General features: G+C 35.3%; 6 protein-coding genes and 1 long non-coding RNA gene across 7 annotated transcripts; 5 read left to right on the forward strand and 2 right to left on the reverse strand.

The window, feature by feature from the left end:
- Window positions 1-18,073: 18,073 nt before the first annotated feature.
- On the forward strand, window positions 18,074-19,086 carry LOC126754869 (uncharacterized). The gene is made up of 2 exons (XM_050467068.1): window positions 18,074-18,133; window positions 18,199-19,086. Exons 1-2 carry the CDS (start codon window positions 18,074-18,076, stop codon window positions 19,084-19,086), a joined length of 948 nt encoding a protein of 315 aa, XP_050323025.1.
- Window positions 19,087-21,442: 2,356 nt separating this feature from the next.
- On the forward strand, window positions 21,443-21,932 carry LOC126754915 (uncharacterized). Its single transcript, XM_050467120.1, has 2 exons — window positions 21,443-21,505; window positions 21,579-21,932. The coding sequence occupies exons 1-2, from the start codon at window positions 21,443-21,445 to the stop codon at window positions 21,930-21,932; spliced, it is 417 nt and encodes a 138-aa protein (XP_050323077.1).
- Window positions 21,933-22,130: 198 nt separating this feature from the next.
- Window positions 22,131-22,666, reverse strand: LOC126754914 (general odorant-binding protein 56d-like). The gene is made up of 2 exons (XM_050467119.1): window positions 22,559-22,666; window positions 22,131-22,472 (listed from the first exon to the last, which is right to left on the reverse strand). The coding sequence occupies exons 1-2, from the start codon at window positions 22,616-22,618 to the stop codon at window positions 22,131-22,133; spliced, it is 402 nt and encodes a 133-aa protein (XP_050323076.1). The 5' UTR covers window positions 22,619-22,666.
- Window positions 22,667-28,370: 5,704 nt separating this feature from the next.
- On the reverse strand, window positions 28,371-32,427 carry LOC126754922 (uncharacterized). The gene is made up of 2 exons (XR_007666431.1): window positions 32,354-32,427; window positions 28,371-28,542 (listed from the first exon to the last, which is right to left on the reverse strand). It is a non-coding gene; the product is annotated as an uncharacterized LOC126754922 (long non-coding RNA).
- Window positions 32,428-32,767: 340 nt separating this feature from the next.
- LOC126754913 (general odorant-binding protein 56d-like) lies at window positions 32,768-33,475 on the forward strand. The gene is made up of 2 exons (XM_050467118.1): window positions 32,768-32,930; window positions 33,009-33,475. Exons 1-2 carry the CDS (start codon window positions 32,871-32,873, stop codon window positions 33,360-33,362), a joined length of 414 nt encoding a protein of 137 aa, XP_050323075.1. The 5' UTR covers window positions 32,768-32,870; the 3' UTR covers window positions 33,363-33,475.
- Window positions 33,476-35,145: 1,670 nt separating this feature from the next.
- Window positions 35,146-35,742, forward strand: LOC126754921 (general odorant-binding protein 56d-like). The gene is made up of 2 exons (XM_050467129.1): window positions 35,146-35,258; window positions 35,338-35,742. Exons 1-2 carry the CDS (start codon window positions 35,199-35,201, stop codon window positions 35,692-35,694), a joined length of 417 nt encoding a protein of 138 aa, XP_050323086.1. The 5' UTR covers window positions 35,146-35,198; the 3' UTR covers window positions 35,695-35,742.
- A 2,452-nt stretch (window positions 35,743-38,194) lies between these two features.
- On the forward strand, window positions 38,195-38,902 carry LOC126754912 (general odorant-binding protein 56d-like). The gene is made up of 2 exons (XM_050467117.1): window positions 38,195-38,353; window positions 38,433-38,902. Exons 1-2 carry the CDS (start codon window positions 38,294-38,296, stop codon window positions 38,787-38,789), a joined length of 417 nt encoding a protein of 138 aa, XP_050323074.1. The 5' UTR covers window positions 38,195-38,293; the 3' UTR covers window positions 38,790-38,902.
- The last annotated feature ends 33,187 nt before the right edge of the window (window positions 38,903-72,089 follow it).

Here is a 72,089-nt window from a genome sequence, read left to right on the forward strand (position 1 = left end):
CTGAGCTCAGATTATTAGTTAGGCCCACAGACGTCGACGAAAACCCTGGACAAGCGCCCATCAGAATTGAGGCTAGTAAGATTCTGATCTTGGTATACTGGATACTCAAAACGAATCAGTTTGACAAAAGGCTGGTGAGGGTCTGTCACCTCAGTAGGTAAGAGTGACATCTTACCGAATTGGCTGGCAGGCAAATGCTTTCGTCACTTCCGTCTCATTAAAACCCTGACAGGTCTTCAGCTACGTTCAATGCACGTCGTCATATTTATTTGGCCGTACAGGTTCAGTTGAGTCGAGCTTCTAATTCGTGTCGGAACCTAGCTCTGAACATAAGGTCTGGTGTCAACCCTCACGTGGCCTCCCTGCTTTCATAGATAACCACGGGGTTTATAAAGGGCAACTGCTATAACGTGCGGAGATAGGCGCTTGAAGCGGAGACCCACTAGAATGTATATTCACACAGCAACAACAATAAAAAAACTAAACAGAAAGAAAACAAAACACAGATGGCCAAGACGAGTAATACGGGACCGTCTTCCGTAGAAGTAGGAGGATACTTAGATCTCCTAAACTCTGTCACTCCTAAACAATCCGTCAAAACTGGAGTAAAAATTGGCCTCTAGGAAAACTCCGGCCACACAAGCACCATCAACAAGGGGAAAGGAAGAACACCCCAGTTGCCTCCACAGTAAGACCTCAAAACTCACCGAAACAAGAGTACTATATACATATTGTCCAAGTCAGATGGGCAGAAAAGGAATCCCTAGAATAGTGAAGGGACGAAGATGGTGATGTCAAAACAGAAGAGCTTTAGCATGGATGTTAAGAAGGGAACGGCACAGCTAGACCAACTATTCGACTTAATAACAAGTAAGGAAGGGCTAAGTTCGGGTGTCACCGAACATTTTATACTCATCGCATGTTAAAGTGATAATCGAGATTTCATTATACGTCATTTACATATTTTTCAAATACCGTATTTGTGTAAAGTTTTATTCCGATATCATCATTGGTTCCTAATGTACATATATATTATACAGAGAAGACATCAGATGGAATTCAAAATAGCGTTATATTGGAAGAAGGCGTGGTTGTGAACTGATTTCACCCATATTTTGTACATGTCATCAGGGTGTTAAGAAAATATTATATACCGAATTTCATTGAAATCGATCTAGTAGTTCCTGAGACAAGGTTTTTGGTCCATAAGTGGGCGAGGCCACGCCCACTTTCAATTTTTAAAAAAGGCCTGGATGCAACTTCCTTTTGCGATTTCTTCCGTAAAATTTAGTGTTTCCGACGTTTTTTGTTAGTCGGTTAACGCACTTTTAGTGATTTTCAACATAACCTATTGTAAAATCCGATTTCTTCCATTTTTGAACTGTATATGGAAACAAGAAAACAAGAGAGTAATAAAGTACTATGTACAAAAAACTTCACGTATATACATACATATATTATGATGTACATATAGAATTTTTGATTGAGATGTTTCGAAAAACGGAATATGAGTTGTTGAGATAGAAAAAAATGGACGAAATGAGTGAAGACATTAACCAAGCCGATATATACCAAAAATCGGACGATATCTCTTCAGCTAATTACGATGAAAATATTGACTTCTGTGACTCAAAGTAACGTAAATATATAAATAATAAAGTATTTTTCGAATTCTCAAGCTACAATAACTTTTTGACAAGCTTAAATACCCAATCAATCTTTTATATTCAAAACCGCAAACTTATTAAAAGTTGCCGGAAATTTAATGAGGTTTTTACCCAAATCCTTCGTATTTTCAAATCTGCTTATTTTTGTGACCAAAAAAATCGTTGAAAAACAGACAAAGAGGATTGAAGTGTTTGGCGAAGGGAAATTGTGCTTGAAAGACAGTGGTATTATTAAAACACACACACACACACATATATTTACATACAATCATAAAAATCTTCAGCTTGACTACAGGAAAAGTAATATTACAAGATGTTTTTCGTCCTAGTATTATTAATAAGTCGAAATTTCTGTGCGACTTCAGCGGCTTTGCATATCAGCAAATCCTGATCTCCAATCACTTTCAGTGCGTACGACAGTGTCTCTGCTTTCATAGCGGCTGCGTGTTGACACTTTTCAACTGTTATTTTCAAAAGCTGCATTTTTTCGCAAGAGCTAGGAAAGGCTATGAAAAAACGACAAACTGCGCTTTGAGACAGCAAGTTTTGTTAAGTGACAGCTTCAATAAAGAACCGCGAAATTCAAGTATAAGCGTGTGGATATGTGTGAACGTGCATGTTTGGTTGTGTATGTGTTGGCGCTTAAATCAACTTCATCTGTCAGCTTTACATTATATTAAACGGTAAGAAATTCAATGAAACTGTCAAAAATTGTGCGCTTTTGGGCGCGTTTCTAATTGAAATTCGCAGACTTAAGCTCGGAAAGGGCTGTCTAGCTGGCTGTAAAGATGCGCGAAAGTATGAAATGCTAAATGCTGCGTGTGTATAAGTTATGGAAATTTATTTAGTGCAAGTGAATTTGTAAAATACTCTATGTATATAAGTCTGCGTTGAGTAAACGCTAAGTGTAGTTGTGAAACTTTCGTAAAAATTGACAGACTTTTTGCAGTCAAATGTCAAAGTAATCTAAATTTATACTTTATTTTTCATATTTGCTATAATTTCGTCTGATTGTGCAAGTTTTTAAGTGAGTGCGGTTTTTGTTGGTGTTGCTAGCAAGGGCGTCAATTGCCCGCCGACATGTCAACACGTTCAGTCAACTCTCAACTTAGCATAAACCCAAAAAAAAGAGAAATATGAAAAGAAGAAAAACATGCCAAAATCTCGTCTAGCGTTGCTTAGCCATTCACCGTCTGATAAAAATGTGAAAATAAAAGAAAATACTGAGTTATGTTAATGGAAATGGTAATACAAATGACCTTGCTGACATTTCATATTGCCCATTCGCCATTGTGTGGCTTAAATATACAAATAACCTCACATATTTTTTGTGGTTTCTGCTAAGCGTGTTTGTAGTAAATTTCACTCTAAGCGTCTCTTATTCATTTTATAGCGTCACAAGTTGAACAATTTCGTTTTAATGCCACATTAGGCACCTCGTGTTGTTGGAGCTTAATTATGTCCATTAATAAGCTCTGTTGTGAAATAAACTATGAAGTAAACTAGAACCCTCCTTACAATAGTAGTGCTATTTAGATGCACAATGAAACTATATGTCTATGGGTTAGGTTACTTTAACGAAGTAGTACAGGAAATACGGAAGTCATTAAAGATGATATATGTAGTTATAATGAGATTTCCGAAAGGACTGACAGGCGGTTCAACATGACAAGGAATGTCTTCAGATAAGGAACGATCGCCAAGATCACGTGCAAAGACCCTGAAGGAAAAACTGTTTTTCTGTTTACTCACACAGTCTCAAAAGCACTGCAAGACTGGTTGTTGGTCTAATAACAAGTTACAATGTACTAGCAGCAACTGAATCACCGTTAGCCGTTAGAAACAAATTCTTTGTTCGATATTTTTATCCATTATATCGTTGAAACATTGTAGAATAAAGAAACATTTGGCAGCAGCATTGATTCAGATCAATTTGGAAGCTTGAAACAGCAAAGAGTTTTAGTAAAAAAAGTTCTTGGTATCACTTTTTCGCGTGTTCTGAGTGCTACATACGACTCTAAATGCTTTGAACTAAAGCACAGGGATCATAAATATACGCTGCAGCTGCTTTATAAAACAATTCCACACTCTGAACACACCCAACCGAATACTAACACCAAACTCGGCACACCAATCGCAATTCCTAACATTTTGCGCAACACTTGACAAGTGAAATAAACAACAACTACAAGAACAGCGCTTAATAAACAACAAAAGAATCGCTCTAACATTTTTCAACTTCAGCACTTTACAACTCAACGGCATATCAAAGTGAATTTTTCGTTATTCATTACTGCTCACATTTATGATAAACCGCCTAAAAGCATGCTACAACGCGCACTTATTAAATAAATGAAAGGAATTAAATTCAAGTTTTGTGTTGTGTGGTTTTTTGGCAAATGCGCAAAAGCGTGCATGAAAACATTCAAATAATAACGATTCCATTTATTTAGCTAATCATGAAGGTGGCATTTTCGTTGAACAACAGAGTAACGGCGGAAAAACATAAAACCAGACACAATGAGAGAAATATTAACGGTGTGCGCACTTTGACCAGGGGAGTGGGAGGCACGCGGGTGAGTGCATGAAAAGACTCGCTTCACTGACTATTTGGCATTTGGCTGGTTGACCTGCTTGTTGACATGCAAACGTCACAAATGCTCACGTCAACACGAATTACCAGCAGCTAACCAACTATGTAGGTGTGTACATATATTTATGTGTGTTGTGTAACGAGGCAAGCGTCCGAATTAGTGCGCACAGCCGTCCAAATGTAATATTTAATTTGAAAATAAAGCAAAGTGAATATTTTGACATATTTCAAAATGCAAAATAATGTGTTGAAAGGCGCAACTGGAATGTTCACGCTCACGAATGCGCGCCAGTGTGTGTCCGAAGCGTGTATGTGTGCGTGTATAAAAGGTCGAGTGTTAGCTCTTCTATGTTTGTGGGTCAGTTGGGGTATTATTTGACAGCGAATCTGTATGAAATGTTAAAATTTATTGTATATTTTAAAATAAATGGTCACAAACAGAAAAATTCAAATGAAATGAAATGCAACAATAAAATATATTCAAACAATAACGAAGGCTGCTATGCACCTTTCGACATATTTCAATTTACATGAAGAATTTTTGTTGTGTATATTTTTTACAATTTATGTTAACTAAATCTGAAAAAGTATAGATTTTTTGTATTACTATTTCGCTAGATTTTTATATTTTAGGGTTGCCAGCTTACTTTTTTTAAATTGAAAATATCAGGCATATAATTAATAACACTATTAAGAGAAGCGAGAAATTTTTTTTTATATTTCTACTTTGTAAAATTATCCAGGGTTGCCACCTAGCAAAAAATGTGTACATTAATTGGAATTAAACACATTAGTCATATAATTAATTATACTATCAAGAGAAACGATGAAATTATTAAAAAATTTTTGCTTTATGAAATTTTCGTGGGTTGCCATCTAAATGAAAATTAGTAAATAAATTACAAAAGAATAATTTAATAATAGTAATATGCAATAAACCTTGAAACATGAGAAACTTAAAGCAACTAAATTTTAAAAAATAAATATTTTTAGGGTTGCCAAGTATACAAAATTGTAAATATGTCATTAATTGATATTAAATACATACACTAAAAGTATCATCGAATTGTTTTCCGTTAATTAGTTAAGTTACTAGTATACTATAATATGATGTAACACTTTTTCGCAAGATTTTTATATTTTAGGGTTGCCAGCTTGCTTTTATTAACAATTGAACATTAGGCATATAATATTTTAATACTATTAAGAGAAACGATCAAATCTTTTTAAATTTTCTGTTTCATAAAATTTTCGTGAGTTGCCACCTAACTGAAAATTAGTACAAAAATTACAAAATTATGTCTCAGTTCTAGTAATATGCAATCAACCTTCAAACATTTAAGAAACTTAACACAACTAAATTTTAAAAAGTATAATACAAATGTGTAGGGTTGCCATATTTATACAAAATTGCAAAAACGTCATTACTTAATATTAAATAAATACACTAAAATATAATTTAAAACAAAAATATTTTTATTAGCAATGCATTTGAAAAAAAAATTTTAATCTTGAAAGTGTTGCCACCAACACGGGTTGCCATAACACAGAACCATCGAATTATTTTTCGGAAATTAGTAGAAAAAAATTAAAAACAAAAACAGTATTTAAATTTTCCATAAAAATATTATTACGCATAGAGTTGCCAACTTTTAAAAAATTTAACATAGATTAAAAATAGTGCTTACATCGACGAGACTAATAAAGCCGTAATATGGTGGTTTAGAAAATGCTAATTTTTTAAGAAAAAAACACGCAAACCTCAAGACTACTTCCTCTTCAGGGAACACTATTTGTCGCTACTTCAGCCAGAAGTAATTCAAACCGAGTTACCAACTACTTAAATTAAAAAAAAAATATTTAATAAATCTGCGACATTTATTATGCAACTGATTTCAAGAAAATTTTACACTCTCGCCTCTCTGCTTGCAGAAAGCTCTGCGTCAATTACAGTTAATGCAACAACACCACCAACAACAAACAACAAATATTGTAAAGTCGAGTTAAAGGCTTGTAATTAAACGTTGCTGCTGTTAAAACTGCAACTGCAATGCGTGTAAATATTACATGGGCATGTTGGTTGGGTCCACATGGCGTATACATAACTTATGGTTAAGCATTAATTAGCAGTGCGGTTGCTGCTGTACGCCCTCAAAGTTGTAAATTTCGTAGGCAAAGTTTGTCGGCGTAAACCGCCGCAGATGCGCATATTTACTTAAAATATGAGAAAACATGCGTATGAATACAGTTATATAAGCCGCTGCGCTGGCATTTTAAAGCGCTGCGTGTGGAAAGCGAGCATCAAGGGCGCATTTCATGCAGTAAGAACATCTTTATTTTGTCATTAAAAACCGCATGCAACATTTGCTGGTTGTGTGAGTACAACAAAAACAGCAAATGCCTCATGATTCATGCTCTTGAAAATTTTCGACCAAGAGTTTGTGCGCCCATTTCAGTGGCAACCACAAAATATTGCAATTTAACGGTGTAGATGGTACTTAATGGATTGTGCATTTAGCCGCATGCCCACTCCAAGCTGCATAGCTGCACATGTCTGTACACACATGTATCTATGTATGTGGCATAGAGTTATGCGCGCAAATGTAATCTACTCGCTATAGCTGGTGGCTTCTTTTGCGGTTTTGTTGCCACTTAACTCCGCTATGCCTCATGTGGCTGCGCAGTTATGTAGCTGCTGCTCGTTTCGCTGCCACAACTGACAGGTACTTGTAGCATGTATTAAATTATGTCGAGTGCAATGGTCAAACATGGCAAACCGTGAGTTGTGGTCAATTAAAGTTATTAAGATATTTGTGCACTTAGCGACTTCTGAAGTGCTGCTAAGTACTTCACTTTGCAATTAGCGATTGGTTTTGGGGAGGTGATTCTTATGCTTGTTAAAAATATTTCGTAAGCTTGTAAAAAAATTTTCGAATGCAATCCTTAACATATGGTTTGTTAATCTGACGACACTCTTTTGGAAAGCACTTGTATGTAAAAAGAGCCCTAAGATGCTGATTAGTTGGTTGATATGGAAGTTGCATGAGTGCCGGACCGTAGACGACCGCATTAAAGCCATCATTAGGCCCTTTGAGCCCCCGGGTGGTAACCAATTTAATCCTTTTCTAACAACTCCAATGATTTTTTGAAACACCTGGTATTCTTCCACCCAATCTGCCCAATATCAGTTAAGTTGCAGTATTGGAGTCCCTAAAATATGTCCCTTCTCATCCGGCTTAAGGCTGGGCATTCGCAAAGATAATATTCCAGCGTCTTGTCATCCTCAGCGCATGCTCTGCATGCTGTCAAATCCACTTTTTCACTTTCTAAAGGTAGGATCTTAAGAGTAGATGTCCTGTGATGACCTCTACAATGTTACTAAGCATGTTCCAGCAGTATTACAGCGTCTCATCATCTTTCGTGCATGTTCTGTACTTCCGCATTCTCTTAAGGTGAGATCTTAAGTGTAGATGTCTCATGATGACCCCTACAATGTTACTAAGCTTCCTTGTGCCTACAAGTGGAAGCTTTTTGGTTTGTCCAGCATGAACACTACCCTAAAATAACTTTGTGGTATACCCTGTATTACTTGTTTTCCAAAACCTGAGGTATTTATCTAGCGTTCCTTGATTCAAAAAACCCTTTAAGGAGCTGAATGGCCTGGGAAGCTTAGGGTAATTGGTCTGTCCACCATCAACATTACTCCAAAATATCTTTGAGGTATGTCTTGTATTCCAAGACCTGAGGTGTTTCTCTAGGGTGCATCGATTCAAAAACCTTTGAAGGAGCTGAATGGTCTGGAGAGCTTAGGGTAATTGAGTCTCCAGTTAAACCAATTGGGCCAATTCGTCTGTCTTTCATTTCCTTCTATTCCTATATGACCAGGTACCCAGATGATACTAACCGAGTTGCCTACTAAATTTAGCTATTGCCTGCTAGCATAACCCTACGCAATGAGACTTAGTATTGCTGCTACAGAGGGCCTTAATTGCTGCTTGGATATCCGATTTTTATGGACTTGTTGGATGAAATTAGAGCTTTCACCTTACCGCAGTTACTTAATATTTCCCACATTTTTAGTGCCAGTATTCATAGCCAATAATTACACTTTCCGCAGTCATTTAGTGTCTACATCGCCTTTTTTTCTTCATTCACTCTTTTGCTTCCGCTTTTGATCATTACTCGCCCACATCTGTCCAACTCTCTTTATGAGCAAATTCTAATTAATTTCGCAGGTATTGCAAGGGATAAGCCCAATTGAATTTCAAATGACTTTTTGGCCCAAAAATTCTTATCGGCGGCGGAAATTGCTAAAGGATATTTGCCAATAATACTTTTCTTTTCGTGAATTTTTCTTGGTTTTCTCCCATCTTTACTACGGAATATTAATGTTTTTTCTAATGGTGGTGTTGTAGATATTAGAAGTGATTAAGTACGGCCTACAAATAGAGTGTTAATTAATCATTAAATTGTCATGATTATTTCAAGATAATCGAGAGGATTAATATGTTGCTTTTGCAATCAATTTTGTTGTTCTCAATAGAGTAATGATAATCGTCAACTTTTTGCATCAAAGTTGAAGCAATAAAGGCAATTTTTATTAATAAATACTACTTAGTAAGGGTAACTTAATGACATCGCAGAAAGTAAATGTGTTGTAGTTTGCGTCTTAGCCAAGTTCGGCTATTTATAATTCGGTGTTGATCTTCGCTTGATGGAGAATTTTGAGGTGCTATGAAGTCTAAGGACATACATATATGTATATAGTGATTAAGCTCCAAAGTTTGAGATAGTGTAAGATAGACCTTAGATCGCTGTGTAATCCTCATTTACTTATCTAAAGATAGCTGATTGAATTGATTTCCTGATTTCCATTAAGTTTTTAGTAAAGAAATCGAAAAAATCTAACAGTTTTATGCCAATATCAGATGTGGTGAAAACCCTTAATATCAATAATTGGTGGAAACAGTCTGATGGTTGCTTTAATACCGCTCAATAAATATACTTCAAATTAAATACAAACTAAAATTTTTAGTTACGAAATCAATTGAAGCATTGTAGTCGCAGAAAACGTTCAACAACGCCTTCCTCGATAATCAAATGGGGTCACGTGTTAAGTGCTGCACTTTAATAAATGATATGTGTCTAGACCAATATACTATTATCGTGCTCAAAAATCTCATTTTACATAAATTTCAACACATGCATATAAATGTTTGTGTGGTTGTTGTATTATATAGCACAGCATAGCATTATAACTCAGCCATAAATATATTTTTCCACAGCATTAGGTTTATTGAAAATGTAGCGCATATACTATTTTATTTTTTTTACAGCTATCACACTTAAACATACACATTCTAGAAGCACACATACATATACGTGCGCAATGCGTGCAGTGAAAATCAATCGCTTATGAGACAAATGCTTGCCAAACAATATATGAAACAATAAAATAACAAATAATAATAATCATAACATAAAATAAAACTTTCTGCACGCGAAACGCAAAGAAATCACATAGGCAATGCGAAAAGCGAAATAAAACTCCAGTAGCAAAGTCCGTAAGATAGTAAAACGAAGATAGTGGAGGCATTTTAGGCGTAGTATGGGTGGAAGACAGTGTATTTATGGCATAAAATGTAAACTGCTGAGTCAGCAAATCTGAAGTTGATACTCTGGACTGAGTTGAGAAAAAGCGGAGAAAATGCCATTGTGGAGGCAAAAAACAATAATTTGTTTTTCTGTGTTTTTAAAGAGGCAGAGGCTATTATGAAATGTCCAAAAAAGTATGGTAATATGTATTTTAGAGGTCTATTGACAAATACGAAAAGATTTTTTCGATTACCCAATATTTTAGACAATATATTTATATATTCATCTATGTAAGTAGGTAAAACACATTTTTTTTTACTTTGTACCCTGAAAAATTGGTTCTTAGAAATCTCTGCGAAAATCTGTCCAATAATGAGCTTTTAGTTGTAACGGGAGGGTCCTCCGTCTAACAGTTTTCTATTTTTTTTCTAATTATCAGATAGAAAATTTTTTTATCCTTCCAACTAATCTCTCGTTTCATAGATTTTGTAGGAAGTTGAAATATATAAATGCATATTAGAGATATTACAAAAAGCCAGAAAACGAAAAAATTGGGGATTAGAGAAGTATCCTACGGATTATTCTGAACAATTTTGACTAGACTGACCAAGAGACTATGGGTCGAAAACCAGAAAGGTCTTAAGACAACTGGAGGATAGTTTATAGAAAGTAATCTAGAACGAGAGGATGGATCCGGTGTAGAAGTTCACACAAGTGAGGAAAACTCACTGAGTATCATTCACTTGAGAGTGTCCATAAACGATTATTTTACAAATGACTTAGGCAGCTCACGATTTCCGGTCGTAGACCAAGTATCCTCTGGACAGCCAAAGAACATCCTTTTGAAGGCGAATTAAAGTGAGAAAGCAAACCAGAGTTGTGCGTTGGGTTTGGGACCCGCCACGTAAAAAACGCATTAATGAAAAGTAAACAACAGCCTCAGATTAGAGAAGAAGAAGAATCTGGAACAATTGCTTTGGAAATCCTTACAAAATTATCTATATTTAAAATAGACTTTTGGTTTTTTTATTAGCTTTTGTTGTACACTTGGTTTATTAACATTCTTTTGTTGTTGCTATAACTTTTCCAAAGTATTTTCGTGCGCTCACATGTCTGACATCATTATTATTATTATTTGTTTGCAATAATTTCTACTCGTTATAATTTTTTCCTCCATCTGCGCGTGTGCATAATTTTGTCTTTCAACACTTTTTTATTTTTTTTTACTGAATTATTTGATAATTTATTTTTTTGTTACGAAATATATTTAGACTCCATTTTCTCTTGTTGATATCGTGTTATGATTAGAGTAATCACACGTCAACGAATTGTCGTCGAAAATACTTTCTCGCGTGACATAATCATATGCATTTCCATATTACGTTTTACCGAAATACTGTTATATAAAGCGAGTAGATGGCGGCACGAATAAAGTCCTGGCTGCAGTTCAGTCTTGGTGCCATGCTTTCACTTTCTCAGCGCTGTCTGTGTTGTGACATTAAGTAGCTTTCAACACTTGGCTAGCGACAAAAATATTCAAGCCTGACATAAAGGTATTATTTATTACTCGATAAGCAGCAATATTATTATGTATCTTGCTAAATTAATATTATTGCTTTCTGTGTTCTTTTGTAGTTGGCTTAAAGCAAGGTGAAAAGGTGGTAGATTGAGCGATTTTTCATGTTTTTATTTGAGAGTGCTTAGTGCTCGAATATATTTATTTTTTTTTTTGCCAAAAATATTGATGAAGGAACCTGAAGCTCGCCTTTTCAAACTTGCATACGCCTGGAACTTAGCGAAATGATGCAAAATCTAAAATATTGGGTAGTTGAAAAAGTCTTTACGTATTTCTAATCAAATTTTAACTTATTTTTTTATAGTTATTAAATAAATAAAGAAATGTGTACCAGTTTAATCGACCACTTTTTGCCGTTTTTCCGCTTAAGACACTATTTCATCAGTGTAAATCGATATTTCATCTGTTAACAAAATACGAAAATACTTTTTCGAGTGCCCAATATTAAATAATTTTTGCAAAAAATATAACTATTTAGCTATTTTTTTATGTCAGAAGGACCCTTTCGCTCCACACTCACACATACGCACATGCAGTCCCTGCTGGCAATGATATTAAACAGTCGTAAAAAGCGCAGAAATCAACAGTAATAAACGAGTGAAATATGTGCAGGCTCATACCCATACACATTAGCAAATATACATACACACTCCAATCCATGTATGCTCGATAAACGTCCATACGTATATACAAGCGCTTACAAAAACATGTGACATTATGAAAAACAATGAAATAATTTTATGACTTGTAATAAACTCATCGAAACTTGAGTTAATTTCCAACTTTTTTATTTGGTTTTTCTGCTTTTCAGCTTCTTTTATGCCATTTATCCTCAAGCTCATACTCCCTTTCTTGGCTTTTTATTAGTCGTTTTTACTGCTTATTAACCTTGTAAATGTCGTGCCTATTCAGTGCGCCACTTTGTGTTGTTGTTGTTATTATTATTGTTGCTACTATTTATTTACTATGTTCGCATGCATTACTCCATTTGCCTGGCTCCTGTGCGATTTCGCCGTAGTTTAACTGTTGAGTCATAAATTTTGCACAAACTGTCATGTATATGTGTGTGTGTGTGTGGTGTTTCCTGTTGACAGTTGACATTATGAATTTATTGCCTTTAATTTTATATTTATATGATGTCTTAATAGCAATAAAACAATACGTATTATCTATGCACGGTGGTGTACCATGCAATAGGTGGGTCCTTTATGGGTTGAGGGAGTGGGCTTAGATTTTTTTTAGTGGAATTTAGTATAATTATAAGTTTTCTTTATACAAATATTTTTGAAACAAAAGAGTTCCTGGGAGTCTTGTATAACATTTCCTTGACTACGTATACTAATTCTCGAAAGTTGGTTCAAAATAGTTACTAATTGTGGTATTTAGACTGATATTATGCAATGCTAGATCGTAGGGTTGATTTTCGAACCAAAGATGATGGTGAGGAACCCACTTAGATAGCTTTGAACGCTGCTCCTGTGTGATTGGCAAAACTGCTAGATATGGCTCACAAGGCACTTATAGATCAATGAGCACTTCGAGTCTACCAAAAATTTGCTAAGGTGGCAAATTCGCCGAAAGGTGTCTACCGAGCTGTTTAAACCTCAGTCTTGTAAGCGTTGGACAGTTGAGATGAATGTGTGTGGATGTTTCTTTTTCGTCTTTTTCCTTACTACTTTGACAATTTGCGTCCGACAAATGTGTAACCTCACAGCACGTGGGCCTATGATCCGTTCCCATGATAGCCGGGTTTAAGTAACCGGAACGGACCCGCATTATTAACCGGTTTGAAAACTCGGCACCATTCCTCAAAATTACTTCAGAGACTTTTTCTGCCGCGACAACAACAACAACACCAAGAAGATGGCCTATCATAGCGGCGTAATGAACCTTGGTTAAAGCAAATAGTTTTGTGAACCTCCTGTGTTCCGCTTTGAATCTCTTAGCCACATATGTAAGTATTGGTTGTTGATAAGCGCTTGCTACGTTTGCGGGAGGTTCATAGATCCAAAGCTATAGCGGATTCATAGATCCAAAAAGGCAGCGGAGTACGAACTCGTTAGCAATCTGATGACATTGGAGTAATGTAGGCTCATCGGCTTTGCAGTTTTTAGCGATTCCGTTGTGACCAGGCAACTAAACAAGTCGGATAACAAATTAACTGGATGCTAATGATAAACTTGTCAAACATTGCTTAACAAATTAGTTGCCTACTTTTTGCGAGCCTTGAGCCAGTAAATCAAGATTCCTTTTAGTCGGCCCAGAAATAAATAGATTTCTGATGGTCGAAAGCTTCGTGCTATAATATATGTAAAATAATACTTATCAGCGATTGCTGTTCTTACTTCTTCTTCCTTCTTTCTTGTTCCCTCTGGAACAATAGTTTTGCTTTGAACTCATGCAAGCAGTGGGAAGATCTTTGTTTTTTTCTATATCTGAGTGAAAGCGAGATACTTTTGCAAAACTTCTTCAGAATGCATATATTTCAAACAAAAAATCACATATTTTCAATAGAATCATTTCCTCTCAGGTGAGGACCATAACAACCCTTTAGTAAGAACTGAGAAGCAGATCAAGAAAACGCCAAATTATTGTATAAATTACCTTCACATATGGATCCATTTTCCATTTATATACACACATAATTGCGGTGTCTCTTTCAGCTTTGATGGTCACTGCGGGTTCGTACACATTTATTACTGAAAAGGTGTAGACTTGTTAACCAATGTGTCCTTTTGAAATCAATTAAATTAATTATATTTGATTAAAATCTTTTCAATTTTTCAACCACAACCAAGTTCAATTTCATTAATAGCGGAAAAATGCTGAAAACTCGGCTCGCTTGCTGACCAAACGTGCCACACTTCAAAGGGTATTTCTTTTAGCTATTCCCTTTCTATTTTCCAATATAACGCTGTGACAGAAAGTGTGAGTATATGTGCTCGGCAAATATTTGTTTGCAAGCTGTTATCTGTAGCATGAATTTTAGAGTAACGCGTAAACCAATCAAACAAACATTTTAATTATAAAAGTGAAGGCAAACACACGGAAAGTGAAGCGAAATGATTTCCAGAGAAAACTAACTGACTCCTTTCCGATGTGTAGACGTTTTAATAAGACTAAAGAGTGTAACTCGCTTAAGTGTGCGTGTATGTTGTTCCCTTGTCTCTGATTTGACGGGATGAACACGTCGCATCTAAATAAATATTGTCGCAATTAACTCTTTCTACGTCTTCTGGCTACTTCGGGTATGTGTAGCAGAGAGTTGCAGTTTTTGGGGGCATTCCGCAAAGAGTGGAAACATGAGTAGGGAAAATATAATTTTAGTTCCAAGCAGAAAAATATCAAAAATTATATATTATTATTATCTTTACATTGTCCATTTTCATACATTTCATTTGGAGAACCTACCGAAAATGAGCCCTTGAGTGGCGCCTTCTCATCGATCGACGAAAAAACCATTTGTTCTGTGTTTTTAAGTCCTGTTAGAACACACCTCTGCTATTTTTATCGATTGTCAAAAAAGATATAAAAATAAAAAAAGGATAGTTATGATACCCACGTTTTCAATACTCCTACCTTCGGAAAGGTTTAAAAAACATTTTTTAAAATTTTTTACTTCTTTAATTGACTGTTTTGAATTTTTTTAAAATACAAAAATTGAGTTGTTTTGATTTTTCGAATTTTTAAAAAATGTAAAAATATTGTAAATAGAGTTTTTTAAATTTTTCCAATTGTTTTAATAACCAAAAATATTGAAAATTGAGTTTTTGGACTTTTTCGAATTGTTTAAAAATACAAAAATATTGAAAATTTAGGTTTTTTGATTTTTCGAATTTTTTAAAAATACAAAGATATTGAAATTTAATCAGTTTTTTAAATGTAGATATTTTTCCACAATTTAATCAGTTAAATGTAATTAACAATGCGCCAAAATGTAGGCAACGAATTTTTCGAAAAATTCAGTTTAGTAAATATAACTGCAGCGTATTTTAGCTAAAGTTACCCTGTTTATTGGCTGTCTATTGGGAGAAGTTTTCACGACCGTTTTCTTTTCAAGCACACGCATTGCCTTCCAATTTGTTTTTACCGGCTACGTTCTTCAAGTTGGTAGACATACGAATATGAATATGTAGACTGACAAATTAAAAACAAATAAAACGCGTCGTTGACGGGAAACATAAAGAATTGTAGTCGTAAGATTCATTAAGAGAGGAGTTTTTATGGACGATGGATACTCAAAAGTCTGGATATAGCGTTTGAAAGCTTCAAACTTTGATAACAAAGTAAAAAGAAAAAAAAAATTTGCTTGTTATTAAAATATATATTTTTGGCTATACTATTAGATTATAATACATATTCTCAAAGGTTAAAATATATATCAGTTACTGTCCTTAAAAGCTTCCCCTAAGTCTTCCAATACATTAATCTCTCAGATACTTTGAAGTACAAACTACGCAACAGAAACAAATCGCTTGGGAACTCGAGTTTGTTCTTCAATACAATAAAAAAGCTAACAAAGAAGTTCGACACGAAAACGAGGGAGCATATGATGGTCATCAAGCAATGGGAAGGTGGTGCTTAAATTGACATAAATTTTTCATAAACTTTTGCATGCTCATTAAAAATTCGATTAATCGCTTGTTTCCACTCAATAAACTCGAAAATAAACTCCAACAAACAACAAGCGTTACATGGCAAACCGCCCGCAAAGCTTTTGTAAGCACTTGCACGACGTCAATGCAAAGGTATCGGCAGGAGGGGTAAGAAAACAAAGAAATTGTAAACTTCTACTTTTGAAAAAGCGTGCAGAGAAGCAAAGCCATTGGCGGTGAAAGCGATGGCAAAAACTTGTTTGTTGTAAAGTGGTAAATACACACAGAGTCGCATTGCAGCAGAATGCGCGTTGCCATTGAGAAGGTGGTGGTGGTGGCGACGGTATGCTGATGGCATGCCACGTAATGTCGTCGAAAATGAAAAGCAAACAATTAATGAAACGAAATGTCAACAAAACTCAATCAAAACGCACTTAAAAATGCACAAGGCTTTGCTTTATGCGCTTGCATGAGTGTTGGTGTGTCTGTGCGTATATGCGAAAGTGTATGTATGAAGGTGCATGAGAGTGTATGTGCATGGCTAGAGCCAAAGTATTAGCTTTGCACAGCGATCGAGCTAACCGTTGGCGTATTGGAAGGGGGTGTTGCAGTTGCTGTTGTTGTTGGCAATTTAACTGCAAAAGTAAACAAATCCGCTTAAGTCAGAGCTAACAACAGCAAATCAAGAGTGGCTGTAAAAATGAAAACAAGTATTGACAAACAAATGAAATCAAAACTAAACAAAATGTGCGTTGGTGGGGCCGTGAATTTCAATATTGTATGACTGAAGCTTTCACAATTTCTTATATGCTTATCGGGGATCTCCTAAGAAATGGTTGCGAAGAGTTTAAAGAATATCTCACTTTCTTTTATGATATTCATTTCGAACTTTAAAAGTTAAAGCTTAAGTATATACCTATAACGCTTTTGCATGAAAACCCTCCTCTTTGTTGTGAAATCTTATATATCTATAAAGCTTTTACATGAAAGCTTACATAGTTTTTGTGAAAGCTTATATACCTATATAGATGTTACATGAAAGCTTACCTCTTTTTTGTGAAATCTTATATACCTGTAAAGCTTTTGCATGAATCTTAGCTATGCTCTGTGAAAGCTTATTTATTAAATTATTTACAGAAAAGATCTAAATACTTCTGCGAACAAAAATATTCACATTTTAGGTTAAACATGAAAGCTTTAAACAGTTTTCTCTAAAAATATTTAGGGTCCTGAATTCAGAAAGCTTACAAAGTTTTTGTGAAAACTTATATATCTGTAAAGCTTTTACATGAAAGTTTACCTAGTTTTTTGTGAAAGCTTATATACTCACTAGGCTTTTATATGAAAGCTTATATACCTATAAAGCTTTTGCATGAAATCTTACCCATATTTTGGGAAAGCTTATTTCTTTTAATTATTAACAAAAAAGGCCTAACTGGTGCGGTGACCAAAAATATTCATATATTAGATAAAACATGAAAGCTTTAAAAGGTTTTCTCTATAAATATATAGGGTGCTTAATTCGGAGGAAGCCATATTTGTACATTTAACTTGAAGTGTAGAGCATTTTCTTTTTGGTCCAATCTTCTTGCCACTATCATTAAGCTCAATGGAGATAAGCTTTTGATAAAAAAACTTGGTTAGTATCAAAATGTGCGGTGAATACGAGCGGGGACTTCAAATACCTACTCGTTTGAATCTAAAACTCACAATCAACACCCGGGTTAAAGTGTGATACTACCATAAACTAAAGGTAATAGTCGAGCTATAATGACAAAATAATAGACCTAAACCTTTCCATTGAAGCGTAAAATTATCCAATACATAACCGTAAACCAAAGTAATTAACTATAATTATAATTACGGTAATTGCAAAGAAATCGATACGATTTTGATAGCAACCTTTTATAGCCAATTTGCAGCGCCTATAAAAGCTAACGGCACCACGCCACGATGTACATTTTTATATAAATTTTTTATCAAATCTTCTAAAGGCATAAATGCATTTGGGGAAACTCTCAGAAAGAAATAAAGCACCGAATTTTCTATGTATTATACACTAAGCCTACTCGCTGTCTTGCTCGGCGCCACAGTGCAAAATGCAAAGGTAAGGATTGTGAGATAACTAACACTTCCTTCAGTGCTGAGTAACAATATTGAGTTCATCAACAGTCACGCACCATCACGATCTCCATGAACATGTCCCTAACAATGAACGTGGAACGTCGTAAGGAGCTTTTGGAGACACACCAACAACAAGTGCAGCAAGAACAAGCACGACCCGCACTCACCGCTGCTGTACTGCGCTCGTGTATGAAAGAGACCGAACTCTCCATGGCGGAATTGCATCGTTTTCGACTGAGTTTGCTCACTCGCGATTCTGAACTAAACACCACGGATGATACGAGTACAGAGCTACCAAATTTATATGACATGGAGGAGGATGATTTAGTCTCCGAAGAAACCGAATTAGATGGTATTATTTATGAACCTCAAGCGGATATAAATGAGGCCAATAATAATGCGTTAGATTACGAATATCCGTTGACAATCAGAAGTGATGGAAAAACTGACAAATCCTTGCAATGTTTCGCCTACTGTCTCTACGAACAATTAGGTTTAATCTCGAGAGGTGTTTATATGGATGAAGAGCTTTTCGCGAAGCTGTATGCTATTGTCGGGCGGGAACGCCATTTGGTGAAGGAGTGCATGAATCTAAATACAAATAATAAATGTGAATCTTTATACAAAATGCATTTATGCTACATACGTTTGAAGACACTTGAAGAGGAGAATCGTATACGCAAAGTGCTGGAGAGCGCATATCCTGGTGAAAGAGATGAAGAGGGAGGGGAAGAAATACCGGAAGCTGAAACTACGCAGGAAGCGTACGCCATGGAGGAAACAGAAACAACGCTGTCAACATATGCTAATGCGGAGAATGCCAAAACTGAAGATGTTGGAGTCAAAAAGTTGATGAAACAGCTGAAAAAGAAGTTGAAGCTGATGGATGCAGATGTGGAGCTCAGAGAAATGTTACAAAATTGGAATGAGGCTTAGTTGAGCATAGCTTGGAAGCCGTAATAGGGTAGTAAGAAGCAGCAAAATGATTAGGCAAAAGGCTGTTATATATACATATTGGAAATAAAGTTCAACTTTGTGTATTATAATAGAAGCTTCATAGTTACTTGTCTGATTTTTTCAATGTTCGGACACTGAAACACATTTTTTTTCGTTTTTCTCTTGGTATTTCGGTGTGGTTTGAAGTCTTGTAGCCTTTCAGTTACTAAGTCGTTGATTTCAAAATATGAACTCTTTCAAAATTGAAACCTTTTTCTAATTTAGAAGCAACAATCTCAAGTAATATCCTCGCTGATTTAAGAATGTGGCACAATTTGAAACTTTTTATAACACCACTATGTCTTTATTAGTTTTTTTTTTGGAAGAATCAGACATGTTTTATTCAATCCGCTTTCAGAAAAAAAGAAAACAATTTTCCCTAAAAGAAAAGCTTATGGAAGAACAGGTTTTTAAACTCAAGTGGTTACTTTCTCATTCAACCTAACCTACAGTTTCACTATCGCTTTTAAACAGACACTCGTATCTGGTTGACACCAAGTACTTGAAAGTTTCCCTAATACGCTAACCACAACTTTTTCTATAATAGTACAACGGGGTTTTCATAAGAGCGCCACAAAAAATTTCTTAAATAAAATATTTGCGATATCAATGAAATACCATTTCATTCCATCGATGCCATAATGTATAGAACTCGATTTCTCTTTCATGGCCACCACGGGCATGCTTGCAGATCTTGCCGATACTGCTGCAATTTTAAGTTCGATATTCGTACGAAGTTCAACAATCGTCGCCGGCTTGTTGGCATAGACCATAGACTTGACATACCCCCACAGAAAATAGTCTAACGGCGTCAAATCGCACGACCGAGGCGGCCAATTTTCTAGGACATTTCATGAGATAACACGTTCACGACACTTGGTTTTCAACAAATCGATAGTGACAAGCACATGTTATCCAAGTTCATATCATTTAATTCGGCCTAAAAATATTCGGTTATCATTGAGCGGTAGCGATTGCCATTCACAGTAATGTGCCGGTCTTGATCATCACGGAAGAAGTACGCCGCCGGCCCATAAACCGCACCAAGCCGTAATTTTTTCGGAATGCAACGGTGACTCATGGAGTACGTGTGGTTTCCTGCCTGACCAATAACACATATTCTGCTGAAGATGATTTTTCGATGAAAATCCGGATTATTTTCAAGTTGTTGTTCAGCCCAATTCACGAACATACGATAATTCTGTTGGTCAAACGGCTTCAGTTCTAGCGTCAGTTAATTCTTATAAGGATGTAGGCCATGATTTTTTCGCAAAACTTGCCACAACGACGTCACAGAGATGCCAAACGCTTGAGAACGACGTGTAAGAGACTGATTTGGGTCTTCTGTGCCTGTGGATTCAAAGTTTTCCACTAGAGACTCAACTGTTGATCAGAAAGGACGATTATGACAACCATAAATTGGACGTAGCGCTCTTAAAGTTGAGGCCACTAACTCCGAATTTCCGTAATAAGTTTCAGTAATTTCGACTCGTGGTTGGATCGTTTATTCTTCCTTGATGAAATGGTAAACCTTGCTAAAGAGAAGAGTCAAAAAAGAGGGAAAAAATGTGGCGTCGTTTGCTGTCCCTATCGGTATACTTTTGTAGTGTTCTTATTGAAAAACCCGTTAAAAATGGCATCTAGACAATAAGTTGCTTTCCAACTTTTCTTGATCGTTATTTTCAAAATCAATAGAAAAAGATAAGCGAATTGAAGCGATTTTTACTTTTTTGTATGGAAAGGTTTACCAGATTTTTGCTTTCATTTAAAAATCTGAGCGACGGATGCAAAAAGTATTTGTTGAGGTGCGATCCAAGGCACACGAACAGCTCGATACTATAGTAAGTTTCAGATTGAAACATCCATGTAGAACTTTAGTTAATTGAATTTTCTAATATTTCAGACAACTTTTAGCATTTTAGTATACTTCCGAAGTCAGTCGTAGATTATGCCCGCTTTAAGTCCCGAAATGGTTGGCACCACTGTCACAAATTGCTGCATGGTTGAACTCAACACAGTTTTTGGATGCTACAGCTCATAATTACTCAATCAAATTCAGTTAACTGTTTAACATAAAAAATGTACATGGAAATTTTAGGCAATTACTTTTTTCTGCGTTAAATGTTTTAATTAAATTACCATAATAATAATTGAATAAATTAATATCACAATTTTGTGCTATAAAAAAGAAAGAAGGTTAAATGATTGTTGAGAAGTTTTTAGGCAATAAATTTTCCACTATTTAAACCACATATTTCAGCGCGAAATTTATCACTTGTATTTGGAAAGCATCACAATGAAATCCTACGGTTTATACCAACTGCTCTTTGCTGCATTCATTTGCAGTGCTATAACTCAGGTAAGTCTGAAAAATGTGCAGGAAACTTTTTATTAAAATTATTTTAAATTTCATATTGCTTCTCAAATCATAGCTCCACGCAGCCGACGATAAAGCTGCTCGTGAAGCATGCATCGCGGAGGCCAAGCTAACAGCCACCGATGCCAATCAGGTTAGAGCCGCTGCTATCATTAGTAAGCTCATTCAAAACGATTCTGAGGCGCTGAAATGTTTCCAGCTTTGCTACTACAAACAACTTGGTCTCATCGACTCTACTGGCAAAACGAATGCGGCTAAAACACTCGAGTACATGTCGCAGGTTAGCGGCATTTCGGATACAAATAAGTTAGCTGCTGCACTGGGTACATGCGAGTCGGTCAAAGGTAGTAGCGGATGTGATAGGCTATATCAATTTGAAAAGTGCGCTTTGGCCAAATTGGGTGTTTGAAGTTATTATTGATAGCTGGAAGCATTCTTTCAAAAATTTATTATGAAGCGAAATGATTTCGTGAAAATAGTTTCAGTAGCTAACCAAGTCTTAGAATTATGACCAACATTTGAGAGTTTGAGCTTTTTGTTGAATTAAATGCATTTTATTTAGAATATTCATAAGTTTTGTTCACACTATTGTATTGAGAATAAAAATTCAAATCAAGACAGCCTGCTCTTGCAAATAGCACTTATATATCTGAAAGGCGGTATCACACTCGTTGGCACCCTTCAAACCATTACATTTGGCTAGCGTATTTTTTGGCGCACTATTACCAACCGTCGGCGTCATTACCTTATGGATGGCTGCTTCATTTGGCATGCCGTTTTCTAGAATTCCTTTTTTGTTCTGGACGCATTTTAGAAAACATTTCGCTTTATCATCGATCGCGTTGAAATCACCCTTCTTCAGAGCGTCCAACTGTGCTGCGCTTGCACCAGATTCTTTCAGGCAAATCTCATAGTACTGATGGGCTTGAGTTGACTTATTAGACTTCAACTGCGAAATTAGTAATGCATAAAAGGAATTTCGTGTATATAATAATATTTTGTTCTGTTGATGTGTATATCTGTGCTTCCTCTTACCTCATGAGTCGCGACAGCGCTGAGTGAAATCAAAGTGGCTAGCAAAATATACGATTTCATTTCCTCGAAGTTGTTGGAGACTATGGTGATTATTTTACGGTTTCTAGCAGTCAAAAGAGTTTGCTCTAGTTTGCAACTTACAACTGTTGCACTTTATATAGACAGTTTTGAAATGTTTTGATTTTCTATAGTGCACCGGTATTAAGTATAGAATTTATGTGAAAAAAATGTATTTTCTTAAAAATTTTTCGTCTAACTTTTATTGCTTGCTAGTGTCATTTGTGCGCTTAAATTAAGCTAATTGTAAATACAAATTAAAACAAATTAGCATTCAAGTACTTTACTCATGTGGACTACTGCAAATACAATTGATTAATCTGATTTGATGATAAAGTTAATTTTTATTTTATTTTGTTCAAAACACATTAAATTCAATCCTCGATTAAGGTTAGCATATACATATATTAGCGATTACTGATAGCAAAATAATTATTTTTCGTAGCTATAAAAGGGTGAATAGCACATTGTTTACTAACTAATTATACTGTCGAGACTTAAAATGACCTTAAAAGTTGAAAACCCTTTCAAAATTTGAAAAAAATTGATAAAAATACATTCATATATATTTTATAAAAACAGAACAATTGAAAAGTCCTCGGCCTGACACATAGATGGCGCTATCAGAATTAAATTAGTACTCGTATGATTTTTAGTTAGTAATAAACTTCAAAAGGCGCGTTTATAAATTTGACAGCTATCGGATCATTAGTTTGTGATTGATATCATTTTGATTGAAGTAGCTTTTGTTATTATGAAAAAATGGATGGAAGAGAACTTCGATTGTTAATAATATATTGTTTTTTAAAGGGAAAAATATGGTTGAAATAAAAACTTGGCTTGATGACGAGTTTCCAGACACTACTCCAGGAAAATCAATCATAAATGATTGGTGTGTTAAGTTTAGACATCGTGAAGTAAGCACCGAAGACGGTAAACGCAGTTGAGACCCAAAAGCGATTGTTGTGGACGAAAACATCAAAACCGTCTGCCAAATCATTTTGGTTATACTGAACATTTCTCAATACAGGTATTTGCAAATTCCACTGGATGCCGTGCGAGCCTTGTCTTTGACCGTAAGTAGTGTTTGGAAATGCTCCAGCGTAATAAGTAGTTTTTGAGTTTATACGTGGCAATGGATGAATAATATCTCCATAATTTCACTCCGAAGTCCAATCGACTATCAGCCGAGTGGACTACACACGATTAACCAGCTTCAAAGCGTGGATAAACTCAACAGGCTAAGTAAAGGCGTCTGTATTTTGCAATGCGGATGAAATAATTTTTATTGACTACTTTGAAAAATGAAAGACCATCGACAGCGACTCTTACATAGCGTTATTGAATCGGTTAAAAGATGAAATCGCCGATAAAGAAGAAAAAGAAAGTCCAGTTTCATCAAGCCGTGTCAAAAGCCAGTGAAAATGAGGGCAAAAATCCATCAATTGGACTTCGAATTGCTTCCACTTCTACCGAATTCTCCAGATCTCGTCCCCAGCGACCATTCCCTGTTCTCAGATCTCAAAAAAACGAACGCTGGGAAGAAATTTTCATCGATCGCCGGTGATCGAAGAAACTGAGACCTACATACTTTGAAGTAAAAGACAAATCATACTACAAAAATGGTATCGAAAAGTTGAAGAATAAAATTTAATTTTTCCAAAAATGTGTTGTACTATGGTAGGCCGGGCACTTTTCAATTGACCTGTACAGGTAATACTTGAATATGTTTTTTTTTTCAAATATAGGTTCTGTATGTCTGAAAGTAATCGAAAATGAATTAATCATGCCAATTAGGTATAAAATATTTGCACTATAAAAACCTTTTAATAAAAACTACCGTAAGGTTACTAAAAGCGATTACCACACAACCGATGGCTATTTGAAAAATATTCCACAGAATATAAAATTCTTCAATTAACTACAGCACGTGACGCTCATTATTGTTTACGAATTTTTGTCAAATATTTTTTATGTTCAGTAAAGTTTGACATTTCATCATTTCACGCTGAGCTTTGGTACCACACTTGGAATTTGTCCAAGATTAATATATAACTTCACGTACTAGTCGTTGAGCAACTTTTTGCGGAATTTGATGAAATGCACGCGGATGATCTCTAATTACAACAAGACGGTGCGCCGCCTAATGTTTCACGTCTAAACATGAACACATTGCATGAAAAATTTAGTGACTCGTTAAGTTCGAGATATGAAATTGTCAAAAGACCGCCAACATCATGTGATTTAGCTTTTCTAGATCATTGTTTTTATGGGAGTATGATTAATCAAAGGCTTGCTCCAACGAACCCGCAACGCTCGAGGAGATCGCACTATAGATTCAGCGCACTATAGACAATATTCCAGAACTTTGTAGTGATCTCTTTAGTTCTAGATTAGACATTATGCGTCTTGTATCTTATGCATACCTCTTCGATAATATTATATTACTGTCAAGTCAACCCGATTACCAGAAATTTGTTAACCGCTAACAATCTGAGCTTTGGGGAAAGTAAAGACCAGTTAATGGCCTGAGATGATCTTATCCATGTTTCCCTAATTATTTTTTTTTAATATGCTCATATGGATTAAAATCATCCCCAAACACGAAAATCGTAAAATTGGCTGTATCATCCATATTAAACACAAACCCATTTTACGTTCAGTATTATATGACAAAAATATTATATTATATTATTTGACAAAAATAAACTATACTTCACGGGGGGATATGAAAAAATTTATACATCAACTTCGTGCATATCGGAACCAAAGTTCATTTACATGGGGAGCACTATCACATTTGCGCCGTGACAACATTTATTTTCAAATTTCGTGCCTTTCGGACCCATCTTCAGATACATCGGGAGTGCTATGGTACTAAGTTTTATTTCATCAACTTCTTTATGGCTGAGCTATCTTTTGTAAAGGCACATGGGTTATTATACCCTGAACAGGGTATATTAAGTTTGTCACGAAGTTTGTAACACCCAGAAGGAAGCGTCGGAGGGTCTGAAGTATATGTATAAAGGATCAGTATGTTGAGCTGAGTCGATTTGTCCATGTCCGTCTATCTGTCTGTCCGTCTGTATATGTACGAACTAGTCCCTCAGTTTTTAAGATATCGTTTTGAAATTTTGTAAACGTCATTTTCTCTCCAAGAAGCTACTCATTTGTCGGAACTGCCTATATCGGACTACTATAACATATAGCTGCCATATAAACTGAACGATCGGAATCAAGTTCTTGTATGGAAAACTTTCACATTTGACAATGTATCTTAACGAAACTTGGTATAGATTATTTTCTAAGACAACAATGTAATCTCCAAAGAAATTGTTCAGATCGGCTTACTATAGCATATAGCTACCATACAAACCGAACGATCGGAATCAAGTTCTTGTTTGGAAAACTTTTGCATTTGACGTGGTATCTACACGAAGTTTGACATGGATTACGGCTTTAGATCATAATATAATATCCGAAAAAATTGGTCAGATCGGATTACTATAGCGTATAGCTTTCATACAAACTGAACATATAGTTACTAAAAGAAATGCACCTGTTTTAATCTAAATCCTCATTTAACGCTTAGTCAACTGTTGAATCTTTCAACAAGTTTACTAGAATTCTTACTCAATAAAACCAACTGTTTATGAATACAAATATGAACTTGTACAATATGTACATGTGTATATATTGTACTAATATTTATGCAACTTATTGTTTTTAATGCGGTACAAAGTTCAATAAAATAACACAAATTAGGCTTATTTGGGTGAACGAGTATATTCCCGTCATCAGCTATATGCAAATGTTTAGCACAGACGCAGACTTAATTTCGAATCAATCTTGCTTCGCCTAGTATCTTTTCATTCACCACTCATCTACATACTTAATTAGCAATCGATGTGCAAATTAAATAGATTTTTATGGGTATTTATTTCTGCTGTCAACTTCACATGCATAAACCTACATACATAAGCACATATGTAGCTGTAGAGTTAAGGGATAGTGAATTTATTTTAACGATCATTTCCCTAAGTAGCTGTGATGCTTTCAATTTTGTTGCGTTCGTCGTTGTTTAATAATGATTTAATTGCGCGATTAATGTGCGATAAGCATGAGCAATATGTAAATGACAATATATAAAACTGCTTAGTCATAGCGTACAATATAGGGAAGCAGAATAGATTAGTACGGCATATATCTTGCTTAAGTGAATAGAATATTGGGCAATTGAAAAACTAGTTTATAACAAGTAAGGAAGGGCTAAGTTCGGGTGTCACCGAACATTTTATACTCTCGCATGATAAAGTGATAATCGAGATTTCATTATACGTCATTTACATATTTTTCAAATACCGTATTTTTGTAAAGTTTTATTCCGCTATCATCATTGGTTGCTAATGTATATACTCGTATTATACAGAAAAGGCATCAGATGGAATTCAAAACAGCGTTATATTGGAAGAAGGCGTGGTTGTGAACCGATTTCACCCATATTTTGTACATGTCATCAGGGTGTTAAGAAAATATTATATACCGAATTTCATTGAAATCGGTTTAGTAGTTCCTGAGATATGGTTTTGGTCCATAAGTGGGCGAGGCCACGCCCATTTTCAATTTTGCAAAAAAGCCTTGTTGCAGCTTCCTTCTGCCATTTCTTTCGTAAAATGTAGTGTTTCTGACGTTTTTTGCTAGTCCGTTAACGCACTTTTAGTACTTTTCAACATAACCTTTGTATGGGAGGTGGGCGTGGTTATTATCCGATTTCTTCCATTTTTGAACTGTATATGGAAATGCCTGAAGAAAACGACTCTGTAGAGTTTGGTTGACATAGCTACAGTAGTTTCCGAGATATGTACAAAAAACTTAGTAGAGGGCGGGGCCACGCCCACTTTTCCAAAAAAATACGTCCAAATATGCCCCTCCCTAATACGATCCTTTGTGCCAAATTTCATTTAAATATCTTTATTTATGGCTTAGTTATGACACTTTATAGGTTTTCGGTTTCCGCCATTTTGTGGGCGTGGCAGTGGGCCGATTTTGCCCATCTTCGAACTTAACCTTCTTATGGAGCCATAGTGTACCAAGTTTCATCATGATATCTCAATTTTTACTCAAGTTACAGCTTGCACAGACGGACGGACGGACAGACAGACATCCGGATTTCAACTCTACTCATCACCCTGATCACTTTGGTATATATAACCCTATATCTGACTCTTTTAGTTTTAGGACTTACAAACAACCGTTATGTGAACAAAACTATAATACTCTCCTTAGCAACATTGTTGCGAGAGTATAAAAATATAACCAGATCTTGTGCAATCAACAACAGAGCATTTACAGAGGTCCAACCGCACTTAGAATCTTATAAACGTCACGTCTCTGTAAAACTTGAATAGTGCGCTTTGCTAAAAATATGGGAATCCCGTATTGTTTTAGACTCAACTAATTGGTTAATTAAGTAATTAATATAACTGTACTAATTATTTACGTTATCACGTCATTCGTATTATACTAATGTCCAGCAACGATATGCAAAATTTAGTCTCGGTAACTTACAAAAAAAAAACTGTTAGTACTTTAAGCTGTTAACGTCTCATCAGATTGCAATTATAATTCAATTATTACTTATGAAGCGATATTAGTTGATTTTTCAATTCAAACAACAGCCTAAATTTATGATTACTTCCAAGCTCCATTCGGAATATTTTCCCTGCTCTGAAAGTGACAAACAGTAAACAACTAATTGATTTTTTGTTTTAGAAGAAGTCTGTTTTATTCATGAGAACTTTGTCAAAACTCTCTTAAGACTAGTTTTTAACATGCAGATGGCAGCTGTGGCTTGGAACCCACGTATCTTCCATAGTAAATTTTTTGTTCCTTCACTCATATTTTCGATCTTCTTGGGAGAAAGGTATCTAAAAAGAGAGAAAAATACTTTTTATTTTAACAGTCTACAACAATTATTTGAACATACTGCTAGAACGGATAAAAGATTCTGTAGTATATAAAATCCATGATACAACAGGTCGTTGTTACAATAAAATCCATATGATTTTTAGTTAGAACCAACCTTCGAAAAGCGCGTGTATAAACTTGATAGCTCTCGGATCATTAGTTTGTGAATTATATCATTTTAAGTGAAGTAACTTTTGTTTTTATGAAAAATATGTGTAAAAAGTTACTTCGCTTGTTGTTAAAAAACTTAAATTAATCAACATTATCTGTACTCTTTATCTGGGAAATCAAGCGTCGAAAAGGGATTTGTTCAGTTTGAACGAGGCGAAATGAGCATCAAAGACGGCGATCGTAGGAGCTGCCCAAAACAGATTGTTACCGACGAAAACATCAAAAAAGTCCACAAAATTATTTTGGATGACCGTAAGGAGAAATTGTTCGAGATATCAGGAACTCTAAAGATATCAACTGAACGTGTAAGTCATAGCATTTTCTAATATTTGGGTATTGGAAAGCTCTATGCAAAGTTTGTGTCACGCGACCTCACTTTTGACCAAAAACAAAGACGAGTTAATGATTTGTAGCAGTGTTTGGAGGTGCTTAAGCGGAATGAACTTCCGTTTTTACGTCGATATATGACAATGGATGAAACATGACTCTATCATTTCAGTCCGAAGTCTAATCGTTGGTCATGCGAGTGAGCTACACACGAGAAACCCGCTCCAAAGCGGAAAAAAACGCAACGGTCAGCTGGCAAGGTTTTGGTGTCTGTATTTTGAAATGAGCATGGAATAATTTTTATGGAATACCTTGAAAATGGATAGCGACTACTACATAACGTTATTATACCGCTTCATTACCAAAATCGCCGAAAAACCGTCGCATTTGAAGAAAAAGAAAGAGCTGTTTCACCAAAATAATGCACTGGGTCAGAAGTCAGTGAAAACGTTGACAAAAATCCACGAAATGCTTTCACATCCACCGTATTCTCCAGATCTGTCCCTCAGCGACTATTTTCTGTTAGCAGATCTCAAAAAAACGCTCGCTGGGAAAAAATTTTGTCGAATGTAGAGGTGAAACTGAGATCTATTTTGAAGCAAAGGATAAATCGTACTACAAAAATGGTATCGAAAAGTTGGAGGGTCGCCCTAATCAGTGCATCACCCTTTAAGATTTAGGATATTGCTTCTCTAAAACATTTTATATTAGCTGAAGACACCAAAATATTCAATCTATTTCTCTGTACTTAAGAAGCCGCTGCACTAAATCTCATATTTCTTTAAACTTATTGGAAATTTCGAAATGGTTGAATGATCTCTAGTTGTAGAGAGCCTTGCTTAGTTTTATTGATTCTATGAATGAACTAGTACAGCTGGTATTTGATACCCGGGTCCGGGCCTCTAGAGAATCTAATATCTTTACTTTTTTGTAGATAAATTTAAATTAGTTTGTATAGTTACTTAAACTACAAACATATATGAATAAGCGTATATTATAGCGATCCTCAGTTACATATGTGATGACAACGTTTATATGGTGTACCCTTCGATTTCCGTTGCAAGCAAAAGCGCAAGCTGACTCAGAGACGTTGTTGACATTTCATGGAAAACTTAACGAGTATTTAATGATACCGCAGGGAATTAAGTAGAGTAAAATGCATAAAATGCATACAAAATCATAAAAAAATAGAGCTGCAGCAAAAACTCATACTCGCATGCATTTTCAGACAATTAACTTTGTGTAAGGTTTTTTACTTAGTATATGCATAATATTCTTCTTAAAGTGAATAAATTTGTTGCGTTTTATTTAATAATGCAAATTTCACAGCGGAATCGTCAAAAAACCGCTGAGGCAAGGCGAATTAAATAGTCGTATTTTTTGTTTTTTAATTCAAATAGACTTTGAACTTTTTCTCACCTCTGTTTTCTAGCGCGTTTCGGCTTCAGTGCATGGCACACGGCTGAAGTCTCTTTATTGCCAATTACGTTGACCGCTTGAGAGCAGCGGGCTCAGGTAGACACGGGTAAACAATGGCTATAGATACCAGTTTGCTTAAAGAAAAAAGGGGGATTGTCATGTTCTTCTACATATAAGCTGTTATGTTTTTTCTTTTCGCCACCTCAAGCACACATACATAGCTACGAAAGCTTGTTAGATAAAAGCGCGGAGGGCAACAAATAAAACAATTGAATTAAGTGAAGTCGAGAAGATTGATTTCAATTGTGCTCACGCCTGCTGCAAAAAATTATAAAAGACAATAATTAATACAAAAAATGCAAAAGTGATGCCTAACGCTGATTTGGCACTTTTTCTTGGATATTATTTGCCGGTTTAGCGAAATGCCCAGATGGTGTTAGAAATGAGTGAAACAGATAAAGTAAAAGTTCAAGTTTTATGAATATAAATAAAAAATATATATATAAAAAAAGCATTAACACGTTTCAGAACTATCTTGTACAATTATCTGCCTTCAACTGCATGTATGTAGATTACGAATGTAAAGGAAAAGAAAATAACGATTTAATGGATCACTTAACCTTAATGGAAAAGTACTGAGAGTTATGATTCTGAAATATATCGATTTTGCAACTAAAAAGAAATATGAAAACAAAATTGTCACTGTTATCATCTCTCGTTTATTCAAAGTAGTTAAAATTTTGAAAATGGCAAAAATTAAATATTATTCGAACTATTTTTGTTGAATCTTTCAGTTGCGAGAAAAATTTATTGAATTTTTAAATAAGGTCACTTTAGGCTGTATATATTTTTTTACTAAAGCTAATAGATTTCTTTGTAATAAATCACTATGGATATCCACGATGTGAAACAAGTCCTGTTTCTTTATTTTCCTATAGAAGAAATAATTTATCTTATCTTTGAGTTCTTTCGAAACTGTTTTGTGCAAATAAAAATTAAAAAATATATATATTTTTTTTTCATAAAGATTAGTCGAGAAAGGATTTTCGCATTTCTAATCAAACTTCAACTTATTTTTTTATATTTATAATATTAAATAAATAAACAAATATGTATCATTTTAGTCGACCACTTTTTGCCATTTTTCCGCTAGAGACATTATTCCCTCAATGTAAAACTTTCATTAGCGTAAATCGAATTTTCGAAATTTCCAGAACGGAGGCGAGCGAACCATTGTTGTGCTACGCGTATTGATACAGCATCGTCTCCGTAAACTTCACAAATTTCATTGGTGACTTGCGTGGTATTCTTCCCTTTTTTATACAAAAATTTCAAAATATAGCGAATTTCTTCATTATTTTCACTCATTTTTGAACAGCTGTCAATTTCCGCGAATTAAATTTTTTTTTAGTTAAATAAAGCTTAGGATCTCACCTTTCTAACACTATATGGTATGACACAATGTGATTGGTAGCACTGGCGATATGCGACTGCAACGACATCTGTTGACAAAATACGAAAATACTTTTTCGACTACTCAATATTTTTCTTCGTCATGGCCCATTATGACCGCAAACGAATTCTAAGAGCAAATAGTTCAGCATCACGCTTGCGTTCTACTCTAAGCCGGAAGAATCTTGCAGTCGCACATAAGCTGGTCGTCAATCACCACACCCACGCGAGATCCATAGCTCTAGTGCTAAAACGCATGATGGCAACCAAAATCCAACTTGTACTTAAATACAATAGTCTGATTGGCGTAAGGGTGCCCGTCAATAGATTTTAATAATGAAACTCGTTATAGATATTGGTTATTTGACAGTTAGAATCTCAGCTTTCATTGGGATATCTTACCAAAACTTGGCGTACATAAAATAACTTAACTCGAATTTCACATATCGTCTTTATAGGTTTAAAGAATATAGTTTACTATGAAACACTAGTTCAATCTTAAACCACACACATGCATATACATATTGTTACACTATTTACGCTACACAAATAAGGTTATACATATGTATATTTCAATTTTTTTTATTTGGAATTTGTCGGCTGCTTAATTAGAAAAACCTTGCAATTGCACACAAAAATAATTAAATAATTAATTAAAAAAAAGTACTTAGAATTAAAACCTCGTTAAATACTCGCTTAATGTGTTTACAACAAACAAACAAAACCTAAATGAAATTTTAGAAAATAGTAAACAAAAACACACATCCTCTGGCGATATTGGTGAGCTCCCGGCTTGGAAGCAAATATAAAATGACAATTGGCCCAGTAACCGGCAATCAGTTCACAGCCAACGCTCTAGGTGAGAACTAAACACCTTTTTCAAACCAACTACCAAACAAACAATACAAAATCGACAAATATGAAATTCTTCGCTGTTGCTGTTTTACTAGCCTTGGTCGCCGTCGCTGCTGCGCAAGAGGTAAATGATTAGTGATACAGTTTTAAATATATTTTGCATCCTTTCTGGCACCGAATCACACATACTCCAATCCTTCAGAGCGTCGGCACGTTGACCGAGGAGCAGATACAAAAGGCCCGTACTTTGACCACTGAGTGCTTGAAGGAAACCGGTGCAGCCGAGGAGGCGATTCGTGCCCTCATCAGAGGCGATGACAGCCAAGTCGATGGCAAAGTCAAATGCTATGCCAAGTGCACGCTGGGTAAATTGGGCTATGTAGAGAATGGTAAGGTCAATGAGAAAAACGTACAGAACTTTTTGGGCAAATTGATCGGCGAGGATAAAGCTAAGGCTATTCAAGCTAAGTGCAATGGCTTGAAGGGCACCGACGAATGTGACACCGCCTACCAAATTCGCCAATGTTATGCAGCTGACTACCACTTCATTTCTTAAATGGCATAGATTATTATTATTTATAAAAAAATTTACTAAGATTAATTCTCTTAAGACACTTTTATAAGTTGCAAATAAAATTTACGCACTTTTCTTGTTTGTTTAAAGTTAAATTTGAGTTCTTTTTTTTTTAATCAAAATATGGTTGATGAGTATGCTCTTTATGAATCGCGTTAAAACTTTACAGCTCTTCAATAGAATCGTTTATATCTGATATCCGAGAAAGGCACTCAAGATTTCGGCTCAACAGTAAAATTTGAAGAAAAAAGAATCGGCAAATTCCTCAACGCATTTGCTTCCTCTGGTGCGTATACGCAACGCTACTCTTCAAAAAATAATTTGTACAGTGTGTGTGTGGTATAGCAATACATTTTTTTGTGTTCGGAAGTTATATCCTTAGGCTCTCACTTCACTATATCTCAAAAAACTTCAAACCGATTAATAGATCGCTTTTCCTTAATGGAAAAAAAACCTGATACTTTTGAGTTTGAATTATATAGAAATTGCAAACTACGTATAAGGAAATATAACAAGTAAGGAAGCGGTACGTTCAGGTGTAACCGAACATTTTATACACTTGCAACTTGACAGTGGCTTGCAGGTGCAAATATTTGTAAGTTATATGAGGTCGAGGGAAAGTTTTCAGCCGATTTTTGACGTTATAAGCGGAATAAAGTCAAATGGAAGTTCGAAAATCTTTCTATTAGGTATACAGGGCTGAAGAAATTATTGGTACAATTCAATATATTTTTGACATACAGCCATTTGATTATTAGAAAAGGCTGAAATACGAATTTATACAATAAATTTCACAGATTGACCGATATTTTCGATGAAAAGTTTGCAACTGAAAATTTGATTCACATATTCGGGATTTGATTCGTATCTCGGGACATAATTTCGGTCTGATTTGTACAAATTTGGGTAATAAAGTGGCTTATTTTAAGCGCACTATTCGGGCATAGTTTAATATCGACACAAATGGTACATTGGTGCTTGATTTGCGCAATCTAGAAAGTAAAAGCATCAGATGAAATTTAAAATTGGCTTCAATTTGAAGTAAACATGGTTGGAGTCTAATTTAGTTTGTATACGCGCTGTTATATGTAGGAATGTTAGGATAACATTATATACCAAATTTGGTCAATATCGGTCGAGCAGGTCCTGAGATATGGCTTTTCACCGAAATGTAGGCGGCGTCACGTCCATTGTCCATTTTTGATTCTGGCTGTTATAAAATCTTCTTGTTTCATCTTAGATGTAAAATGAGACTCTGGTCTACTTATTAAAAAAAATTTATTGAGGCAGCTAAAGTCAGATTCAGCAATCGTTTCTAGATCGCCTAAAGTATGTTTCAATCTCAGCCTTGCGAAAGTTGGACAATGGAGAAGAGAGAACCTTGATATATACACTGCACCTTCTTTCACACAATTCTGATAATTTGTATCGGTGAGTTTATTTGCAGTATGAATGCCTATTGGACAATGTCCAGTCAGAATATCAAGTTCTTGTAAGCAGTTTTTTATAGATATACATATATTATAGCTTCGGTGCTACCAAAGTTAACGTTTTTTCTTGTTTTGTTTTGAATTCGCCGGCTGTTTAATTTAAACAAAAACATATATGTAAATCAAAACCAACTGAATAAAGTAAAAACAAAAAAAAAAACTTAAACATAAAAAATCTAGAAAATAGCAAACAAAATCACTCATAATCAGGCGATATTGGCGAGCTGCCGGCATAGAAGCGCATATAAAAAGACAATTCACCCAGCAACGAGACTTAGAAGACGTTTTTCACACCAACTACCAAACAAACAATACAAAATCAACAAACATGAAATTCTTTGTTGTTGCTGTCTTACTAGCCTTTGTCGCCGTCGCTGCTGCGCAAGAGGTAAGCGATTACTCATGAATTTAAAAATATTGTTTTGTATCCGCTCTGACGCCGTATCATAAATACTCCAATCCTTCAGGGCATCGGCAAGTTGACCGAGGAGCAGAAACAAAAGGCTCACGCTTTGGGCATTGAATGCTTGAAGGAAACCGGTGCTTCCGAAGAGGCGATTCGTGCTCACATCAAAGGCGATGACAGCCAAGTCGATGGCAAAGTCAAATGCTTCATCAAGTGCATGCTGGGTAAATTTGGCTATGTAGAGAATGGTGAGGTCAATGAGGAAACCTTACAGAACTTTTTGGGCAAATTGATCGGCGAGGAGAAGGCTAAGGCTGCTCAAGCTAAGTGCAATGGTTTAAAGGGCACCGACGAATGTGACACCGCCTACCAAATTCGCCAATGTTATTCAGCTGATTACAACGGCTTCGCTTTTTAAATAGCATAGATTATTATTATTTAAAAAAAAAAATAAACTAACATTAATACTCTTAAGACACTTTTATAACTTGCAAATAAAATTCACGTACCCTTCAGGCGTTTTAAACTTGAGCTTTTTTTCAAAATCAAAATATGGTTTATGGGTGTGCTCTTTTAAGAATGCGATTTATGAATCGCCTTAAAACTTTAAATCTCTTCAGTAAAATCATTTGTATGTGACATCTAAGGAAAACACAAAAATTTGAATAAAAAAAGAATCGAATCACTTCACTTGTGAGGTAACACCTAATTTTTTTTTTGTTTGGAAGGTATATTCATATCTCAACCAACTATAAAACGATTTTATAAATCACTTACTCTTAATGGAAAAAAACCTGATACTTTGAGTTCGAAACATATCGAAATTACAAATTACCAAGCAAGGAGGGCTAAGTGCGGGTGCAACGTTTCAACGTTTGAACATTTCATACTATTGCAACTTGAAAGAATCAAAACCAGGGAAAGACTTTAAGGTGTAAAAGCAATCATATAAAGTGAAGCCAGCTGAATGTTCGAAAATCCTGAAATTAGTTACATATATGGGGGTGAGTTAAGTTTTCGCTAAAATTTATCTAATTTAGGCACAAAGATACACTGCTATGAGTAAAACCCGCACTCATATTCACTTTGGAATAACTCACATATTGGCCGATACATATGTAGTATGCAGTACAATGTCACCCGACAGCTCGAAAATTTTTATATTAATTAAATGGGGGCTAGAGAAGTATTAGTCCGATCAACCCATTTTTGACATACAGACATACCATTATGCGAGAAAGGTTATACCTTAATTTCAGTTATATATGTATATCACGCATTGTCCGACATTTTCGAACAAAAGTCAAATATAGGTACCGGGGTCTAAATATTTTGTCAATAGATGTCGTGGCAGTCGTATATCACCAGTGCTACCAATCACATTGTATCATACCATATTGTGCTGGAAACGTGAGACTTTAAGCTTCATTTAACCAAATAATTCGGGGAAGTTGAAAAAGAGTTGCAGCTGTTCAAAAATAAGTAAAAAATGAAAAATGAAAAAGGGAAGGGCCACTCAAGCCACCAAAGAAATTTTTGAAGTTTACGGAGACGATGCTGTATCAGTTGGTGTAGCACAACAATGGTTTGCTCACTTCCGTTATGGAAATTTCGATGTGAAAGATGCATCTCGCTCTGGTCGACCTATCGTTTAAAAAGTCGATGAAACTATGGAAAAGATTGAACAGGTCACATAAGCAACTATGAGATCACTAAGTAACTTAACATTCATTAGAAAGCCTGTGAAGATTACTTGTCGCAGTTTTTCGTCGAGAAACCAGAAAAGTTTTACACTGATGGAATAATGTCTCTAGTAGAAAAATGAAAAAAAGTGGTCGACCAAAATGGTACATATTTGGTTCATTAAATTCATTATAACTATGAAAAAAAAGTTGATGTTTGATTAGAAGTACGAAAAGACTTTCTCGACTACTCAATACATATTAGGTAGCTGGGATCAAGAAAATATACCTACTTAATTCCTTTGGGATATCTTAGCAACACTTGCCGTATATAAATGTCTTATCTCGAATTTCAAATGTCGTCTAAATATGTAAGCTTAGAGCAATGTAGCTTCGGTTTTGATTACTGTTAAGCCTAAAATAATTTTTAAATCACTCATATATATATATTCCCTTCACCAAATATGGTTTGAGATATTTATATTTATACTCCAAACAATTTACTATATTAATTTAGCCACGAAGTTTTTAACACTCAGAAGGTATCTTCGTAGACCCTATAAAATAGATATCTCAATGGACAACCCAACATGCCGAGCTGATTCGATTTAGCCATGTCCCTCTGTTTGGCTGTCTGCCAGTCTATATAAAGGTAAATTGTTATTTCTGTGTTGATGATATCGAACTGAAATTTTATACACGTTCTTTTCTTTCAGAAGAGCTGCTCATTTGTCAGAAACGCCCATATCGGAGCACTATAGCATATAGCTATGATACAAACTGAGCGTTTGGAATCAAGTGCTTGTATGAAAAAATGTTCATTTGACGAGATAATGAAAAGAGTTATTGTTAAAGCTATTATGTAACCTTCAAAGAAATTGTTCAGATCGTATTGCTAAAGCATATAGCGGATATACAAAATAAACGCTCGGAATCAAGTTCTTTTAAGCAGTTTTTTACATGTATTATAGATTCGTTGCAACCGAAGTTAACGTTTTTTCTTGTTTTGCTTTGCAGTCGCCGGCTGTTTAATTGCGAAAAGGTTCAAACAAAAACAGATAAATCAAAACCAAGTGAATAAAGTAAAATCAAAAAATTCTTACAATTAAAACCACGCTAAATGCTCGCTTAATGTGTTCATAAACGAGAAAAAAACAAAAAAAAGTAAACAAAATCTGTCATCCTCCGGCGTTATTGGTGAGCTGCCGGCTTAGAAGCGCATATAAAAAGACAGTTCGTCCAACAACCGGCAATCAGTTCACAGCCAACGCTCAAAGTGAGAACTAGAACCCGTTTTTCACACCAACTACCAAAAACAATACAAAATCAACAAACATGAAATTCTTCGCTGTTGCTGTTTTGCTAACCTTCGTCGCCGTCGCTGCTGCGCAAGAGGTAAGCGATTACTGTTAAATTTATAAATATTTTTTAGCATCCTTCCTAACACCGTATCATAAATACTCCAATCCTTCAGGGCGTCGGCAAGTTGACCGAGGAGCAGAAACAAAAGGTACACGCTGCAGCTGCTGAATGCTTGAAGGAAACCGGTGCTTCCGAAGAGGCGATTCGTGCTCTCCTCAAAGGCGATGACAGTCAAGTCGATGGCAAAGTCAAATGCTTCGCCAAGTGCATGCTAGGTAATTTGGGCTTTGTAGAGAATGGTAAGGTCAATGAGGAAAAGGTACAGAACATTTTGGGCAAATTGATCGGCGAGGAGAAAGCCAAGGCTGCTCAAGCTAAGTGCAATGGTTTAAAGGGCACCGATGAATGTGACACCGCCTACCAAATTCGCCAATGTTATTCAGCTGGACACGAGAGCTTCGTTTTTTGAACACGGTCTATAAGAGTAGTTATGCGAAGAAAATATTAAAAGTGATACTCTTAAGACACCTCTTTATGTTGCAAATAAAATTCAAGTACTGTTCATGTGTTTTAAAAATTAAATTTGAGTTTGTTTTCGAAATCAAAATAGGTTTATTAGTGTGCTCTTTTAAGAATCGGCTTAAAACTCCGTTGTGTTTTTTTGTGCATTTTTATACATCATTTGTTTTTGTTCTGTTTTTATTGATTAAATTTTATTTTCTGGATTATTCTTCATTTTTTTGCTACCTTTATTCGTATTACACTACAAGTAGAGCAATACTTGGGCAGATCGTGTTCGATATCGTTTAAAATTTTTTCAAATGTGATGTTCGTTTATACATGTTATAATTCATGGTATTTTTCAGTAGTCAGAGAGATGCGATGCTCGTCATAGATCAGTGCAGTAAAAGTGAAAATTAAGAAGAAGGAATACTTTTTAATGAAAACATGGGAATTATTTAAATTCCTCTCTCAACTCTTAACTTCAGCGATGAAGAGCAAATTGATGATAAGAATATTGTTACTAGCTTGATTCTACTCTTGAAGTCGCTGTTGAGATTAAGGTAATTATGCATAGAATGAACAAGACTTTTCTGATCCATCAACGAGTGCGGATCATGCGGAAAATGCAAGATACGTGTAAACGGCAGAAACTCAATTAGGCGAAACAACTTGGAAGAACTCAAACGGTATTCATTTAAATTCTCTTAGACTTACCCAGGAGCTGTTAACTGTCTAAAAGAAAATATTGGTCGTGATCATGGCAAGTGCTATAGTAATTTCAGAATTTCACAAATTCCAGATATTCGCGAGATGACAAAATAATAATCAAGATGCATCAACTTCGAATGATATGCGAATACAAAAAACATATGGGAGCAGTTGATTTACACGAAAACGCTGTTTCCAATTGCCAAATTGCAATGCGAGTAAGAAGGTTGTCGTGGTCACTGTTTACGAATTGCCTCAACACTGCCGCAGTGAATGCATGGAAGATCCACTATCTCATCGCTAAGAAAAATAAATCTAAAACTCTCAGCCTCCTCCTTATATGTTTAATATATAATATATACTACATATATATCCGAACTAATAAAACTATACCACCGAAATTTGCACAGAGGCAATTTTTTTAACGCATCTTGCGATAGTGTGAAAATAGGTGAAATCGGATGTTAACCTTGCCCACTTCCCATATAACGGGTTTGTTAAAAAGGACTAAAAGTGTGATAAGTCAGTAACTAAATATGTCAGATGCATTAAATTTTACATGCGAGATGGTATAAAAGGGGTTTATAGGAGCCGGTGTCGAAATTGAACGATGTGCGTGCCACCTTCTGACCAAAAATTGCTCAAATCCAACCACAACAGTTCAAGCCACTAGGTACCGAATATGTGGACCTCAGTATCAATAGTTGACTTTTGACTGAAAATATCGGTGACTGTATGGTATATACAATTGAAATTAAGAGAGAAACTCTCCTGACAATAGTTGCCCTGTGTATCAAAAATGGGTTGAATCGGGTCAAAACCTCTATGAGCACCCACATTCCTAATATAAAGCTTTTCGAACAACAATGTATCTTTGTAACTCAAATAGATAAACTCGGGTGAAAGCCTGGTCTAGCTCATAAATAAGTAATATCAGAATTTCGAAAACTCGACTGAGTTTACTCCATATAGTTGGTGATACTATGTAAGTTACCTTAGTGAAACCCAGGCATATTTTAATATAGAATTTGTCCAGCAAGTTTAAGAGCTTTTACTTTGGCAAGTTGTAATAGTATAAAATATTAGTTTACACCCGATGTTAGTCATTCTTTACATGTTTTTAGCTCTGGATTTTTTTGTTTTGCAAGTTGAAAGCTTACATAAATTTTAAAAAGTTTTTGTTTTACCTTTTTTCCAAAATAATTTTTTTGAGTAAACTAATGAAATTCATTTCAATAAAATTAGTAAATAAAAATTCATCTTTGTGTTTATTTGAAAATTTACGAAATACAAATTGCTTGAAATATATTTTCATTGAAAGAAATATCCAAATTTTCCTACCAATCAATGAATTTTATGTATAAGACATTCCTTTGTAAGTGTATTAATACCCACATTACCGCACATCTGTCACTTTTTAAGCTAAAGAACATTATTTTAAGGCCACAGCACGGGAGGTCTGCCAGTCCATTCAATTTCTCTCAACTTCATTTCAGCAAACTAACACATATTTTGAAAAATATGTCATTAAACATCTTAAAGGCAATAAATTGCGCTTGAAATGTGGCATTTTGTTAGAATTGCCACCTCTTCGGTGCATATTTTTCAGGTTGATTAATCATGTTGACAATTTTCGCCACTGATTTACATATGATATAGATGTATGTTTGTATATAACTACATATAGTACATACATATATTGTATATACTTAGCTACAATAAAAGAAATGCCAAATATAAATTGAGCATGAAATTACACAGTCAAACTTACAGTCAATGCACTGACGGTGAGTATGGATTAAGTGATATGACAGTTTTACTCAAATAAATTGAAGTACAATAAAATTTCAAAAGCTTTAAAAAAAATGATTACATACTTAAATTTTCTATTGTTATTTTTTTTTATTCAATTGAAAAACCACCGTTTTGTCTAATTCGCAATGCTGATTGTCTGTTGAGTAATGGCTTGCTATTTGTGCATTAATTTGATTTTATGGCATCATTAAGCATTTTAAATATAGAAAGATGAGAAAATTTGTTTACGTTTTTGTTTTCCAGTTCAGTTAATTGTTAATTCATGCATGAGAGTGCGCAATTGGACTTTAACACTGATTGTAATAGTTTGCAATTGTTGTAATTGAATATTTCAAAAGAACAAATAAAAGTAAAAATAATTACATTTATATATATTGTTTATTGTAAATATCATAATTGTTATCATTTCCGCGGCCAATTCGATTGTTACACTCAAGCGTTTCTAAAATTCCATCTCAGCGACATCTTGCGGGCTTACATAGCTTGGAAATCAGATTTATGTATAGAAAAGGTGATCCATTTCGAGGTTCCCTACTTCAAAAAATATATAAACTTCAAATTTAATTGGTAATGTTTGTTATCGTTCGAAAGAACATTCCTTGGCATTTATTTTTTCATGAATATCTCTTTCGTAGGCCGAGGCTACATCTCAGATGGTCCGTCCATCCAATGAGTCCAATTTTCGACTGGTAACCTGAATCGAAGCGGGATTGTCCGCATAGACTTCTGACTTTACATATTCCCATAGGAAAAAGTGTAATGATGTGATATCGCATGATCTTGGTGGCCAACCGACCGGTCGAAAATGTGAAATTATCTTCTCACCGCAGTGTTCTCTCAATAAATTCATTGATTAACGATTTCGCCGGGCAATTATCTACACCAAACCGTTGTTTTTTCTGGATGAAATGTCAGCTCTTGAATGTCTTCGGGTAGCCGTTCGTCCAAAATGCGGCAATTTTGCTTGCACGTGGTCTTTTCGGTCCAATATTGTCTAATAATGAATGTTGGGTCTCAAGCTGGTGATGGTGTTTTGTGAGTAGTACGCTCAGTAGGCCGATTAAGTTGAGCGAAGCGCGAAGGCTATTGAAAAATATACCTCTACTTGAATCACCGGTTATTATAAGACCCGGTGGAACACGTATCAGTTCTCGAAGCTGGCAAAATTTTTCGGGTGTGGTGTTAGTTTGAATTTCAACACTTAATATTGAGCTCAGTCATCGTCTATATAAAGAGTAGTAGCTGATAGTTCCAAAGTTCAATAAGTCCCTGATTAGTTAGATAAATAATATTATATTTGTAGATAATAACGGCTGCGACTGCTTAAAGACTACTGACAAGACGTAATCACAGAACCCTACAAAACATAAAATTTTGATTAGTGAACTTTAGAACATCCAGCTCTACCTGAGCTGCTCAAAGCTATGAGCAACTGCGCCAAAGTTCTTACAACAAACAAAACTTTCGTCTGACGCGTTGACAAGCAAAAGCAAGAGCATGAAGAACGAGAGAAATAAAAAAACTAAAAAGCCAGCAAAATAAACTTATGTAGTTTTCATAGCCACCCCCTAAATCAAAAACTTTTAAATTCAATTTCGTTGGCAAAGCTTGCGGGCACACGTTGCGCACTTGCACGCTGCGACTGCATGCATGTGGTCAAGGTGTTGGCGACCATGCGGGCTCAACTCCTTAAGGAACTTACTGACTTACGTATATTCTAAGAAAACTTTGTATGAAAGCAGTAACTGCATGACAAATACAGGCAAGTTAGCGGTACGAACAAAGCGAACTTCATGCAAGACGAGGCAGAGACTTTCTCGAAGGCATTCAAACGAGTTTTCAATTGCAGAAATTCTAATCAGCCGACAACGAAGGGTGTGCACAATTGAATAAAGAAAACGACGACTGACGCCAAGCGGAAATGTTGGCGATTGTGTGGTGTGTAGGAGTCAGCATAGAGCACACCGACTCTAAGGCAGGCAGTCGCATTGACGCCATTGACACATGACCACAATGTCTTTTAAAAAGGCGGTGCTGGAGGCGGATTTTTATAAACTGAAGTGCATAGATATAAATATAGAAATGTCACTTAGATGCTGGGTCTAACATGTGGCAAGACATATGTGCCTTGGAAAGATATGTGGTATATTTTACTATATTTGTTTGGTTAGTGTTTGCCAACAATTGGAGTACAAAGCAGTTGCAAGAGCGCAAAATGCAGTGACAAATCTAGTAAGGGAGTTCCAGATGAAGCCTATCATTCTTCTATAAATATCCATATACATATATTTGCAAATAAATCTATAGGCGTCGTCTTAAAGGCGCCAAATTTTCCTTTCACTAATGAAATTGTTTCTTTCCAATGCTGACACCTTTTAAGGATTACGGCGCCACAAAATTGTTTCATGGTGAGCTTAATATTTTAGAATGAGTAACTTACATACATTGTAGGCCATATACGCTTTTTTACTCTTTAGTATATATATTAGCATTGGTATATTTTTTGAACTTTTAACCCTGACAATTTAGTACCACTGAAAAATGGTTTTGAACCAATTAAAAAAGGCTAGCTACAAAAAGAAATTCGATGTTTGGGCTCCACATGAATTGTCTGTGAAAAATTTAATGAACCGAATTAACATCTTCGATCTTTGCTGAAACGAAATGAAATCGAATCATTTATGAAGCGAATGGTAACAGAAGACGACAGTAATGTGAGAAAAGGATCATTGTCCAAGCTTGGTGAGGCTCAACAAATGGTCGCAAAGCCAAGATTGACGCCTCGAAAGGTTATGCTGAGTGTTTGATGGGATTGGGAAAGAATCATACACTATGAGCTGCTCCAGCCTGGTCGAATGATTGATTATACATTTTACTGTCAACAACTGATGAGATAGAAGCAATCAATCGAAAAAAAACGGCCAGAACTGATCAACAGAAGGGCTTCGTCTTCCATCAGAACAACGCTAGACTACACACATCTTTGATGACTCGGAAAAAACTGAGAGAGCTTGGCTGGGATATTTTAATGCATCCACCATATAGCCCTGACCTTGCATCATCGGACTATCATTTGTTTCGGTTAATGTATCCAAAATTACTTGTCGAGCCCGAGAAACCAGATAAGTTATACACTTAATGTCTCAACTCGTATATGCTTTGGGTTGTTGACATCAATAATAAATTTGCTTTATCACATGGACATCGTATATGCTTTGGGTTGTGGAATCACTATAACTAAGTAAACAAAATTTCTTAAAGAACCAGCTTTATTTTCTAAGGAAATATCAACGACTTCAGATAAACAAAAAAATTGTTTACTTAGAGTCTCGGTTTAATGAAATATCAACAACTATGGCTAGATAAGGTGTCAAAAGGTTGATTTGATAAAAACCCTAAATGTTTTCCTTGAAGAAAAAGATAACTTTAAGATGTTTAAAACATAAAAACATATTTTCCATGATTGGTTTAATAAAAAGACATTTTTTTAGCAACTTTGCATCTGCGGTGTATAAGGTGTGTGTCTTAGATAAGTTCATACAATTGCAATCCTAACTTTAGGCAATGTTTTCCGTTGCATGCATGAATTTCTAAGATAACGTTTACTACCAAAAAGTACTGGTATTTACACTAAAAATTTTCTTTCATTATTTCAAATTCCGTACACTGATGAATTAACGTCATAGTCTAGTAAATCCGTTCTTACTTGTAAATATTTTTTGTTTTAATATTTCTTTTTCATATACACATTTCATATGTATTTTCATATACACATATCTATTTACATTCTGACAACCAGCCTCATCCCGACACTTTGCTTCGAGCTGTCTTCCTATTGTCTTATTCACTTACATAACCAAGCTATTTTGGGTATTTCTAAATTCAGAAATAAACTAACCCCATAAAATATGCAAATCGGCAGACTCGCACCGCAAGCAATGAAAAAAGCGATCTTCGCTTGAAAAAATATTACAATATCGTACAACAATAACAACAACATCATATTCGACTCACACGCTTCCGCTTTGCATTTTAGGGCAGCAGCTATTAAATTATGTTTTCGCCTCAAGCGTACAAACAGATTTGCACCTGCAAATCTCCCGAAAGCCAAGTAAACACACACAAAAGCGGAATAAGAATAAATAAAAAGGATATTAAAGGATTGTTATTTTCATATTTGGCAGGAAAGCGAATCACAGCGTTGTAAGGAGCCAAGCACGCACACGCAAACACATGCGTTCGAGTGTGTGGTGGTTGTCTAGAAAATGCAAATAATAAAAAATCAATTCAATTGCATTTATTTGTGATAAATAGCGGATAGCCGTGAAAGCAGCGCCGCCTAGTCGCAAGACTGCCCAGCCGGCCAGCCGCTCAGCATCCTTCCGTTCCTCATTGTTTTTGTTTTGGTATAGAACACACACTATCTTTTGCGCACAGTGTGCCAAAATATTTATGCGCACATTCGAATGAATATTTTGCATATATATATACATATACTTATATATATTTAACTAGCTCTGTGCATTTGCAGTATAGATGGTTAAGAAGGTCCATATATGTATATATATATATATACTCACACCCAAAGCAATATTTTTCTTTCATATGAAATTTGCGTTACTTTACATAAATTTATGTTTATTGAATTTTCAAATTTACTATAACGCCAAATCCATATCCCAAAGTAAATACGGAGCAAAGCTATAACTAAAAGCTCCAACACGCAAGGCTTAGCGCTTCATATCGCTAAAAAATATATGTACATACATAAATGTAAATGCTCCGTGATATAAAATTTTTCGACCTGTATGTAATTCCCTTTGCTCAGCGCCTTTTAGACTTGCAACTATCCATTTTGAGATTTTATTATCATATATTTCTCTGGCGCCAAACTCCATACACCAATATCTTTACTCTTATAGTTACATTACTGGATTTGAAGATATTATTACAAAAACGAAGAAATTGTAACTAAGTTTCTATAAATAAATGAACAAATTCACTTAAAGCTATAACGAAAGCTCCAAGCTTTTGCGTAGTGATCTACTTTCGAAAAAAATCAGCTTAAGTAAACGCTACTGAAACATCCGCCGTTAATATTTTTGTCCTGAAAATAACAATACGTTCTCTTAGGCATTTTTCTAGTAGCTTCTTTTGCTCTTTAGGATCCTTGGTAAATATGCCGCTCAAAAGGCCACAATAAACCTAAAGTCGCCGACCTCAATGATTTCTTCTGCTTTTTGCAATTATTCCTCTATATAAATAGGCAGTAGATATCTATTGGAAATACTGATTAAATTTATTATAGACAAGTAAGGAAGGGCTAAGTTCGGGTGTCACCGAACATTTTATACTCTCGCATTATAAAGTGATAATCGAGATTTCATTATACGTCATTTACATATTTTTCAAATACCGTATTTTTGTAAAGTTTTATTCCGCTATCATCATTGGTTCCTAATGTATGTATATACTCGTATTATACAGAGAAGGCATCAGATGGAATTCAAAATAGCGTTATATTGAAAGAAGGCGTGGTTGTTAACCGATTTCACCCATATTTCGTACATGTCATCAGGGTATTAAGAAAATATTATATACCGAATTTCATTGAAATCGGTCTAGTAGTTCCTGAGATATGGTTTTTAGTCCATAAGTGGACGAGGCCACGCCTGGGTGCAGCTTCTTCTGCCACTTCTTCCGAAAAATTTAGTGTTTCTGACGTTTTTTGTTAGTCCGTTAACGCACTTTTAGTGATTTTCAACATAACCTTTGTATGTTCTTCCATTTTTGAACTGTATATGGAAATGCCTGAAGAAAACGACTGTAGAGTTTGGTTGACATAGCTATAGTAGTTTCCGAGATATGGACAAAAAATTTAGTAGGGGGCGGGGCCACGCCCACTTTTCCAAAACAATTGCGTCCAAATATGCCCCTCCCTAATGCGATCCTTTGTGCCAAATTTCACTTTATTATCTTTATTTATGGCTTAGTTAAGACACTTTATAGGTTTTCGGTTTCCGCCATTTTGTGGGCGTGTCAGTAGGCCGATTTTGCCCATCTTCGAACTTAACCTTCTTATGGAGCCAAGGAATACGTGTACCAAGTTTCATCATGATATCTCAATTTTTACTCAAGTTACAGCTTGCACGGACGGCCTGGACGGGCGGACAGACAGACATCCGGATTTCAACTCTACTCGTCACCCTGATCCCTTTGGTATATATAACCCTATATCTGACTCTTTTAGTTTTAGGACTTACAAACAACCGTTATGTGAACAAAACTATAATACTCTCCTTAGCAACATTGTTGAGAGTATAAAAATTTGTAATACACTCGTTTCTATAATATAAGAAAAAAAGTTTATTCTCTTGAGGGAAGAAATAATTTTCCATTGCTTTATTTTAAGGACTTACGTGGGTTTTGAATTTTCAAAAAAAAATTTTAAATACTATGATATGTCGAGCACATTTTCCCAAAGTTTCAAGGCAATCGCAATAAAAATGTAGCAGATAGAATCTTTGGAAGCAGCAAGTCAGGCTAAACCGGTCGACTACTACAATCTTTAATAGTAAAATAGATAAATATAATGACCTCGTGATTGATCAAATGAGTTTTTTTGAAAACAATTAATTTTTTCAAGGCAATTTGTGGTAAAAATTATGCCAAAAAGTAAAATGTACGTATGCTTGCAACTAGTATAGATAGTTTTTTTTGCTTTTTTTTTCAAATCCTTCGATCTTCTATTCATCCAAGGACTGCGTCGAATAAAATTGTCCGTTACCATAATGAAAAAAACTTTAGAACCAGTTGTCCGTTTTTTATAAACTAAAATATTTTAATAAAAAAATTTATTTTAAATTTGAAAACGGGAGAAGAAAATAAGCATTATGTTTAATTAATAATTTTTTTCCGGAACCACGTTCATTAGTGCCTTTATGATAGTAAACGATCTATCATAGCTGCTGAAGACCACTTTTGTTTTAAGTCTTAAAAGTCTTTGGTCACTTTTTTGTTGCCTTGGAACCACTGTGATATGAAACAAGGTCAGGCCAAAAAAACGTGAACACTTCATGTTGGCTTAGAAATTGGGAGCACTCTCTTTTGTAAACATTCCTTCGCTGTTGATTGTACTCGATGTAATGAATGAGCTGCTTCTTTAGCCACAACTGCAAATTGCATGCCACACAAGAAACTTCTTTGGAAATTTTGTCACCTTTATGGCTTTGATTTTTCAGCAACATGTCCTCGAGATGCGGCTGTATAAAATTCATGTCCAGGTAGCTGAGAAAAGTCCGCTAATGCAGCATTCGAATTTCTTAACAAAATCTGTCGTCAGCTTCTTAGCTCGCTGTTTTGGGGTTTCGTTCTATGGTAACCATGGAGAGGAGACGTTTTTGAGCGGTTTCTCCAGAAAACAGCCACCAATGGCTGAATTTCCAAAAAAAAACAAATTAATTAAAATTAAACAAAATACATATCATTCAAATGTTGTTCTTTGAGTAGCTCAAAAGTTTTAATAAATTAATTCATTTGTTATATGGAACAAGAAAAAACGTTAACTTCGGCTGCACCGAAGCTGATATACCCTTCACAGATGCATTTCTTTTAGTAACTATGTGTTCAGTTTGTATGAAAGTTATATGCTAAAGTAACTCGTTCTGAACAATTTTTTTTTGGAGATTATATTGTTACCTTAAGCAGTAATCCATGTAAAATTTCGTCAAGATACCACGTCAAATGCGAAAATTTCCATACAAGCCCTTGATTTCGATCGTTCGGTTTATATGACAGCTATATGCTATAGTAATCCGATCTCAACAATTTCTTCTGATATTACATCATTTCTATAAACAATAACTTATACGAAATTTTGTGAATACATCTTGCCAAATTTGAAAGTTTTCCATACAAGCATTTGATTCCGATCATTCAGTTTGTATGACAGCTATATGCTATAGTTAACAGATCTGAACAATTTCTTCGGAGATCACATTATTATCTTAGAAAATAACCTGCGCAAACTTTTGTGAAAATACATTGTGAAATGGAAAGTTTCTCATACAAGAACTTGATTCTGATCGTTCAGTTTGTATGGCAGCTATATGTTATAATGGTCCGATATCGGCAGTTCCGACAAATGAGCAGCTTCTTGAAGAGAAAATGACGTTTGCAAAATTTCAAAACGATATCTTAAAAACTGAAGGACTAGTTCGTATATATACAGACTGACAGACGGACATGGCTAAATCGACTCAGCTCGACATACTGATCATTTATATATATACTTTATAGGGTCTCCGATCCTTTTTTCTGGGTGTTACAAACTTCGTGACAAACTTAATATACCCTGTTTAGGGTATTAAAATTGTGAAAGTAGGCATTTTTTCGGCAGTCACAATCTACGTAACTCCTAAAGGAATATTTGCTGAAGTTGAGGCTATACAATATATTAATAAGATCTAAAAATATATGCATGTATAGTATAATACAGTGTCAGTTGGTTGTCATATTTATTGTTATTTTAAACTTCGGTTTTGTTAATAAAGTATTACCTTGCCATACAACTTCAATTTAAATATAATTAAAAATCTTAAAATTTTTTTCGAAATAGAGTTCATGTTATTCTTGATTGTTCTGATTTGTTGACGATAATGTGACCTCCCTTTTCATCGAGTACTCTTATGGGCCATTGTATATAATTTCTTAGCTGCTTTTACTAAATACGATATAATAATTAAACTCGTAATTATTAATCATTAAAAATTAAAGCAAATTAACTATATTCAATTACTATTAAAAACCTTATATGAACTTTTACATACACGTGCACACAATAAGTACCTAAATTTATATACTTCGGGTATGATATGTATCATTTTCCCACATTGCATGTCTTCTATTTCTGTCACTATTACTGAAATCCAACCAAAAGTTAAAAAACTTGCTTGCGCTAACATCTGCTTTTATTAGTCTAAATGAAAGTATTTTCAAAATTAGCACTCAAAATTGTGTAGACTCATTGAGCGAGTAGTAAATTGTTTATAAGTACACTCTCTTTTACTCGTTCTCCAAAACAGTAAATGAGCATACTCTGCGCTCTCCTACGCAAGCATAACATTGCTTGTTGCAAACTTCTTCCGCTTGTGTCAGAAATGGCGCTGCTATGCACTGTTTACTGCTCAGTTAACGGTTTGCGTACGCTCAGCTGTTTGTAGAGTTTGGTTTCACTCAAAATGCGGCGGATATATGTATGTATGTTTGTGGTATTGGTGGAAAATACTCTACACTAGTTAATATTTTTGTTGACAATATCATTTTGCATTTTAATTCGATTAAAGTGATGTTGGCGATGGCTATAAATGATTGCTGATAATTGATATTTAATTGCATATTTAAATTTTACTATTTAAGCTTGAATTTAAGAGTGATTATAAAGAAAATTGTTTAATTATAATAAATTCGAATATATTTTGGAGTGAAAATAAATACAGATTTCTGAAAAAAAACTGTGCTTGGTGTCATAAAATAATACGGCTAAGCTTGAAAAAATGTTATTTTTTCTATAAGAAAGATATTTATATTTTTTTCACATTTCTTTAAGATAAATACATATATTATTAGTTTCAAGAGTGATTTTTGTAAAAAAAAGTTTCACTGAATTTATAATCTCATCAGTTCTTGCACTATATACTTTTCTTCATTTGTTTCAAATTTATGAAATATTTTGAAAACATTTTCACTTTACTCTCAAATTCTGCTTTAAATTTGGGTTCAACACTTCATTCAATGTATATATATCATATGTTTAATTTTTATTTTTTTTGAGTTCAGATGTATAGTATGTCAGATGTTATTTTCGCCATTTCTTTGTGTTGATTTGATCGCCCTTTCATGTAAACGAAATTCCTTTCGTAATGTGGAAAATGGTAGACATATCAAACTAAAATGCCCTGAAAAATTGTTCGCCACTGAAATCTGAGGTTTTTGATAATTGTAAAACTTTTTTAGTACTTTCAATATTTTTTTTTTAATTTTCTAAAAAATTCGTTTGACATATAATTTTTGGTTTTTTCGTTTTTCTACACAATTTACACCACTTAATTTAAATAAAAAAAAATTAATTTCATATTTTTATAAAAATATTTTTCGCATTAATAGTGATGCGGCGGTCCGTGATGTGGTGGCCCATGATGTGGTGGCCCATGATGTGGAGGTCCATGATGTGGGGGTCCGTGATGTGGAGGTCCATGGTGTGGAGGTCCGAAGTGTGGTGGACCATGGTGTGGCGGACCATGATGTGGTGGACCGTGGTGTGGTGGTCCGTGGTGTGGTGGGCCGTGGTGTGGTGGGCCATGGTGATGATGTGGTGGTGGAGGTGGCATTTTGAAGATATCTATGCAACGTTACACAACCGTTTGAATTATTGAATGGATTATTGCGGAAACAATTGTCTTCACTAAGCGACACAAGTAAACTGTGTATAAAGTTCCATATACGAAGACTTATATGAATTTCTTATCAACACATACATTTTTATGACTCTAGCGTTCGGTTTTTCCAGAAATTTTTGATGACATTTCGATATTTGAAGTGATAGATAATAATGTGTTATAAACTGATTAATACACTTATACATGTGTAGACAAATAGTTGAAACCGTTATCTTAAAAGCGAGTAAGTAAATATAATAAAAGTCAACCTTTATCATGAAAGGAAATAAATAAAATAAAAGTCGCTTTATTTTAGTTATGAGTGGCCCTCGCCACTGATAAGCAGCTCTTGTTTGACATATAGAATCAGCAATTTATTTTTGGAAACAATAAATGATTCAATTCAAAATTCCCAAACTTGGAACGAAATTGTTTGGCCGAAAAACTTGCAATTCCGCGAATTATCTGAGTAATTCTTTATAATTTTTACTATTAGCAAATAAAATTATGTATTTGTTTTCCTAAAATAGGCGAGAGTCGTCACAAAGTATTTCCCTTCACTTTGCTGGCAAAGCAAGTATAATTCTTGTATTATTATTTATTAGATTTATGGCCGCGTTGAGTCGTCGAGGACCAGTTGACATGTTTGCGTGCCAAGTCAAATATCTGTAATATATGTGCACACGCACACACACAAACACTTATTTTGAAAAAAGAACAAACACTCAAAACAATGAAATCCAAGACCAAAAAACCTCACTTAAACTCACACATTAACAAACCAAAGTGAGTACAAGCCACCAATCCACTACCAACACACACACAAGCGCACATAATGGAATTTATTTGCTTTCAGCATTTACCTGCGATGCCGTGACTACTTTTTAGAGGTGTGCTTGCATTATTTACATTCGTATGTCGGCGTATACTTACATATATAATTTTGCGCCCAAAATTTATGCGAATTTTTCACTGTCGTGTGGAACTTTACTTTTGTTGGATTATCCGCATTTAATAGTCAAGTGATTTTCATGTGATTTGCTAGAGTGCCTCAAGTGTTTGGCGTTTGCTTTTTTACTGCGCATTACATACAAACAAAAGCATATATTTCAGTTTACGGTGTATGTTGCTTTTGTTGGCACAATTAAGCTGTTACGATTGTTGCAAGAAATAATGCCAACCTGCCAACACTTAACACGCTGTTCGTGTGCTGTCACATATTTCAGGGCGCCATTGCAATGGGTGTGCTCTGTTTATTCGGAGAAATACCACGTGATTTGTGGCATGAACGAAATTTAGAAAAATAAAAATTAAAAACTACAAGAAAAAAAGAAAAACTGAATTTGAATTTTTAAATTTTACTGTACGATATTATTGAATTGCAATTTAAAAATTGATATTATTATAAATATCGATAATTAACAAGTAATTGTAGCTGCATTTAATGTATAAATAAAATAACAAAATAATATAATTAATACAAATTAATTGTAAATACTCTATTTTTATTTAAAAAAATCGATAAAATGTACTATCAATAGTTTTTAAAATATCGATAACTATTATTGTAGTTGAAAATATATTGCACTCATTTATAAGTAGAAAAGATAATTCAGAAATTCGAATTTAATGTTGCCGATTTATAAAAGTTATCGATAAAATATCGATTTTCGTTAAGAGAAGTTTTTATGACAATTACTAATTAAGTAGGCAATCGAATTGAAAATAATCCGTTAATTAAATATGTATATCGATAAATATCGAATTTTCGATAACTATCTGTAATTATAGTTGCATTATTCTGTACTCATTAATAACTAAACAAAAAAGTTCAGAAAATCTAATTAAAATTCTCCATTAATAAAATTTATCGATAAATATAAAATTTAATGACAATAATTTTCGATAAGGCTAAAGAATATTCTATATACTAGTTTGGTCCTAAAATATAATTGTAGATTCGATATTATTGTAAAAATCGAAAACTATCGGCAGTTGCAATAGTTTTGTAATCACTCATTAGTAGACAAAATAATTCAGGCAATCGAATTTAAGATTTCCGGTTAATTAAATTTATCGATATGTATCGAATTTTAAATTAAAGTAATTTAACAGAAATTAAAAAAAGTACTTACTGATAAACAAACACAACAATTCCAGAAACTTAATTAAAATTTAATTTTCGAAAAAACTGAAGTATGGAATATGTGTTACATATTTCAAAATGCTTACTTTTCGTAAGAATTGGTCTTGAAATGTAATAATATATTCGATAATATATCAAATATCGATAACTATTAGTAATTATTGTTGCAATAATTCTCTGCTCTTTCATAAGTAGAAAAATAATTCAGTAAATCGATTTATTGTCGATAAATATCGATTTGTATGTTAAATATCGAATTTTAATAAAAAAAATTGATAAAAATTGTCGATAAATATCGATTTGTACATACATATGTTAAATTGTCGATAATTTTTTTTGATATATTTTGATTTGTATGATGAAATATCGATTAATATTAAAGGCAAATATCGAATTTTAATAAAAAAAATTGATAAAAATTGTCGATAAATATCGATTTGTACATATGTTAAATTGTCGATAATTGTTTTTGATATATTTTGATTTGTATGATGAAATATCGATTAATATTAAAGGCAAATATCGAATTTTAATAAAAAAAAAATTTATAAAAATTAAAACATAAGAAATATATAAGAATTTAATTGAAAGCTTCTTTGAAATGCATTGCGCCAAATGTATGCTTTTCTTCTCCAATTCGTATTTTCCGAAAATGTTTAATTCAAACATATGAAATACTTAAACTAGAACAATTTCTTCATATCCGTAAAAACATTCTGGATTTTTTTTTGTAGTACACTTTTAAGAATTATCAAAACACAATTTTTTTTTATTTTTTTAATTTTATTTTCCATAAACTAATAATTGTCAGATAGCAAATTTTATTATTTTGTTTAAAAAACTGCAATTTTGCTTGAAAAACTGGTACAAAATATTTGAAAAAACTGTTTTTCCTTTCGAAACGAAATCTGTTTCGCCTAAATTCATATAGCTTTATACACCTCTGCGCACTTTAGTAATAGTAAAAAATATTTTATTCATGCTTCTTGTATTTCACATTATAAAAAGTACTTTTTATGTAGTTTAACTAATTAAATAATGTTTCCATCCGATGTCAACTACAGTATATTACAGCAAACGACTCGGGGGCAGCAGCAAGGTGGCGGTGGTGGTCCACCGTGATGCGGCGGTCCATGGTGGTGAGGTGGTCCACCGTGATGTGGCGGTCCATGGTGGTGAGGTGGTCCACCGTGATGTGGCGGTCCATGGTGGTGAGGTGGTCCGCCGTGATGTGGTGGTCCATGATGATCGTGCGGTGGCATTTTTATAAAAAATTAAAAAAATAAAGCCTTACGCAGTCGTTTGAACTAGAAACAGATGCTTAGTTCTTCACGTCAGCTATTGAACTAATACGTAATATCGCTCTCCCGACAACTTTTACTGCTCATAAGAGCCACTTTCAAACAAATGCTATCAATGTTATGTTTATGAGGGCTTTAATACATTTTCGCACATTTTGCGTTGATTCTGTTGTTGTTTATTATCAATAATTTATTGTTTATTTAGTTTCATCAACATTATCTAATCTAGTAAAAGTGAGTAACGTGTTTTAGTATGGGTGGAATACAACTTCATTAGTTCGCTTTTGAAAGGTTATTTACATAATTGACTTTGTCTGACACACAAAAAAGTATGAACAATCCAATAACTGTTATCGGTAGACAACAGTGGTTTACCATTTGTTCTGTGAATAATCTTACTGTGGAAATGTGTAATAATCGTCGACTAAAGTGCGAAATTGCTTTAATCTTTACGAACTAGCACGAAACTGTTAAAACGGAAATTCTATGTACGCACTTCGAAATATCAATACACTATTTGTATATTAGCAATGTAGGGTCTACGTCAGCTTGTAGATACCTGGAAGTCAAGGTAATCTTAGTTTTCAGAGGTTAGTACACTTAAGTGATTGTTGGCAGTACATTATCGACATTTCTTTAAACAAGCGACATATGTAATTATCTTTATTTCTTTCAACTGATATGACCTAATAAAATTCTTAACAGGTTTATTGTAAGGAATTAATATGAAATAAACATTTCGATAATATTTTGAATAGTAGTTATATATGTATTAAAATTTTGAGTAGCAAACTAATCCTTAAATCAGAAAATACCATCTGGAGGAATCAGTTTTTTTAAGAAGAAATAGCGTTAAGTTTGGCTACACCGATGCTATATTTCCCTTCACACGTGCGTATTTTTTTAGCATAAAAATATATAAAAAAGTTTAATGATGATTTTGTTTGATCAGTTGAAAGTCAACTTTATGCAATAGTAGTCCGATCTGAAAAATTTGTTCGGATATTATATTGCTGCCATGGAGAATAATCTATGCGAAGTCTCGCAGGGAATCGATATCTCAAAACAGGGGAACAATTCTCATACAGACAGATTGACATGGCATGGACATGGCTAAATCAACTCAGCTCGTCGCGCTGATCATTAATTTACTCATATTTTTATTTTATGGGATCTCCATGTTTCCCTTTGGGTCTTAAAAACTTCGTGACAGACTTAATATACGCTATTCAAAACATAAAACCATAATAACTAAAGTCGATTGATAGTTCAAGTAAAATCGAATGGAATCCCTCTAACAATTAACTAAAAATTTTAGAAATTTTTCTATACATATTATATGTAGTATATAGTATATTTTGCCTTCAGTTTAATAATTTTTTTTTAATTTCGATATTTATCGATAATTTTTTTAAAACGATATTAATCGATAAATACATATAATGCATATTTTTATTTCAGTTTAATAAAAAAAATTCAATTTCGATATTTATCGATAATTTTTCAAAACGATATTAATCGAAAATTTTTTATTCGATTTCTTGAATTTTTTGTCTAGTTATTAATGAGTACAAAATAACTCCAACTATAACTAGAGATAGTTATCGAATTTCTAATTATATTTAAAGGTGAATCTATGCAAATGTATAATACATATTTTTTACTTCAGTTTTATCGAAAATTTTCTTAACAAAATTCCATATTTATCGATAAATTTAACTTAAAATTTCTAAAATTTTTTAGCATGTATCAAATAGTCAAATCGTCAACTAATGAGGAGTTCGAAGTTTGGTGCACTGAAAATCTGATAAACAAGAGCGTTTTCCTGCGCTTTGTTGACTCTTCCTTCTGACTACGAGGTTTACATTTCCGGTTCGATATTATCTACCATTATTCATGCTTTTCTACGTTTATTATTCTGACATTCCAACTTCTTCTTCTATCTTCAGCCTTGAGACCTTTAACTAAAATCGGTATTTTTAAAGTTATTTTAGATATATCATCAAAGGTAATAAGTCTCTTTAAATGTTTAGCCATAGTACCCGGTTAAAGTGCCCCACACAACTTCTTTGGCGACATAAAATTAAAGAACTTTGCTACGTGCTTTCGCCTCTACTTAGGGACTTTGCCGCAAACCAGCCACCCAGCCAAGCGGTGACCTGCACGCCTAACGCAATTGTCGTCTTGCTTGTCGGTGGCCTAGAAATTTAGATAGGCCAATGGCGCTAACTGTCGCACCTGTGACACTAACACACATACACCGAAATTTTGCGCAAGTGGAGCAAATCTAAAAGTTATATTTTACACTTTCGTGAATGAAGCAATTTCCAAGCGTTCGCCATCGTACGAAAAACTCATAAAAACTAATGAAATATGGTCGTGCGAATGAGCGGTTGGCCCGTCGACTGCCCTGGTCAAGTTACGTGTTCTTATACTCGAGTGCGTGTGTGTATGTGCATAGTTGTGGCAGTGGAAAAACATGAAAATCCACTTGTCCTAATGTCCAATCATTTTAATATAGTAGACGAGTATGCATGGAATCATGCAATGAATAGTCCGACCAACTAAGGTGATAATAATTTTGCGACGCCAACAACAAGCGCTAACGCACGCACTCATACATACGCACATGCATTTTTTATGTCAATATGTTTTCATGTATGTGTGTGTGTTGCTTGGCTTGGCGTTGTGGCGACAAAGTGGGAAATGAAATGAAAATTGATTTTCGTGCCCGTTTCTTCCTCGGTATTAGTGAATTTTTCTAAGTTTTTATGATGCCTCGGAACAAAAAAGCATTTAAGTGAAATGGCAAATGGTTTTAGTGCACTTTTCACAAGTTTTTATGACCACAATTACTTTAGATAAAATTCGAAATGTGTTGAGGGTGGCAGCACTACTGCTATATAGCGAAATTGAAGTCACTATGTCAGTTTTAAAGCGCGCAAAGTTTTGCCTTGGCAAAGTAACTAATGTGCATTATTCGGTATAGTTGGACATTTATTTGATGGACGGTGATTCTATTAATGCAAACTTTTAGTAAAACAAAGAAAAAGATGTATATTTTGTGCCTCAAGTTATTTGAGCAAATATCTGCACTGTAGAAGTGAAGAAGATTTCAGTAGCGTGCATGGGGATAGTAAGGAAAAAAGTATAATGTTTAAGCTAGGCTTCAAGTAAAATGTTTCCTTAAAGTTTATATAATGGAACATTTTTAGCCAGTAACTCGTTCTATGCTTTAAATATTTAAATTTTAACTGAAATTTCGTCATTTCTTAATTCAAAATTAGAGAAATTATGTTATTTGTGGATTAATTTTACCAACAGCTACAAACGACTACAATCAAATGATAACTTGGGCTGTGAAAACCCTAAGCCTTTAAAAAAGACATAGGATCCACATACCATTTTTGATATGGTGGTTTGAATGCATCGAGAATTAATATTTTTTCTCAAGATTGCAAGAAAATAATAATAAAATTCTTTTTTAGCCGAATGCAAGTCGAGACCATACCTTTTTTATGTATAAATATTCACTGCTCAATTTCTTTTGTCTAAAGTTCTGACTCCCAGTTTCACACTTTTCCATGTTAGTATTTCAGCAACAACTTGACAAGATATCCCGTTTTTAATCAATACACCATCCGTTCGTCACTGAAATTACATCAGCTACCATTAGTCAGAGGCTTCAACAGCCTCATAATTGTATTTATTCTGTTTACTCTAAATAATATGGAGATTATCCAAAAATTTGTTTGGAGCTCATAACTAGGGACAAAAGATTTATATAGGTTAGGTTAGGCTAAACTAGATGGAGTTTGTTCCGAGGCCCAAGAGAAGTAGTCCTCCTTAAGGATACCTGCGCTTGACGCGAATTTTAACAGACTCTCCGGCCTCACTATCGATACCTCTTCCAATGTAGTATCATATCATGCGGACCCCAGATGCTTACAGCTTAGCCTTGCTAATGCGGGAAAAGTGCACATGAGATGCTCCATTGTTTCCCTGGTGCCCTGCTCTAAACATTTCCTGCAGTCTTCTCGATCTGTCAGCCCCATTTTGCGGGCGTGGACCGCCACCAGACAGTGACCAATTAATTATCAAGTGCCAATACGAATTTTGTGTACACCATCGTCCTTTTTCGAGCCATCCGTAAGATTTATAGAGTGTTGCGCGTAGGTATAATACCTTTACGGCAGCCATATTTTGCTATATTTACTTTGAACCTTCTTTCCCAGTTAAAAAGTGGGGATCAGGTTTGTGTTTAGTACCAGTCAAGAGCCGCCGTTGGTGTTGTTGTTAAAGCTTCCATTATACACAGCACAGCGAGCATCTGAACTCTTTCCATTAACTTCCGGTAGGTGGATTTCCGTTCGCCTGTCCTATATACAACATACGCTAACAATAGCGGTGTAGCACCAGTCCATGAGAGAGGGAGAGAGCCCCCAGATTGTGCCGAGTATACCATATCAAGTTTGCTGGCTTTCCTCGCTCTTTCTTCCACATTGTGCATCCATAGCTGTTTGCTGTCCAAGACTACACCAAAGAACTTGGTGGGGTCCTTGAGTGAGAGTTGTGTCCCTTTTATCGAAGGAAACCTCCTTAGAAGCTTTACCTAACTATTCATAAAAGATTTTGAGAAAGCTTTAAATCCCTATACCAGGTTTTACGAAACTCGAGAAAGGGTGGGTGGCGAACCCGTATCTACTTCCAAAAGGAAGGAATTTTCGGTTTGAGCTTTTCTCATTGAATTTGTTTTGCGAAGAAGAAGAAGAGGTTAATTATAAAAGATGCCGGGTGCGATTTCCAATGCTAATATCGATTATGATATATCTTCTATACCCGATATAAGGAATTTTGATTTTTAAATTATGCGCGAACTCGATGTGGATGCAAGGAACAGTAAAAAAAATCAGCTTAGCAATATTACGGTACAAATACAAATGCATATACTTTTTACTACTTTCGTATACTTTTATAAATGTATATGTTTGTGCTTTAGAGACTGCTATTATTCTGCTGCATTGCTCCCCCAAATGAATTGGGCTACTGTGTCGTCGCTGCTGCAGTCTTTGCACTTGTCAACACATCGGTAGTTGTTTTTGTTTTTATTTTCTATACTAACACAATGCTACGCACTTTTTGCAGCAAATGCTTGCACAACAATGCATGGTGAGCTGAAGTGCATATACATACATGCCACATGTGATGCTGCGGACGGTTTACTTTTCATGAGGAGTCTGCAAACACTGGAGGAAATATATGTATGGACTTACTGACAAGAGTATATACATTTAAATTATTATAAAGCAGTGCAACTGCATACAGCGTTGAATGAAAAAAAATATATATTTTTATATACAATTTCTTTTATTTTTTTTGTTTTGAATGCCAGCCAAATGCAGCGCTGTGACATTTGCACCCCAAACTGAGCTGAAATAAAAGGGTTAACATTTTTTAAGAAGACGCAGGTATATCTGAAGTGCAACATACATGTATGTGTTCCCCTGTCAGTGCTATGCGCGCAAGTGTACACATGTGTTGCCGCCTGTGGGTATGCAATGAAATCTTTTAGCATGCGTGTCCTCACATAGGATAGGCTGAGGGTGTTGGCAGTGCCACTTGAAATGCTGCTGCCAATCAAATATGTTGTATTCTATGCATTTTCTAAGGAGTATGCTTGACATTTTCAAAATATACGCACATCTGCGTTAATTAGGAAATGCGTATGAGTTACCGATACTCCGAAAATTAGCGAGACGCTCACATGCAACCCTGTTTTGCATATTTTATGTTTTAAGAAGAGATTTTTGCGTAATTAAAATGTATGTGTGTGCTTTTTTCAAATGTATACAACATATTACGGACAAATATTTGCAGCATTAAAGGAACCGAGCTTGTTTGTTCGCTTTTTCTAAAATTTAAAATAATATCCACTACACTTATGGTCATATTGGGTAGTCGAAAAAGTTTTTTCGTACTTTGTCAATAGATGCCGTTGCAGTCGTTTCTCTCCAGTGCTAACAATCACATTGTATCATATCATATAGTGTGGGAAAGGTGAGATTTTAAGCTTCATTTCATCAAAAAAAAAAGAAAATTCGGGGAAGTGTGTAATATGAAAGGTGCACCTCGCTCTTGTCGACCTATCGTTGACAAAGTCGATGAAATAATGCAAAAAAATTGACAAGGACCGTCACAAAAGCTACCATAATTTCGCTAACGACCGTCACATTCACCATCAAACGGTTTTGAACCATTTAAAAAAGGCTGGCAACAAAAAGAAACTCGATGTTTGGATACCACATGAATTGTCTGTGAAAAATTTAATGGACCGCATTAACATCTGCGATTCTTTGCTGAAACGAAATGAAATCGAACCGTTTCTGAAGCGAATGGTAACAGGGGACGAAAAGTGGATTGAAAAAGGCAATAATATGCAAAAAGATCATGGATTGGAAAGGAATCATCCACTATGAGCTGCTCCAGCCTGGTCGAACAATTGATTCTACATTTTACTGTCAACAACTGATGAGCTTGAAGAAAGCAATCGAAAAAAAACGTCCAGAACTGATCAACAGAAAAGGTTTCATCTTCCATCAAAGCAACGCTAGATTACACAGATCTTTGATGACTCGGCAAAAACTGGGAGCGCTTGGGAAGTTTTGGTGCATCCACCATATAGCTCTAACCTTGCATAATCAGACTACCGTTTGTTTTGGTCAATGCTGAACTCTCTTAATGGAGTAAAGTTGGCTTCAAGAGAAACCTCTGAAAATTACATGTCGCAATTTTTCGCCCAGAAAAACAGAAAAATTTTACACTGATGGAATATGGTCTCTGGTAAAAAATTGGCGAAAAATGTTCAACCAAAATTGTACATATTTGGTTCATTAAAGTTCATTATACTTGTATATATAAAAAAAATAAGTTGGAATTTGATTAGAAATACGAAAAGAGTTTTTCGACTATCCAATATTTGCGTTTTAAGTACATATTAAATATGATTTTCTTTTCTTAAAACTAAACTTTGTATATCAAATATTAATATGCAACTATTTATATTTTTCAATAATTTTTCTATCTAAATTCCGTATGCTGTCATTAATGCGCCTAAAAATTATAATTTAGTCATAAAATGCCCAAACATATGGCTTATAAATTGCAAATTTTAATAAAAGCGGTCTGTGCAAAAAGGTGCTTGAATTTATTACCAGCCTGCGCCTAACATTCCAAACTGCCACGCAAAGCCAATTTTCTGCACAGATTTTTTCGCAAGTATCCATTTAACATAATAATATATTATGACCAAAAAAAACGACAACAACAAACAGATAAATTATATGTAAATTTGGTGAAAGCACTCCGCAACACTTACGCTGCTACCCTAATAAACGCACGGAACATTGTGGCAACTCAAAAAAAATATCAACTGTCCCTATTGCCAAGCCACCATAACCAATTACATTTTGTCACCGCAGCAAAAGAGGCAAAAAAACGCCACATTATGGCATTTCAAATACGCCTAAAATTATTATGACACCACACCCTAATGCTGGCAACTGCTCAAACACTCAAATACCGCTAAAAAGCTATTATTTCTATATGATTTTCTATGCATATGAGAATATGTGAATAAACTTATTTAAATAGGAGCCCAATCCCGAGACTCATGCTCTGCATACTCAACATTTTCTGTGTGTGTTTGCGCATTCCGGTCAACGCGTGGCGAAGTGTAAACACCGTGGAGGAGAATCTAAAGAAATTGTATCATAAAAATGCAAATTATGTTTTTGGCAAAAGCTGCAAAGATTGCTTCTAATAAGGGAACGAAGTTATTTTTATGGATTAGTGTTGAGCCAAATCTTTTGCCGCCGAATGTGAGGGTATACAATATACTCGCATGTTTGGGCATATCCTTCCACGCACATGTGTGCGTGCTGTGTGTGTAGGTGCGTGTGTCTGCCTGTCAATTTAGTTGTGCTTTTATTTTATTTTCTTTCCGTTCATTTTGATTGTTATCACATATTATCAAAGCTATTATTACAAATATTTGTCATAAATTTCAGCATAATCGCATAAACGAGAGCTCTTTTTTGCAAAGCAGAATAGGATGAGGCGTATAGTGGCTTATAAATATCTGCGTACATTTATGATTAGAATTTACTTTAAGTTATGTGTTTGGTCAATCTCATTGTAGAGCTGCACTCGTGTAGTTAGGCTGCTTTATAATAATTAAAGTTTATACTACATATTTGACCTTATCATCATGATAATTTACTTCCTTAAACGCTTTCATCATATTTTTTTTCTCAGAAAATTTTTGTTCTATTAGAGACTAGACGATTCTTCTGTGAGAACTTTACATTGACTGCCATTAAAGTCCAATTCTCCCCGTAGGACCCCGTAGGACCCTTTGACTAATATAGTAATCGAAGTGTAATCAACCTCAGACCGTCCGCGCAGCTGTCGCACTGGAATCAGCTGTTTATAAATTTGCTGGACAGTTCGGAGTATTATTCAGATGTGCACAAAAGCATTTTGCCAAAAGTGAACGCAAAAAAAAGTGATCAGCGATGGAATTCAAACGTAATAGTGTGATTGCTTTATATTTAACTGGAAAATCACAGCCAGCAATTGTTCGTGAGCTCAAACACCTCAATGTGATTAAAGTTTTTGTTTATCGCACCATCACTCGTTACAATGACACTGGTAGCATCGCAAACGCCATGGAGGTGGTCATCAAAAGACTGCAACGTCACGTGATATGGTTCGGAAAGTGAAGAAGCGACTTGAGCGAAATCCACGAGGAAGTGCCAATCGAATGGCTAAAGAACTGAAAATATCTCTCCGCAGTATCCGACGCATATTGAAAAATGAGCTCAAGGTCAAGCCTTACAAGTTCCAAAAGGCCCATGATCTCAAACCGAAGCAGCAACAAGTAAGACTTGAGAGAGCGAAGCAGTTGCTTCGCTTGGCCGAAAGCAGTCAAATTCCGAACATTGTGTTTTCTGACAAAAAAATTTTTCCAATTGAGCAATTCGTAAACTCTCAAAACGATAGGGTTTACTTGACCGACCGTTCATACGAGAATCTAAGTCATCGGTTGGCCACCAGGAGGCAGCAGCCGCCACAAATAATGGTTTGGGCCGCTGTCACCGCAGATGGGCGCTCTCCAATTGTTTTCATCGAGCCCTGCGTCAAAGTAAATGCGACATATTATCGGGAAAATATTCTGGAGGCTGCTTTGAAGCAGCTTGCGATTCGTTTTTTGACCGTCTCAAGGCCATAGTTAAGGCAAAAGGTGATCATACCGAGCAAAAGTGAATTGGTCCTGAATTTATGATTATTTTCACACATTTTGTACTTTAAAATAAATAAAAATAACTTTCCAAACCGAATTTATGGCTTTTTGTTACACTTCGAGTGCCGGACCCTAATAGATAGATAAATAGTTAATAATGAGGTATTGCACTGCGACCTGGGGTATATTGTGCCCTCCCCTATATCACATATGGTCACAGAGGTCCAGCGTTTTAAACATTTCCAGGAGCCTGTCCACGTAGATGGAACCTAGGGCCTTAAGCCTGCTTCTGCAAATTTCGTGGACAATCCAGAATCAGGTGTACTAAAGTTTCCTGTTCCGTGTCTCAGAACCGGCAGTTTGCGCAAGAGACTAGGCCCATGATGGACAAGTGCTTCCTGAGCCTGCAGTGCTTTGTATAAAGCACGACAAGGAAGTGGAATTTGTCACGAGGGCAGTTGATTATTTCCTTAAACCTTGACAGGTTGTACCCTCCTTGAAGCGGCTTGGCATGGCGCATTCCTGTTGCCTGTTGCCAGTGCTGTTCTCTCTACACTCTTTCCTCCGTGTGGAGCAGCTCCTTAAGAGTGTGGGACCCCAGAGACGCAAATAGCGTAAATTTCCGGAAGTAAAAATATCACTGTTTTGAAATTTTTTACGTCCTGGATCACATCTTGGAGAATAAAGCTCGGAAACTAGTTATAAAAGGAGTAAATTTAAGTTAAATAGTTAGATTAGAATCTGAGAGTCGAGATTGATCAGAAACAAAATATTCTTCCTTTTATCAATTTTCATTAAGATTTACTGAGACAATCAGACAATATTCTTCAAATATTTACTTAAAGTTAGTGAGATTAACCATGCACTTATTTTAGTATAGCCCTCCGCATAACTCAATCGCATGCCGCTTAAAGCGCTTTCCCTTACGTAATAACCTTAAGCCCACCACACGATTTCACACTTTATACCAATTAAGTAAAACGTGAAAGGGGAAAAAATCGCAGCCATGAAAAATGCGCCGAACGGAAGAGCCTTCTAAGCGTCCGCTAGTGCTCAACTCACTGTCGTCGCATATCAGCAATGGCGTCAATCAAGCTAACGGCAACCGAGCCGCTAAAGAACAATAACTAGGCAAGAGTAAGAGTATGCGGTTATGACGATGAGCGCTTACGGTGCTTCCTTGCCATAACGGGAAATGAGAGTTCCGCTCCGACAACAGTAGCGCAAGCACAAGCAGCTATATGGCAATGGCAGCAGCAGCAACAGCAGCGACGGCGGCGGTAGCGCCAACGGAAAGTGGCAATATGCCGCTGGCAAATTGAAATGATGGCAACACTCACAGTGCATTTGACGTACTGACGCGTTGACAGGCTAAGCGCAATTTCTTTTTTTTTGTTTCATTTTGCGGTTTTATTGCTACGTTGCAGCGTTTCGCGCCTTCAATTTAGCGCCAGAGTGCGATCAGCAAGCGCAAGAAGGTAAGCGCCGCGCAATGGGCTCCATTGTGTTGCACTTCCTTTCGATGGAATGTAATTATGGCTGATGGTCGTTTGTGCATATGTGCGTATACTTTTGCATATGTGTGCATGTTTAAGCTAAAAGTGGCCACCAACTGCTTGAAATTGATTTTGCCTTGCCTTTGTAGTGTCAGTGTCTTATGAGTATACTCAGTTTGGTTTAAATAAACGAAATTTGGTGGAGCAGAAGATTGTTGATTTGGTCTGCTAAATTTTTTTTTTTTGTAAACTTAGTCACTCACATATTTATACTCACACTCTTACTCATATTCATATTCATTTTTTTACTCATATTCATAGTCACTTACAATTTTCTGGGGCTAGTTGAGACGTTGTGGGTTAGGAGAGGATACAATAGTCGCAGTGCAATCCTCATTTAATTATCTATCTACATATATTCATACTCAAATTCACATTCACATTCATACTCATACTCATATTAATATTCACATTCATACTCGTACTCACATTAATACCCATATTGAAATGTATACTCGTATTCCTTCAATTTCGCATCTCTTTTTCATTTTTAACCTCATTTGCTATTATCTTGTGCCTAGAGAAAGTTTACATGCTCACCATGACGTATACGTAACATATGTAGGATAACCAATAACAAAGTTTTTCACACTTTTTCCGACTAAATAACCATAGAAAATATTACAACATTAAGAACAATCTTACAATTCCACAAAAATCTGTTATTTTTACGCCTCACCAACAGCCACTGCATATAAATTATCACTTGTTATTACTCGCTTTACAAAAGCACATTAATTACAACCATTTTTATCAAATTTAGCAGTTGTCTAACTCTCTGTCTGTTTACAGCCTGCACACACAGAAGCGCGACTTACATGCCACAAATCAATAAACGATTTTGCTGGCATATTTTCTACATTTCATTCGTCGGCATTCCATTTGGTCCATAAACATAAATCAACTTGATAAGTCTATAAAATAAAGTTTATTTATTTTTCGTTACGTAGAGTCTTGCACCACGTACACACACATAAGTCTTCATTAAGGCAGGCTGGAAGGAGTGAGACAGAAGTGGAAACCTATAAAAATTATTACATTGATAGGACAGGCCGGCAGCACGCCATTACAGCTTTATTGGTTTCAACTCCGTATGGGGGTAGAAGGCAGGTGGCGTAATTGTGGTAGAAATGTGTGCGGAAAGGAGGAAATCCATTACAAGAATGCAATAATAACAAGTTTTGTATGTTAGTGTGGGGAAATAATGGATTTGCTGATTTATAAATACTTGGAGAGTTCTGTTATTTATTTAATTTGATTAAAATAACATTATAATGAATAATAAATATTATATTTTAATAATTTCCATAATTCAAGCTATAATATTCAAATTTATGTTATTCATATCTAAATAATTTTCAATTAATTTTTTTTTTTTGAAAATGTAATCAGCTCATCATTTCAATATTCTCGCTGTCCAACAGTAAGTTCAACATTTACTATTTTTCTACTGCTACGTTTACATTTTACACACACACTTACTCATTCCTTTATACATACATACTTATATGCTACAACATTTCTATCTTCGTTTGTAATTTTATTTGCCACAAAGTGTTCCATTACACAATTGCTTTATTAATGTAATAAAATTAACGGTTGTTAAGTTTTATTTGGGGCATTTAGAGCCATTTACCTGTTGGTCCTTTAATGGTGTGCTAATATTTATGAGCCTACACTTTCGCTACTTCTGTAATATCGTATATTCTTAACAATATTATCGTTATGTTTCTATTGCATTGCATTTTGCTTCGAAAACTTTGCTATTTATGACTTAACCGGTGAACTTTGATAATGAGGGTATGCATGATATACCTGAGTTATGCAATAGCTTTTGTAAGTAAAAAATTACAGCATTTTTAGACTCAGTCAAGATTTTGTAAATATGCTTATGACGGTATCCTAAGAAACTTTGGGGTTTTGAACGAAAAATTTTACTGGTCTTCTGAGGCTAACTCAATTTCCTTACGTTTTAGGAAGTCTACCACTTTTAGTTGTCCTTTTAGACAAACCAAATTGAAGCCATTTGTAGGCAAGAGCTGTTTACTAGCAATTTCTAAGCAAAACCCGAGAATAGGCTGGGCTAATTGAGCCCATAGTGGCGGTACTCGTACCTACGTACCTTAGAATAGGACCCCTTCGGATTTTCCAAATCCCTACTAATCGAATTCATCCTAAAAGGCAGTTTAAAAATCATTAAGCCATTCATTTAGTACCTTTAAACATGGATCGACACATTTCACTGGGGTTGGTCCCCATAACATAAAGGATCCGCTCCGCAAGGATGAAGCAAACGGTAAGGAGAGGCATTGGTATTGCGTCATGCCAGGTTCTGGAAATTTCGATATGAAATATGCTTCTCGCTTTGGTCGACCTTTCGTTGGAGAAGTCGATGAAATTATGGAAAAGATTGACCAGGACCGTCAGATAACCAGCCATGACATCGCTAAGGAACTTAATATTCATCATCGAATCCCGTTTTGAACCATTTAAAAAAGTATGGCTACAAAAAGAAGCTCGATTTTGGCTACCACATGAATTGTCTGTGAAAAATTTAATGTTCCAAATTAACATCTGCGATTCTTTGCTGAAAACAAAATGAAATCGAACCATTTCTGAAACGAATGGTAACAGGAGACGAAAAGTGGATCAAATACGACAATAAAGTACGAAAAAATCATGGTACAAGCGTCGTGAAGCTCAACAAATGATCCCAAAGCCAGGATTGACGCGAAAGGTTATCCCGAGAGTTTGGTGGAATTGGAAAGGAGTCCTTCACTATGGGCTGCTGCAGCCTGGTTGAACGATTGGTTTTACATTTTACAGAAAGGCTTCGCTTCCATCAGGACAACGCTAGACTACACATCTTTGATCACTCGCCAAAAACTGGGAGAGCTCAAGAATCACTTGCATAACAAGGCCCTAGCTTCTTTTGCGAATTGCCGGTTCTGCGACATAGAGTCTGAAACTCCAGAACACCCGCTAATTGACTGCACAGCAATCTGTAGGCTCAGGATAAGAGCCTTTGGATCCTTCTTTCCTAATAGAGATCACATCGTCTCAATAGCACCTAAGAGCATTTTGGAACTTATCAATTTTCTGGGGCTAGGTGAGTCGTTGTGACTTAGGAGAGAGCACAATAGACCTTAGGTCGCGGTGCAATCCTCACTTATTTATCTAATCTAATCTAACTAGCCACTTATGAATTACCTAGAATACCTATTTGGTTACCTTCGTTTCACGTTGAAATAAGTATGTTTGCAAACATATCGACTATCTATAAAACTAAAAAGAGATTCGTGCATAATAGATATGGAACTTTTCTCAGCCAGCGCAAAGCACAACGTGGGCATCTAATACAATTTTAAAATCTTAAACCGAAAGCCTCGAATAGTCGCCAAAACCATACATCAATGTTTTTTTAGTGTTATTGCGCTTTTCAACCATTCACTCCAAATACAAGAACTCGGCAAGCGCAATTGTCACGTCGTCAAGGACTTATAGCGAAGAACAAGCGACACGAACGGGCAATGGACTGCAACCAAAGCAACGCATCAAAACGAAATACCGAGGACAAGCAGTGGATTGACATGCGAGCCAAGCATATATACACTCACACGACAATATATACAAAAGTTGTGTGTGTGCGGTGTAAATGCAAAAGCTAGTCGCTGGTACGATAATGCAGCACGAAAGCAGCAAAAAACAGTAAAGCTGCTCGCCATGACACGCGGCGGTGGATGGATGGCTGAAAAGCTGGAAAAGCTGCAGCTATAATTGGAAAATCAACTGTAAATAAACATGACAATGGAGAAGAGGGGTAGAGTGCAGTGCGCCGATTTCTTCTCACAAATATTTACATACGTGTGTTGTTGGAGGTATTCGTCGTCGACTGCTGGTGGGAGTCACATAAAACAGAGGTTGGCATATTCGATTTATTTTGGGGCATGTTGCCGCAGCGTATACGCCAGTTGTCACGTGAAAGATGCGCATATATAGGCGAAAAGTGTACTCCATATATGCATTGACTTTCGACACAGTCGCCGTCACTGTGGCTGCTGATTGAAGCACGTGTCAGACGGATTAAGTTGTTTCGTGCTAATATTCGTGCTGCCAAGCCAAACATGATATGCAATATTCCTGCAAAATTATGCTCGCAGGGTAAACACGCTTTCATCATGTGTCATATACTTCGATATAGATAAAGGTATAGGTATATAGATATATTTTTGTGTGTGGCACTCGATAGGCAGCCAAAATGTTTCGTCTTTCACGCAAAGGCGCAGCGCTAGCTCGTCTTTCATAAACCACACGCACACTATCATAATCACATATGTATATATGATTTGATTTACTGGGAAGAGGTAGAGGCATGTGTGGCCACTCATTGATGGAGTCACTTATGGTGTCGTGCTGCATGCTACGTTTTGATTGAGTCGGGATTTGCAAAAAAAATTTCGTTCTCACTTTCGTAGATTTATTGGATCGCGTTGGGTGGGGTTACAGTGAAACTACCTAAGTGGTCGACAATCCACACTGTTTCGAGGTAAAAGTTGTAAATTAAGAAGATTAAGGTAAAATAGGGGCCTCTGCAGGGTGATGTCCTCTCTTCGTTGTTGCTTAACTTCTACATCCAGAAATTCCCTCAACCACCATAGTAAATTTCTTTCCTCGTACGCTGATGAACCCAACAATCTTCTTCACTAAATCTCCAGCTACCATAATCAATAAATGGAAGAAGGACCACAGACTTCATCTTAATATTTCAGCCGATGGCGTTGAAATTCCGACTGTCAATAACTCTATGATTTTAGTTGTGACATTCGGCAGCCCGTCCTCTTTCACTTCTCACACAACCGCGATTATTACCAAAATACAGAGCCGCAACAAAATCCTCAAGTAGCTAGCCGGCAGAAAATGAAGAAAAGACGAAGAAATGTTGTTGGCACCAATATGGTCGCCTGGATGCAGTGAAATGCAGAGGAGGAAGCTAAAGACATGTCAGAACACTGCACTTCGCACTACAACGGGACGCTTCTTGAAGTTTCCTATAAAAAATCTTTACAGTGAGTCCAGCATACTCCCAGTTAAGGAACATAATGAACTGCTCTCCAGGCGGTTTCTGCTGGTGTGCTTTCGTAAAAATCATCCCTGCAGTCGCTTGCTTGTAGCGGAATCGCCTCCTAGCAGCGTCAAGAGATCCTTCCTTAACTAAATCGACGACAAAAGAGAATACGCCGACCAAATTAAGGACGTAAAAAACTTTAGACATTCACTGACCTCTTTTCACAGTGAAACTATTAACATCTTCAACGACTCTCTCTCAGTGAAATGGCGTGCTTGGAGTCAAACCAGCACCCATTGCAGACATCGAGCTCGAGTTGACGCGAGAAACTCGAGTGACCCTTGCACAGCTTCGTTCTGGATACTGTAGCATGTTAAACTCCGACTCATTCAGAATCGACTCTGACATATCAAATGTATGTCCAGCACGATGCGAGCCCCCGCATGACAGTAACCACCTCTTTGCATGCCCAACTAACCCTACACATGTGACACCCCTCTCCCTATGGTCCGACCCCATCTAACAATATTTTTGACTGAAAATAAAAGTAAAAAAAAAAATTTAAAACTTCTTTATTTGCAATTTATTCAATTTATATATTTCTCAACAAAAAACCTACAAACAACTAAAAAAACTGCTGTCACTTACCTTGAGTGGCAGTTGCTAATAAGTCATATTTCTCTTAAGTAAATAGAAATTTATGAGGTACTAAATACTCATTAAATGCGCCACAAAAATTAACGGAATATGTCAAGGCAGCCAGACGGGGAGAGTGCTTGTCCATAAAAAGTTGCACAAAAAAGGCTCAAATACTCTTAAGAACACACATACAAACAAGCAAAGCACAAAAAGCGGCATCAACAGGCAGCGCAAACGCTGCTATGGTGGCGCTACAATAACTCCCCTTTAAAAGTTTAACATTTGTAGTTCTTTGTAA

This window comes from Bactrocera neohumeralis, chromosome 4 (genome assembly GCF_024586455.1).
Source record: "Bactrocera neohumeralis isolate Rockhampton chromosome 4, APGP_CSIRO_Bneo_wtdbg2-racon-allhic-juicebox.fasta_v2, whole genome shotgun sequence".
NCBI lineage: Eukaryota > Metazoa > Arthropoda > Insecta > Diptera > Tephritidae > Bactrocera > Bactrocera neohumeralis.

What these genes read in the sequence shown, in the direction of transcription:
- LOC126754869 (XM_050467068.1), top strand. Translation starts at nt 18,074, where the DNA reads ATGTATTATACACTAAGCCTACTCGCTGTCTTGCTCGGCGCCACAGTG. An exon ending in CCACAGTGCAAAATGCAAAG is followed by an intron (nt 18,134 to 18,198) that starts GTAAGGATTGTG and finishes GTTCATCAACAG; the next exon opens with TCACGCACCATCACGATCTC.
- LOC126754915 (XM_050467120.1), top strand. Translation starts at nt 21,443, where the DNA reads ATGAAATCCTACGGTTTATACCAACTGCTCTTTGCTGCATTCATTTGC. An exon ending in TTTGCAGTGCTATAACTCAG is followed by an intron (nt 21,506 to 21,578) that starts GTAAGTCTGAAA and finishes CTCAAATCATAG; the next exon opens with CTCCACGCAGCCGACGATAA.
- LOC126754914 (XM_050467119.1), bottom strand. Translation starts at nt 22,618, where the DNA reads ATGAAATCGTATATTTTGCTAGCCACTTTGATTTCACTCAGCGCTGTC. An exon ending in GCGCTGTCGCGACTCATGAG is followed by an intron (nt 22,473 to 22,558) that starts GTAAGAGGAAGC and finishes CTAATTTCGCAG; the next exon opens with TTGAAGTCTAATAAGTCAAC.
- LOC126754913 (XM_050467118.1), top strand. Translation starts at nt 32,871, where the DNA reads ATGAAATTCTTCGCTGTTGCTGTTTTACTAGCCTTGGTCGCCGTCGCT. An exon ending in CCGTCGCTGCTGCGCAAGAG is followed by an intron (nt 32,931 to 33,008) that starts GTAAATGATTAG and finishes CCAATCCTTCAG; the next exon opens with AGCGTCGGCACGTTGACCGA.
- LOC126754921 (XM_050467129.1), top strand. Translation starts at nt 35,199, where the DNA reads ATGAAATTCTTTGTTGTTGCTGTCTTACTAGCCTTTGTCGCCGTCGCT. An exon ending in CCGTCGCTGCTGCGCAAGAG is followed by an intron (nt 35,259 to 35,337) that starts GTAAGCGATTAC and finishes CCAATCCTTCAG; the next exon opens with GGCATCGGCAAGTTGACCGA.
- LOC126754912 (XM_050467117.1), top strand. Translation starts at nt 38,294, where the DNA reads ATGAAATTCTTCGCTGTTGCTGTTTTGCTAACCTTCGTCGCCGTCGCT. An exon ending in CCGTCGCTGCTGCGCAAGAG is followed by an intron (nt 38,354 to 38,432) that starts GTAAGCGATTAC and finishes CCAATCCTTCAG; the next exon opens with GGCGTCGGCAAGTTGACCGA.